The sequence below is a fragment of the Podarcis bocagei genome, assembly GCF_964188305.1.
Source record: "Podarcis bocagei genome assembly, chromosome: 3".
NCBI lineage: Eukaryota > Metazoa > Chordata > Lepidosauria > Squamata > Lacertidae > Podarcis > Podarcis bocagei.
Genome location: NC_138127.1, coordinates 35,390,522 through 35,462,610, shown reverse-complemented (window position 1 = coordinate 35,462,610; position 72,089 = coordinate 35,390,522). Strand labels below are relative to the sequence as shown.

Genomic DNA, 72,089 nt, shown 5'->3' with positions numbered 1-72,089 from the left:
GGGGACTTAATTCACAGTTGCATTGTTAGACATTGAAAAGGGCTCTCTATTTTGTTCTGAAGGAGCATTTTAATGACAGATTTCCTTTTAAAACAGGGTTGGCCTTTGAGTAAGATTCTTTTTCCTTGCAGGGGTGGGGGAAGGAGGAAGGGCTATCACAACAAAGGTCTTTCCAACGACAACAGGAAAAACATAGAGAAAGGGGAGAGAATGATGTTGAAGGATGTGCACCAGTGACGGAATGGAGAACGAGACTGGGGACTGGGAGGAGGAGGAAAGACAGGCCCAAAAAGCAAAAGAGATGAAGGGTTTCTGGAAGCAACTGTTGTTTTAAGAGATGGCACTGATAGGCACAGAAGAGGCTGTGGGGCTGGCCACTGACCTTTCGGGAGACTCAGGTTACCTCAGCTGTCAATCTTAAACAATGGCAGAGTTGGCTCCCTCTTCCATAGGCTAGTGATTCCCAAATTGTATCTGGGGCATGCTGCTAAATACGTCACAATAGGGGCTGAAGTAGGATGTGGGGAAATGGCACCATGTTGGACACCTCCACCTAGGGTTGGCCAGATGCAAATGAGGACAGGGCTCCTCTGTGCTTGATAGTTGTGTAGAAAAGGCCATTTTAGCAAGTGTTGCTTGCATGACAAGCTCCGCTTGTAGAAATATCCTCTTCTAGGGGTGGTGAGCCTGTGGCTGTCCATAAGCCGCTGAACTTCAGCTCCTGTCATTCATGACCAATGGCCATGCTGGCTGGAGCTGTTGGAATGTGGAGTCTAACAACGTTTGGAGAGCTACTAGCTCCCCACATTTAAACTGAAGGTGCAGGACCACTTCCCTCTCCTCCACCCACCTGGTCAGCCTAAATCCATCACTCCACCTTGACTGAAGTGGTGAGGTTCTATGCAGCACTGATTCCTGCCTCTGATTATGAAGGCCAACAGTAGGTGGTGCGAGAGCCAAGGATTCCAACAGCAGGTGGAACCCAAGCCAGTAGGTGGAGCCAGAGCCAATGACCAAGTAGTTCTAGCTTTGTCCTCCTCCTGCTTGCTGAGTTCCATAATTACAACACTGAAGATAAGTAAGGAGAAGGTGGTAGATGGTGCCATCCCCTGGACTGGTTCAAAGAAGATGGGCAAGAGGTTGTGGGCTGGCTGATGGCAAGCTGAGCTTGGTGGACTTGTGCTCCATTTACCCTAATGGACTAGCCTTTACTGTTTCTAGAGGGTGAGTCTTTTAAAAGAGGCCCCGTGGGACATGTGTACACAAAGTACACGGGGCCTCTTTTAAAGGACTCACCCAGTATATGGGCAGCAACATTGTCCTATGGGAGAGAGTATGGACTGGGGTTCCCTAATGGAGCCTCCATTTTAACTGAGGTCTAAGCAGGAACCTCGATTTTTCACTTCTGCCCAGAAAGCAGAGTGCCATCCTTTAGAACTGTCTGACTGCGAAATGGCAAAAAACAGATCAGAAGATAAGATTAAGAGAGCTCTCCCCCAACTGCAAATGTCTCCCTGTCTGGCTGCCCACTGCTCTCTAATCTGTTTTTTCCAAATATGACAATATATGATAGAGAACGTGGTGGAGGTAGCTGCAGATCTGCAAGGAGAGGAGTCAGTCTCTTAAAGCCAATATGGTGGGTGTTCCAGTAACTACAGTTTTGGGAGGTGTAGCTGGCTTGGCAGTGGCCACGGTTGCTGTTCCAGCAGCACTGGGAGCAGCGGGTTTCACTGGAGCTGGAATTGCAGCTGGCTCTCTGGCTGCAAAAATGATGTCTGCAGCGGCCGTCACCAGTGGTGGAGGAGTAGCAGCTGGGAGCGCTGTTGCCGCGCTTCAGGCAGTCGGTGCTGCTGGGCTGTCCGCTGCTACCACAGCTGCAGTGACAGCTGGTGGAGCACTGCTGGCCGCCATCTTCCCTTAAGAAGAAGACACACATACACAGAGGCCATATCCACTTGGAAAAGCAGTACTTGGAAAACTATGCTTTGTCGACAACGACATAACTCACTTGACTTACCTTAAGTGAAATGCGATTTTAACCAATGCTACATTATTCCTACTGGCCAAAATGTGCAAAAACAAATAAAGCTTTGAGAATTAAACAAACCAAAAAGAGAGAGACAATATACAGAAAACAGATACCAGATAAAATGCAACAATAAAAAGGACTAAATAAAACAACTTAAAAGAAAATCACACTAGAAGATCAGTAAGACTTGCAGCCTATTCATCACATATTAAAGTTACAAAACCCATTAATTTTCAAAGGGTCTGTTCATCAGAATAATGGTAAAACAAAATCAGCAGCCTGAAAGAGATGTCTTTTTTGTTGTTGTTCAGTGGAAGAGGGAAGACTGCCTCCAGATGATTCCGGGGGAGGCGGGGGGAAATAGTGTGTGAAAAACCCCATATATGAAGTTTGGGAAAGGTTCCCAGTTTGTTTTTTTTCTGGCAAGAGTTCCTAGGCTTTTAACACCTGTGTGGCAAACAGATATTTGAGAGGTAGAGGTTCCTCAATCACTTTATCTGCATGCCGAGAAAATCCTCATCTGCAGGATAGCTACATGTTCCTCCCATAAATAAACAAATTTGAACAAATGAATGAATCATAGAAGAGCAGCAGCAAAGTAAGCGTGCTATTTGACTGCAAAGCAAGCACCTCCAGGTGATTTCATCAAATGGCCTAAACTACATGGAGCTTGTCCAAGCCTGGAATTTAGAAGTGCATGTTCTGATGTTGTGCCATATTTCTGATATGATCTGTAATCTGTTGTGTTCTGGAATTGGGTGTTGAGGCTGTAATGCTTCAGATATGGTTAGAGTCATAGAATGGTCCATAGCACTTTCCAAAGTCTAAATACTTGATTTTAAGTTGCATTGGCTTACCTTGGGCAAGATAAAAGCAGCTAACGTATTGTATAAATATTAAACACAGCAGCTAGCTAAACCTGAAATGTTCAACCTCCCTTTGAAAGCACCACACATATCATGAGATTACTGCTACCACGATACCTTATAGGGATGATGGAAGGACTATTTAGATAATATAGTGAACATTTTGGACACTTTATAAAAAGGATGCAACTGCCAAGGGTTGCTAGTAAAAGAATTAAGAGCCATTAATTTCCACTGAGTTAATTCCAAATGCCATGGTTTAACCATTTCCAGATCAGAGCCCAAAAGAGAAAGTGGGCCACTTTTAATGTTAGATGCATAACTGTCAACTAGATGAGATTAAGCAGAGAGATGGTACAGAAAGATAATAAATCCCAGACACACTGTGCTTTATTTCTAAAAGAGAGCTGCCAAATATCCAGTTTTTAAGTCAACCTCCAGTTAAAACTTTCTCCTAATGGAATGATTGTTTTGGGGTTATAGATGAGAGTTGCTGTTCATTGTTTTAATCGCATGTTGTTTTTATATTCATCCTGCAACCTTCTGGCAAAGGGTAAGAAAAATAAAATGATGATGAAGCTAGACTAAAAACTGATATTTTAAAATAACTCTGAACATGTAGATAATATATTTCTAAAATATCCATTCTAATTCTCCAGGGGCACCATTAAATGAAGGCACAGTATCCATTATTTTGTTTCCCATATTTCCATTAACATGGGGGCATCTCTATTTTCCATATCAAATATCAATATATCTTGGGACATTTCTGCATGTTATTCACACACATACAGTATTAACTCTCACTTATTTGGTCTATTTTCAGAAGGGGGCTTGGTGTATAATAGTCACAATTATTGGCTGTAAGAGAATTTTGCAAATTAGTCACAGTGTGTGAGCATGTGGTCACAATGTGGGGGAACGGCCTGTGAAATGATGTGTTTGGGTGAATTATTAGAAGCCTAACCTGCATCTCCCCACCAGTTTCTGTAAGGTCTCAGTCTGGACATTTAGGCAAGCAGAAATGGTGAAAACTCTGAACTTTGTGGGTCCTCAGCTTTCAAAAATAGTTGGAGCAATGTGACTCTTTGTGGCTTGTGGGAGAAAAATGTGCGCAGACAGTTATGTTTTGACAGCTTAAGTGAATCATTCTATGATTACGCAGCTCTGCAGAGGAAAGTATGTAAACCTAAGGAAGTATTTTGAAAAGGATATAAAATTACATTTTTTCTTGCTTAATTTTTATGGTTTCAGTTCATTTCACATTGTCATAAACCTTATAGTGAGAGGCTGGTTAGGACCATCTCTGATTAGGTCTATGGAAGAGGCGAAAGAAAAGATACTGCTTAAATTAGAACAAAAAATTATTTATTTTTATATTTGAATTCAGCTCATCCTTCAGGTACTGATAGTGAAAACATGGTACCTTCCAATTTCTCTTATTGTGAAGCACTTCTGAAAAAAGGAGAAAACTAAAATCCTTTACACATGGACTATTTCACTGTGTATACCAAAATAAAAAAATTCCTTCCAGTAGCACCTTAAAGACCAACTAAGTTAGTTCTTGGTATGAGCTTTCGTGTGCATGCACACTTCTTCAGATACACTGAAACAGAAGTTGCCAGATCCTTCTATATAGTGAGAAGGTGGGGAGGGGTATTGCTCAGAAGGGTGGTGGGAATGGGAGATTGGCAGATAGCTGAGATGAGCCTGTTGACGACTCTTAACGACTGTAATAGGTCTTACAGGAAAAGGCAAGGGGTGAGAAGGTGAGAAATGGCTTAGTCATGTATAATGAGATAAGAATCCAATGTCTCTGTTCAGACCAGGTATCTCCATGTGTATACCAGTGACATAGAATCAACTTTATTAAATTGACATATGGTATTCTGGTTTAAAAGGCTGCATAATGGACAAAGGGGATGATTGACCCCTGGGGATTGTCCTGCCCTCGATAAACATACCTATCTACAATATGGCCAGGTTGCCATCATTAGAGGTTGCATGTTGTATGCTAGTTAATTCTTTCTTGGCTGGTTTCCCTCACTGGATGATAACAAGGCTCTGTCAAACAGCAACACCCGAGGCTGCCATTGGACTAATGCTTGGTCACTTAACATTGGGCGCCTAGTGTTTCCCCATTGCTCCAAGCTGTTGAATACAGGATCTTCAACCAACTTCAAACTGTAGTTTAATGGTAAAGGGACCCCTGACCATTAGGTCCAGTCGTGGCCAACTCTGGGGTTGCGGCGCTCATCTCGCTTTATTGGCCAAGGGAGCCGGCGTACAGCTTCTGGGTCATGTGGCCAGCATGACTAAGCCGCTTCTGGTGAACCAGAGCAGTGCACGGAAACGCCGTTTACCTTCCTGCTGGAGCAGTACCGATTTATCTACTTGCACTTTAAGAATATTTAAGAAATATTTGAATGCTGAATATCACCTTGAGTGATTCATACACTTTAAAGCTAAATAAATGTTTCATTTTCTTAATTCTATATACTCTGGAAGCAAACCACCAGCAGCACAAAGAAAAAGGATAAAGGAGAAGTGAAATTTGTTGCCGGGATATTATTTTCTCTTATGTAATGTGATAGATTGTTGCCAATGAATATCCCTATTACTTTTAGAATTCTGGCTAGAGAAAAATCCAAAATAGACACCAGGACGCTACATGCAAGTGTGTGCTCTGTTTGTTTGGGGGATTTTGTGTTTGAAAATATCCTTTGATCAGTCTGCTGTGCCGGAACTGTTTCCCTGAGCTATGTGATAAGGTATAGCCTATTGGTAACTCTGTTTTGTGAGAGCAAGACAGGTTAATTGGTCTTGGCTATACCGATGAGTCTTTCAAGTCATGTAAAATGAGACCTGCACAGAGCTTATCACAGGTAGATAGCCATTAATATTCCTTGTTCTGTCTACGGGAAGAGAAAGGAAGTTGTTTGTTTTGAATGTTTCCAAAGGGATCCAACAAAGGACACAAAGGGGAAACTCTCCATGCCTGGGAGACAGGGCAGCCATACAATGAATGAAAAGGCAGGTTCCTCTTGCTATAACTGATCGTACGGATGAAAGATTTGGAACTGCAACTGCATCACTGCTTTACAAAAGAACTAAACTGTTGCATTCATGCCATGAAAGATTAAAACACATAATACATTTCACATATAATCTCAGAGGAAATCTTAGTCAAACTATTTCTCCTAGCAGATGGTTTTCTTGAGCTGAACCATAAAATTCCTTTTCTCTTTTATACAAAAGTAATCATATTTGGGCTCATTCTTTCACCACCACTAGACAAGCGTGTGTGTTGCTGACACAAAACATATCTGTGGAGATTTAGGGTATTGTATAAGACAAGGCATTATGTGAGACAAAGTCAGCCAACGTGGCCAGGTGCAGTCCTGGGAGTGTGTAGTCCACCACAATTGGAGGGCACCACATTGGCCATGGCAGAAATAAGACTTTCCCAATCACAGACACAGAGAAGAGGCTTTTAACACCTAGTCTGACTATACCATGGGTAGGCAAACTAAGGCCCAGGGGCCAGATCTGGCCCAATCGCCTTCTCAGTCTGGCCTGCAGACAATCTGGGAATCAGCGTGTTTTTACATGAGTAGAATGTGTCCTTTTATTTAAAATGCATCTCTGGGTTATTTGTGGGGCATAGGAATTTGTTCAATTTCCCCCAAAAAAATATAGTCCGGCACCCCACAAGGTCTGAGGCACAGTGGACCAGTCCCCTGCTGAAAAGGTTTGCTGACCCCTGTTCTATACTAAGGTTACCAGATTTTTTTCCAATGAATCCAAGGACACTTTTCAACTTCATTAGATTTTGTATGGGGACTGGTTACCCTTGGGAAACAGGGACGTCTGGTAACCTAGGTCTATACTAGGTTCAGATTGGTCCACAAGTGACCCAGCTCTTTGCTGACTTCAAGCAAATCTATCCCAGCTTCATGTCTCCAATTGTAAAATGTTAATAATTGTGATTTACTTCCTAGTTTTGTTGAGAGAAACAAAACAAATAACAATCCTGAAACAATGGGAGTGGGGAGGAAGTCTTAAAAGCTCTATGTTTTGAGGCAATGAATTAACAAGGGATTGGATTAGATGACCCTTGGGGTCCCTTCCAACTTTACAATTCTAATTGTTTTCTAGAGCCAGCATGTTTCACAAATACAAATTCTGACTTCCCATTCTCCAAGAGCACCTGATTCTGCAGCATTTTTGAAGCTAAGCCAGCCCCATGTAAGAATTAATAGAATAAGTAAGCAGCACCAGTCCTTCACTATGGGTGTGGCTTCTTAAAGATCCCATCTCTAATATATGAACAGCTTAATACTAAGCAAATGTAAGAAAAACTGCTACCAGGGAAATGGCTTCCTCCTGTGTCTGAATGTTTACTATGTGGAAGTAGGTTGGAAGGTTTCACATCAGATATCGGGAGAGCACTTCGTGTCAATTGGAATGCTTGTGTTGTTTGCAAAAGGATAAGAAGTCTGTGGTCAGGGTCAAATACCCTTGGTTTCAACAGACACCCCCCCACACACACACACACCATCCAAAAAACTTGCATAACACATGTGAACTCATGATAGGAAGATAGGGAAAAGTCACATTTTCCTCCCAGAAAAACCTTTTCTGCGTATGCAAGTGTTTTATAACATGGGTTGGGTAATGTGCTCAAGGTTGGAGAACAAGAATGTGATTCTAAAGAAATCATGGCTTGTCCTTTTAGCCCTATTCTCCTTTCTAGCATGGATACTCCAGTGTCAATACTCTCCACCACAGCCTTCATCAACTTGGTGCCCTCCAGTTGTTTTGGGTCAGCCCCAGCCAGTGCAGAAATTCTAAACATCTGGAAGGCAACAGGTTGGCAGAAGCTGCTTTGCTAGGACATAGCTACAAGGCAGTACCAGAACTGCTACCAGCAAAGTGGCAGATCAGAGAGCATACTGTTCCTCTACGAAAATTCAAGAGAAAAAAACAAGTGGTGTCATATCACAGGATGCCAACACAGAGAAGGCCATATTTCTAGTTGCTACCCACTCAGCTTCCAAAGATCAGTTCACCCAGAACAAGGTCACAGATGACCTCAGTGAATGAGCAGGCTCAGATGACAGTTTCATATGGATGCCCCATTAAAGAAAGCAACCTTAATCTCAGTTCCCCACCTCCAAAATAGGAATAAAAGTGACCCATCAGAGTGGTGTTGAGCAGGAATTATTTTTGGAAGCTACATTTGTTTCCGGGATTATTAATGTAAATAATATGCATATAAACATGAATATTAATGTTTTATTAATATCACGTTTTGCACCTTTAAAACTGTTAATCTGGCAATATGCAGACAGACAAGGTGAGCCCTTCCTTACCTGGAGCTGCAGGTGTGAGCTTTTGTAGGGAACATCAATTATGGCATAAGTGTGTGGGATGAAGGCTCAGCCCTCCATTCAGAATGAGGAGACAAGACTAGTAAACTCTGAACATCTGGGAGTTTCTGGGGAGTTCCACACCATACATTTAAAGCACATGACTTCCACCAAAGAATCCTGGGAACTGTAGCCCCCCAATCTACAATTCCCAGCACCCTTAACAAACTACAGTTCCCTGGATAGGGGAAGTCATCTGCTTTAAATGTGTGTTGGATGTGCTTTAAATGTACTGTTTGGATCGGCCTTCTGTCTTGAGAGGGGCAGGCTGTTACAACCCTTTTAAACACTCTTGGAAAACTCAATGTGAATTAATGTGTGCTAGTGGCACTTCTAATGGGAGAAAACTTTTTGCTATTTTTAAATTAAACATAGCTTTTGACACACGTTAAAAAAAATCACATACCTTGGCAAAGTTTAATTACTCTTTAATAGTTTACCTTTATATACCACTTCTCTAAGTAATTCATTTTAACAGCTCTGTTGATAATTACTAGTACCAGACACTTACCTTACATTGAAGGTGAAAGAAAACCTGTTCACTCTTGTTTGTCTTACTTATGTCTTTTGCAAGACCATTCAACAGCTGCATACTTTACACAAATCTCATACATTATCTGAGGAGAAAGGTCCATTTCTTGACACAATCGGTTTATTCCTCACAAGGTTTAGATAGCATTTATCTTTAAATGAGCTGCAGTCTTTTGCAAGTTCATCTGATATGTTAACAACCCGTATTGCACTTCAGTAAATATTGTACTTCAGCAAATATTGTACAATTCACAACAATAAAGGCAAAAATAAAGTCAGTCAACAGACATGATCATTAACATGTTTTTGTCTTGCATACACACACAGCTGCAATCTTATTAGTTCAGAAGGAACAAATCATGAGCAGGAGTAAATAAATGGATAAAAAATAATTGTTCCAGAAGGGAAAGGAAGGGAAAGAATAAGTGGTCAATGAGATGCAACACACATTGGCACTCTTTGTAAGTCAGAAGAATCCTCAAGAGCATGGGTAGGCAAACTAAGGCCCGGGGGTCAGATCCGGCCCAATCGCCTTCTAAATCCAGCCTGTGGACAGTCCGGGAAACAGCGTATTTTTACTGTACATGAGTAGAATGTGTCCTTTTATTTAAAATGTATCTCTGGGTTATTTGTGGGGCCTGCCTGTTGTTTTTACATGAGTGGAATGTATGCTTTTATTTAAAATGCATCTCTGGGTTATTTGTGGGGCATAGGAATTTGTTCATTATTTTTTTCCCAAAATATAGTCCGGCCCCTGACAAGGTCTAAGGGACAGTGGACCAGCCCCCTGCTGAAAAAGTTTGCTGACCCCTGCTCAAGAGGCTGTCATTTTTGAGCAAGGGTAACTGAGAAAAAGGACTGCTTAACCCTTTCACCAGCTATTTTACTGTTCACAACCATTCCCCACACAGGGGGGGGGGGGAATGAGTACTTGCCAGAGTACTATGAGAGGCCTCAGACCTTCAAATAGTCTAGGGCTAGGCTTTCCCCAACCTGGTGTTTTCTATATATTGTTGATGGCATAAATAGGCTGAAATAGGCCAGGGCAAACTGGATGAAACTTCCTAGCACTGACCTCAAGATGGAATCAGAGGCATGGGTAGGCTGAACCAATGCTACACAATGAAAATCCTGATATATTATGATTTTAACATATAATATAATGTTTACAATGTTACTAATCTTTTCAATTCTTTTAAAAATCACTCTTGTGGAATGCCACCTTTCTGAGAATTTTCTGTTCTCAGCACATTTAGGACTATGACCTTCACTCTACCACCACCTAGACCACTCAGAATCAATGAAGATGGCGTATATAGTCTAAGACCGGGGAGAGGGGAGTTCAAATCCTCTTTCAGTCATGAAGCTTCCTGGAAGTCCTTGAGCAAGTCACTATCTCTCAGACTAACCTGTCATTCTGTGGATAAATGGGGTGGGGGATGGGCAAACCATATACATCAGGCATATCCAAAGTCCGTTTCGGTGGTCAGTTTAATCCGGCCCCTGTGGCAGTTTATTTCCCAGGGCAAAACAACTTCAATCCTAAAAAAAGGTCAACAACATTGGTTGGCCCTTTGCTTGGCCCCCACAGCCTTCACTTCATCAAATCTGGCCCTCTTTGCAAAAAGTTTGGACACCACTGATATATATCACCTCAAGCTCCTTGGACATAAATAGTTTGTGCTACTGAGAAGGTGAAAACCAGCACTTTTGACAAATGATTTAAAGTCTCTCTCTCTGTTTTGTTGGACTATAACCCCTCCTGAGCTGAGCATACAGTACATAGGAAACGGTGGTCAAGAAACTGACACAATAGCACTGTATATTGTCAGCCCCCACCTCAGTGCAATTAAATAAAGCCAACATTGTTGGACTACAAGCTCCCATCATCCCTACTGGCTATGCTGACTGGGGCTGATGGTAGGTAGAGCCCATCAAGATCTGGAAGAAGGACCACAGGGTTCCCTCCCTGGAGAGTGGAGGATAGCTTGAACTGTCTGCATTGTGCTATGGTCCAGAGGCTACCTGAAGGCAGCTCTGCTTAAGATGTTGTTTAGATTGCATATACACAAGCAGAGAAGCACAGATGCACAAACATGCGTACACCCACACCCACAATGAACATAATAAATCTACTGTTTTCAAAACCTATTGCTTACCACAAGAGATTTTGGTACAAAGGAGCAAATGCTCTGGAAAGAGTTAATTATTTCATACACTGAAAATTATGTCTATGTATGCAAGATGTCAAGCAAGAATAAACATAAACCAGTTAAAATCAATTAAATAGAAACCACTTAAGCAAGGTTAATTACTGGGAGGGGAACATCTGTAGGCACACAGCCATCAAGCTGGCTGTTCTTATCAAAATGTTCTAAATATTTTAAATACTAATGTAAAGTATTCGTCAGGGCAACCTGAGCACAATTAAGATGTTTCGACTGCTGTCAGTGAAACAGAAACAGTGTAGTTTTGCTGCCACCTCCTGATACATTTCAGAAGCACAGGTTCCATACTAATATATAACTTTTTAAAATAGAATGATAAATTAGATTAAAATGGAAGGAAAATTCTTTAAGAGTTTCTAGTTACTGATATATCAAAATGACTGAATGAAAGTTGAAGATGGAGTGACAGATCTTTAGAGCTCCACCTGAATGCATGTGGAGCAATGAATATAAACTGATAAAATTATCAGTAAGGTAAAGGTAAAGGGACCCCTGACCATTAGGTCCAGTCGTGGCCGACTCTGGGGTTGCGGTGCTCATCTCGCTTTATTGGCCGAGGGAGCCAGCGTACAGCTTCCGGGTCATGTGGCCAGCATGACTAAGCCGCTTCTGGCGAACCAGAGCAGCGCATGGAAACGCCGTTTACCTTCCCGCTGGAGTGGTACCTATTTATCCACTTGCACTTTGATGTGCTTTTGAACTGCTAGGTTGGCAGGAGCAGGGACCGAGCAACGGGAGCTCACCCCATTGCAGGGATTCGAACTGCCGACCTTCTGCAAATCCTAGGTTCTGTGGTTTAACCCACAGCACCACCCGCGTCCCTCAAAGGTGTTTACTTTATGGCAAATTCAGAAAATCCCTAAATTCACTAATGGTTCCTCGTCACCCCACTTGTCACTGGAAAAAAGTGACAAGTGGGATGCCACAGGGTTCTGTTCTGGACTTGTTGTTGTTTAAAATCTTTATAAACCACTTAGATGAAGGAATTGAGGGGATGCTTAACAAATTTGTTGATGCCACTGTACTGGCAGGGAGAGCTGATGCCGCAGAAGACAGAATCAGGATTCAAGATGACCTTAACAGGTTGGAGAACTGGGTTGAAACTAACAAAATGAATTTCAATAGGGATACATGTAAGGTTCTGCACTTAGCCAGCAATAACCAGCTGCATCAATATAAGATGGGGAACACCAGGCTTGCCAGTACATGTGAAAGGGATCTAGGGGACTTGGTGGACCACAAGCTTAACATGAGTCAACAGTGTGATGCAGCAGTTAAAATAAAATAAAAGAGCTAATGCTATCCTAGGCTGCATCAACTGAAATATAGTGTCTAGGTCAAGCAAAGTAATAGTACGACTTTATTCTGCCTTGGTCAGACCACACCTGGAATACTGTGTCCTGTTCTGGGCACCACAGTTTAAGATGGATAATGACAAGCTGAAGTGTGTGCAGACGAGGGTGAGCAAGATGCTCAAGGGACAGGAATCCTAGACATGTGAGGAGTGGTTGAAGGATCTGGGTAGCAGCATAGAAAAGAGGAGACTGACAGGACATATGATAACCACCTTCAAATATCAAATGGGCTGTCACATAGAGGATGGAGAAAGCTTGTTTTCTCCTGCTTCAGTGGGGAGGACCTAAACCAATGACTTCAAGTTACAAGAAAGGAGATTCCGACTAAACACAAGGAAGAATTTTCTGACAGTAAGAGCTGTTAAAGACAGGGGGGCAGTCTCCCACGGAAGGTGATGAACTCTCCATCCTTGGAGGTTTTTAAGCTGAGGTTGGGTGACCATCTGTCATGGATGCTTTAGCTGAGATTCCTGCATTGCAGCCGGGGGTTGGACTAGATGACCCTTGGGTCCCTTCCAACTCTACGACCGTATCATAAAAAAGCAAGAGATTTCTATTTCACAAACTCATGGTTTATTGTTTCACGTGAACAAGGCTAATTTATCTCTATCTGAAAGTGATGGGGGAGTATATATATATGCAGTCTCTTTGTATTCCTGCATTGAAGGGGGTTGGACTAGATGACATTTGGAGTCCCCTCCCTCGTTCTATGAAAAACGTAGTAGGGCGAGACATTTTATCAGGCTGACCAGAATACCGAGCATGGTTTTGAACCCTTCTGAGTTTTCAGGGGAGGGGGGCGAGGTTGCGTAAACACCGTGCATTTAAACCACATTCCCACCCCGACCCCGTCAAGAATCCTGGGAGCTGCTGCTGCGCTGGGTTCAGGTGCGTCGGCCGCTCTCTGAGGGACTAAACTACAGTTCCCAGGATGCCTTGGGAGAAAGACCAGCCTCGAATGCATGGACGGCATCGGCCATGCTGGCGCTTTACTGCAGGGGGAGCCGCGCGGCCTCCTTTGCCTGCTCCGCTCGCCTCTCTTGCCTCTTGCCGGAGGTGGCAGCTCCTCGCTGGCGAGTGGGAGGGCCCTTTCGCGGCTGCGGCGGCGGAGCTCCAGCCCGCCTGTCTTCGGCTGAAGGGGAAGCCGAGCGGCGCCTCGCCCCACCGGGCCCCTCCTCTTCCTGCACGCCGCCCCATTGCCGCCCGCTCCGCCACGGCGCCTGCCTTTCCCCGCAACCCGCCGCCGCCGCCAGCAGCAGCATGCAGCTTTTCCAGTACCCCGAGGTGTACCGCGAAGAGACATCCGTGAGTAGCTCCCTGACCCCCATCTCCCGCCCCCAACACTGGGGCAGCTCCCGGGACCCGGTGGCTTCCTGCCTCCTCGCTTCCTCCTCGGCCACCGGCGACCCGGTATGGAAAGGCTTCCCGCATCTATCACGCCCTGCGGGCTTTCCCCGTCAAGCCTGATGCGGAAATAGATGTGTTTGAAGGGATGGGTGCAGGTGTGATGCAGGGCCGTGTCCTTTGCACACCCATCCACACACCAGTCTTTCCAACCTGGCCGGTTTGGTCTCAAACCACCCGTGTCGTTTATCTCCTGCCTCTCTCCACTACTTGAGGGTGTGGGGATTGCTGGGGACGGCCGCCGGGGGTTATTTCGGCAGGTGTGGGCATGCCTGGAGAGGATCGGGGCCCACTTTTGCCACCCAACGACACAGTGTGAGCTGCAGAAGTTTAATGTTGGCACATATTTTTGTCTTGCACAATCTACGAGCCCCAAAAACAAGCACCTGTTGCTCAAGCAAGAAGACATAATTTCCTCAAATCAGATTGGCCAGTAACCAGATTGGCTTGCCTGTATATGCCCTGTAAATAGCTTTGTGCAGCACAGTGGCTCTCCACTGGGGGTGCACAATGGGCTGGGTTAGAATAATAAAATTATAGAACTTTAGAGGTGGAAGGGATGGTTGTGCAGCTGGGGCTGGTGTATGGATAGTGCTGCTTTGGAATTCTGAAAATCAAGCGGTATATAAATCTCTAAAAGAAACCGATGGTGTTTCCTTGCAGCAGAAGAGAAAGGACTTAACCCACACTTCCTCTTGTCCTGCTGCTCCCCCCCCCCCCGCCCCAACTGGTGAAAACCACACTTCAGCGCTCAATCAAAGTAAATGGCAGTTCAGGTTTTTGATCAGGTTTTCCCTTGGAAAGGAGCAGGGCAAGGGGAAAACCAATCCGTGCATAGAAAGCGTGGGGCAATCAGGAAACTCCTCAGACACATGCTTTCTAGGCATGGCACAAGCAGAAGTGTGGGTGAGCCCTGATTTAGAGCAGGTGTTGGAAGCTGTGACCCTCAAGATGAATATTTTGTTACAAGTCCTGTCATTCCTGACCATTTGCCTTGCTGGCTGGGACTGATGGGAGTTGGATCTTACAGACCAAAGATTCTCAGCCCTGGTCTAGAGAAACTACCTCTTAATTCTTTGTAGCACAAGTTCTATTAATTTGGGAGCTTCCGCTCCCAGCTTACCATGTTCTTGTAGTTTTGTGTTGGAAATCTTAACTGGAAGGTTGACAAACAATACCTGTTAACAGCTTTACTTTTCCATGATATGGAAAAAGTAGTGCATTTTATGAAGGAAAACAAAAATAACCAAAGAATTTGACCAGCCTTTAAATGATAGATTTAATTGTACTCCCCATTTCTTAAAATCTGTGACTCTGTTCCAATTATAACATTCTCAGGCTAATAGGCTACAGAAAATAATACTTTTAATCAAATATTTCATTAGGCAGAGAAGGGTCAAGTTTGCTCTGCCCTGTGCTGGTAACAAACATTCCAAATGCCTTTTGTAAATAAAATTGCTGATATTGTTCAGAAGTCCCTCCCAGAGTTTTACGTAGTAGAATTTCACTAGCAACAAAAGAACTTCCAGCCGTACTGCAGTCTTTTATAACCTGTTAGCAGAATGTTGCTCATTTCTTTAGGCTCTCTGTGTTTAAATTTACAGCTAGATATGTCTTCCCTCACTGAAGTACTAGCATTTAATATGATGGAAGTTGGGAGTCCAATCTGGAGAGCCACATGTATAGGCTTTGCATGAAGGATGTTCTCCCAAGTTCAGGTGCTGACATCTTCACCTAAAACACTTGCTCTCCAGATATTGCCCAACTACAACTCCCATGAGGATGATGGGAGTTTTGGTCCAGCAATATTTGGAGTCCCCATCCCTGCCTAATGTCCTTTCAGACTGCTATGACACTTGAATCATTCTAGTGCTTGCTGTTTAGTGCTGTAGCACCAAACCAAGAGCACAAGCACTTTCCCTTGCAGATGCACCCAGATGTCCTGTTCCAGCAAGTGTGACTTATTTCTGGAATTCGAAATCCCTGACCATGTCTACTGTGTTGAGAGCACAATAGGCAACTAGGGAGTGAAAAGCCATACAGTACATCCAAAGAGACACCTGTGGCTTCAGTATAGCGATTGCAGAAGTCCTATCTTTGGTTTCTGTTCCAAACTGCTGTTGTGTTTTTAGAAGCTGTTAATAGTATTGATCTCCATTTCCCATCTTTTTTCCCATTCCAAGTTATAATCCATGGCTGAGAGTTCTCTCTTTATTAATAGAAACAGAAGGTCCACAAACTACATCAGCACATAAATTCTCTGGGTTAGTTATGCTCGATTAACTTAATTTGTTTGGAAGAGGCTATTATTCTGCTGTCAGGGCAGCTTGATGAAATTAGATGCCTCTTGCATACTCCAGCTTTCAGCAGTGTATTAAGCTGTAACAACTTATTTAATGCCACTCATAAAGTGATTGTAAAGCATTCTTTTAGAAAACAAATCTCTCTGTATATTTTAAAATCAGGTGGACGACTATCATGGCTGTAAAATATGTGATCCATACAGCTGGCTTGAAGATCCTGATAGTGAGCAAACAAAGGTAAGCCTTTCTTATAATTCTGGACATCTTGGGGCAAATGCCTTTGCAGTGTAGAGGTGCAAAGTACCGTATTTTTCGCTCTATAAGATGCACCCGACCATAAGACACACCTAGATTTTAGGGGAGGAAAACAAGAAATAGGAAGCCTCCTGAGCGAAGAGGTAGCACTCCTCAGGAGGGGCTATCCTCAGGAGGCTCTTGAGGGCTTTTCTGGGAGGTGGGGGAAGGAGCCGCATGCTCTGTCCCTTCCCCCACCTCCCACAAAAGCCAGGGATAGCTGCACGAAGCCTCTGCAGGGCAGCAGGATGAAGGCTCCCCGCCACCCTGCTTAGGCTTCGTGCGGCTAAGCCAGAAGCTAGAACAGCTAGAGGAAGCACTGCACAGCGCTCCCTCTCCCTGTTCTGGCTTCTGGGATAGCCCGCAAAGCCTGCATTCACTCCATAAGATGCACACACATTTCCCCTTACTTTTTAAAGGGGGGAAGTGTGTCTTACAGAGTGAAAAATATGGTACTGTTCAAATGTGATACTAGTCTCAGGTAAAACATCAGTTCAGGCAAAAACTAGTTTTCTGCTAATGATCATCTTACACCAGAAAGGTTTGTGTTTGTAGGAAGTCTTACTGGTCCACAGGCAATTGCTGTGATTGGAGTACAGTGGTACCTTGGGTTACAGATGCTTCAGGTTACAGACTCCACTAACCCAGAAATAGTACCTCGGGTTAAGAACTTTGCTTCAGGATGAGAACAGATATTGCACAGTGGCAGTGCGGCGGCAGCGGGAGGCCCCCTTAGCTAAAGTGGTACCTCAGGTTAAGAACAGTTTCAGGTTAAGAACGGACCTCCAGAACGAATTAAGTTCTTAACCCGAGGTACCACTGTAGTGTTTTTTGTTAGTTGTGCAGGGTAGAAATGTTTGAATGACCCAAGTCCCTGGTTCAGGACCCCTAGTATTTACAGTGGGGTAGCTTCCCTAGACTGTATGTCTCACAGCTCATGGTCAGAGCACAAGCTTTGGATGCAGTGGTCTCGGGTTTGGGGCCTTGGAGCTCTGGCTGAAAGGATGGGACGGGACTGAAAGTCTCAGTGATGGAGCACATGCTTTGCTTGCAGAAGGCACCAGGTTCTATTCACTACATCTCCATTTAAAAATACTAGGGGAGGATTGAATGTCATTGAGAGAGCAAAGGTCCTAGGTCCAATCCCTGGTATCTCCAGGTAGAACTGGAAAAGATTTATCTGAAACCCTGGAGAGCCACTCCCAGTCAGTGTAGGCAATACTGAACTAGACTCGGTGGAACAGTGGTATGACTCAATGGCCATATTCACATGTAGCGAGAGTGCTCACGATACAGTTTGTTTCAGCCTTAATGTGCAAATGTTTCACGTTGGTACATGTAGTCTGAGCTCTTGCACTTTGCTCCCCTCTGCAGGGAAACAAACCATGGAGCAATTGGTTTAGTGTTTAATAATAATAATAATAATAATAATAATAATAATAATAATAATAATTTATTTATTATTTATACCCCGCCCATCTGGCTGGGCTTCCCCAGCCACTCTGGGCGGCTTCCAAAAGAATATTAAAATACTATAATACATCAAACATTCAAACATTAAAAGCTTCCCGAAACAGGGCTGCCTTCAGATGTCTTCTAAAAGCCTGGTAGTTGTTGTTCTCTTTGACATCTGGTGGGAGGGTGTTCCATAGGGAAGGCGCCACTACCGAGAAGGCCCTCTGCCTGGTTCCCTGTAACTTGGCTTCTCGCAGTGAGGGAACTGCCAGAAGGCCCTCGGTGCTGGACCTCAGTGTCCGGGTAGAACGATGAGGGTGGAGATGCTCCTTCAGATATACTGGACCAAGGCCGTTTCTGTTGTTTCTGAACCAGAGTTTGTAGCTTGTTTCTCTCTCTAAACAAGGGACAATCTGAAATCTAGGTTTCTTTGTGGGTGCTGTGGTTAAGACGAAGCATACTTTCTGGCTTGCTGTTACATCCAGTAACATCCATGTTACATATTGATCTGTATAAGCTATGACAGTGTTTCCCAACCTTTTTTGGGCAAAGGCACACTTGTTTGAGGAAAAAAATCTCGCGGCACACCACCATTACAGCCCCGTGATGTCAGCGCGCAGCGTCACGCCGGGAGGGACGCACGAAAGTGAAAGTTTTCAATTTTTCCCCCTCCCCCTTGCCGGGGAACCTCCAAGCTTTGGGGGTGGGGGGGGGAGGAGGCAGCAAAGCGAGGGACTGAGGGACGGCGGCAGCTGAGGCGGCGGCGGCGATAGCGGGCGGAGGAGGGGGCGGCGGCGGGGCCGAGGTGGCCGGCGGGGGAGGCGGCGGCGGGTGGAGCAGGAGGGCGGCCAAGGCCGGTGAGGGAGTAGGGTTGCCCGGGGCTTGAGGAGCCGTCGCCGGGAGTTGCTGCTGCTGTTGTTGCTGCTGCTGCCCGGACATGCCGGCCTCCTCCTCGTCCGCTGTCTCGCGCTCCTCCCTTTTGCACGCGCTGCCCCGCCGCCGCCCCATTGGCTGGGTCCTGTCAGCTGATCCTGTGTTATTTCCTGTGTGTGTGTGTGAGGGGAGAATGGAGAGAGAAACCTCGGCACCACCACCGCGGAGCCGCCCCCGGCTCGACGCGGATCCTCGCCGCCGCCGCCTCTCATATTCCCCGACTCGCCCGCCTCCCTCCCACGGCACACTAGCCAACGTCTCACGGCACACTAGTGTGCCGCGGAACACCGGTTGGGAAACACTGAGCTATGACACTGTTACATAGAATTGGGCTTGACGTTTCTTCTATGATCACTTGTGGGCATGGCTGAAGGGTGAGATTTTTGGCTTGGAAGATGCAGTGGCTTGAGCTGAGCAGTTGTATGCCCCCTAGAGGCTTCTGCATGCGGTGACTTTACAAACTTCTTAAAGAAAGGACCTTGCTCAGGATCCATGTCGGTTTATGGAAGGTGGGAGCTGCCTGGGTCAAATGGGTCAAATTTTGTGCATGCGCTGGAAAATAGAAAGGAAGTTTACATGAGTAAGTGACAAAGTTGGCACGTGCATGATCTTCACAAGTAAATGATACTTAAAATATACTAAGGTATATTTTATATAAGTAAATAATATATAAGTACAAGCCATAGACAGGATACTTACAAAGCAGTGCAGATGTAGTAGTTTTAATCATTTAGCAACAGTTAAATATTTGGGTATGAGCTTGTGGACATTACCCCCCACCTTACCATTGTCACCTCTCCAGTGCAAATTCTCTTTCCCTTTCTATACAGCCTTAGCTGTGATTTAGTATTGCATCTGCACCAGCATGAACCAATACTGTTCTCATAATCTGGGTTTGAACAGCATTTGCAAACCTTTAAGGAGAAAGCTTGTTAGGATTAACCATACAAACACAATACAGTGGTGCCTCGCAAGACGAAATTAATTCGTTCCGCAAGTTTTTTCTTCTTGCGAGTTTTTCATCTTGCGAAGCACGGTTTCCCATAGGAATGCATTGAAAATCAATTAATGCGTTCCTATGGAAACCGCTTGCCAGGCTGGCGGTGCGGAGAAGGGCTTTTCTCCCCACCGCAAGCCTTCAGGACAGGTACGGGAACAGAGGGGAAGGGGCGCAGCGCTTCTCCTCTGTTCCCGGGGCTTGCGGTGGGAGGAGGGTTTTTCCTCCCCACCGCCAACATTCAGAACAGCATTCTGAATGTTGGCGGTGGGAAGGAAAACCCTCCTCCCACCGCAAGTCTTCAGGACAGCCATCCGAAGGCTGGCGTGGGGAGAAGGGCTTTCCGCCCCACCGCCAGCCTTCGGAGGGGCCTTCCGAAGGCTGGCGCGGGGAGAAGGGCTTTCCGCCCCACCGCCAGCCTTCGGAGGAGCCTTCCGAAGGCTGGCGCGGGGAGAAGGGCTTTGGGCCTGGGAGAAGAGGAGAATGTTTTCCGCTGACATCTAAAGATAATGTAATGAAGGTGCCAGGTGAATCTCCCTGGGGAGAGCATTCCGCAAACTAGATACTGCTTGTATTGATGCAAACCAGCATTCACTCACTTGGGACTAAGCCTTATTACATTCAGCAGAACTTACTTCTGAGTAAATTTTCATCGGAATGGCCTTTCTATCCTGTTGGCATACACGGGATCAGCCTGCACAAAAGCTATAGCCCAGCCTTGCTATAGAGATTCTTGCAACTTTTTCACCAACAGTTATGTTGGCTCATTTATTAAGCCATCCATTTATACCATTCAAGCAGCAGTAATCTGCCTTCACTTTACTCTTGGAACTAAAGTGCTTCACTTTACTGTTCATATATCGCTTCAGTGGTGGCTGAACTGTTTGTCTTCATGGCATCTTGGCAATTTGGTTTAAACACCAAATGAGAAAGTTTAGATCAAAGAGACCCATAAAGTTCATCAGGACTCATACCTGTGATGACCTGCTTTTTTGACTTGTTCAGCCAGGGTGTGGTGACCAAGTGGTAAAATAGTTACCTCTTTCTGTGTTTGAATGTATGAAGTGGTTTCATCCGAAAGCTGCTTGAGAGAATCCTTTGATGACCTGCAAAGCAAGTTGGCAGACTGTAGACTTCTCTCTCAGGAAGAATCCATCTCAAAAGTCACCCTCCCCCTTTTAATGCAGGATGCTGAAATTAAAAGTCAGTAATAGGTGGACTGGACAGATTGCTATCATGTTTTGAATATTAGAAAGCCACTTTAGTTATCATGTTATTATGTGCCATTGCCACTTAATGAAACGAGCAGCAGCATTCCTGAAATAATGTCTGTGATATGCTCAGTTCTACTCTAAGACTGTTATGAAGTTGCATCCAAATCATTGCACTCTCTAGACCGGGGGGGGGGGACCTGTGACCCTCCAGATGTTGTACTCCCAACCTGTGATCATGGGCTATTCTGCCTCTGTCTGGTCAGGTAGTTGAGAGTCCAACAACACCTGCCAGTTCATCAGCTCCCCATCCCTGATCTAGGTCAATACAAACTGTTGCTTTATAAAGCCCTTGTTTTATTTCATTATGTTTTGTTTCTTCTCTTTCAGGCTTTTGTCGAGGCACAAAATAAGATAACAGTACCCTTTCTTGAGCAGTGTGCTGTCCGGGGACTATTTAAAGAGCAAATGACAGAACTCTATGACTACCCCAAGTATAGTTGTCATTTCAAGAAAGGGAAAAGGTATGTAAAGACTGTGTGTGCCTTTGGATTATTGCAGGATGGTTTATAGCCAGACATTTTGTAGTGGGGGTATCATAAATTATGTGCTAAGCGTTCACACCAAGTGATTCTCAGGTCAAATACACACACACACACACACACACAGACAGAGAGAGAGAGAGAGAGAGAGAGAGAGAGAGAGAGAGAGAGAGAGAGAAAGTTTCTACTAATTAAATATTGAGCCAGGAAAATCAACAGCCAGACCGCCAAAAAAATAAAATAAACTCATGACCAACTGCTGTAATAATTAAGGAAAATACAGAAATCCTACCTTTTGTTTTGTCAAGCAATGAAAGAGGACATGTCTGTTTCTGTGACTTTTCAGCCCTATTCTTGCCTTTGCTTACATTTACTAGAATACTGGAAGTGAGAGAAGGTTTACTAATACTTACTGAGCAATTGCTTACTGCTTCTCCATTTTCCTTAATATAGAGTCAGAAAAGGTTTTTTTTGGTGTGTGTGTGTGTGTGTTTTAATGAAAGCCGAAAATTCAGGAAAAGGCCTAGAGGAGGCATGGTTCCCTTCAGATGATGATGGATTGTCCAAGCCTGCTTTCCCAGTTGTTGGTGATATTGAGAGTTGTAGTTCTTTATCATCAGAACAACACCTTGTTGGCTACTCCTGGCTTAGAATATCCCTGGCAGTAACTAAAGGCCTGGCTTAGAATTAAAGGTCTGAAGCAGAAAAGGACAAAAAACCAGTACGCTAAAATATCTATTTAAGATTACTCCGTTCACTAGTCCTTCATCACATCAAAGTGTGGAGGTCATTTTCTCCCCTTCAATACACAAGAAGAAGAAAAATCCATCTGGCAAGGATAGTTCATCTCCCAACTCCACAAAGTTGTCAAGCTCCTTTTCCTGGCAGATGTGGCTATCTTGTGATCCGCTGCTTAGAGCCAGAATTGGAGCCCAACTAGGTCATGAGCTCTTAAAGGCTGCACTGTTGTCCATAGGCTCTTGCCCATTGTTTGTCTCTCACCATCTGTCCTATGGTGCTACACTACTTCAGAGAAACCTTTGGGCAGAACAAAGCACTAACTGGGGTTCAGATGACATGCCAAGGCAAACCATGGTTTAGCCCTGGGTAGTGTGGCAGCAGGAGGAATCGGGAAAGGAACACAGCAGTTGTGATATCCTCTCCAGAAACCCACACATTTGCTTGTTTACATTAATGCTAAGCCAGATGATGGTTTATGCTTAAACTGGTTCAGCAGCATTGAAGAATATTTCATAAAAGTTGTTTACAAGTGGCAGTTTGGAACCTTTTTTTTTTTAGTTGAATTTGAATGGTTGCTTGTGTATATGGCGATAATGCAGTCTGCATATATTTTGGGTTGTTATAGCTAAGCTAGCAAAATCTCTACAAAAGTGAGAGGTTTAGACTTACTACAGGGATTGGGAAACTTGTGGCCGCACTGCTTTTGTTGGACTAGAGCTTCTGTCATCACTGATGGTTGGCCGCATGATGGGAATTGTAGTCCACCTGCTCCCCATTCCTGGTTTACTGGCATGATTAAACTTGGTTTACCATGTGGGTGACACTTCATACAAACAGTTTCCTATACAGAAAGGTATGCCTGTGGTTTGTCTTTGTGGCAACCATGTCATTGGTATTATGTGTTCAGGGCCTTAGACTTACTTCCTTAAGGGGCTTCTCTTATGCATGGAAATGCCAAACTGCTGCAGTATGACACTCAGATGAAGAAGAGGATTTTTGTTCCATTTTTTTAAGTAAGTGCATGGCTGAGAAATCTTAATGATTTGTCTCATTACATACTGCAGTAATGTCAAAAGCTCTAACTGTTATAATGAACTATTTAACGTAACTTGTGAGTTGCTAATTGAATCTGATGTTGACTTAATGCAACCTGATGGGTGAAATTGTGTGCTAAATTACTGAAATGAGGCATTTTTCCACCAGGAAGAAGCTGCTTTCCTCTGTTATATAAATCTGCCACTCTTGAAAGTCTTAGCCTGCATAATTCTGTATTCAGTCTCATACTATAGTTGAAAATAACCCCCCCCCCAAATAATTATATCATTTATTCTAGGTATTTTCACTTTTATAATTCTGGACTTCAGAATCAACGAGTATTATATGTGCAAGATACCTTGGATGCTGATGCCAAAGTATTTTTGGACCCAAATAAACTGTCTGATGATGGCACTGTGGCTCTGCGAGGTCAGTGTAGCAGATTTTTCGAAAATGCATAATTTTGGAAGCCAACATAAAATTTCTCTGTTTTGAGTTATACACATCTACGTGTGAAAATATTAAATTGTGGAAAACGTAAAACATGCTTTGAGCTGCTGCCTATATGGTGAAGGCAAGCGTTAGAAGCATAAACCATGAAAGTAAAGTTTGTAACTAACGTAAACTAATACACAGCGTGTTCTTAATCACCAGGTTATGCATTCAGTGAAGATGGCGAATATTTTGCATATGGCTTGAGTTCCAGTGGGTCAGATTGGGTAACAATTAAATTTATGAAAGTGGATGGTACTGAAGAACTGGCAGACACACTGGAGATGGTAAAATTCAGTTGTATGGCTTGGACCCATGATGGCAAAGGCATGTTCTACAACTGCTACCCAAAGCAAGATGGGAAAAGTGATGGTGAGTGGCATACAATCACCCGTCTCATCCTCAGGCCTTTATAGCCTTTATTAACTTTAGAATCCTTTATCTCATTACTAGCTCTGCTTCCTTCTTGTGGGTATTTTGGGTCAGGGTTTCCCAAACTTGAGTCTCCAACTGTTTTTGCACTTAGATTCCCATAATCCCTCGTCACTGGTACTGCTAGCTAGGGGTGATGGGAGTTGTAGTCCAAAAGCAGCAGGAGACCCCAGTTTGCTAATGCTAATGGACAGGTTGGTTAGAGCCAGTATCTCTCAGTTGCTTAGTTTCTTTGGCTCATGGGACTTCTTATTCTGCCTGTCCACCTGTCCACAAAATGCTGTCAAGTTTCAAGCCAAAGTAACATCTCACTTCCTTGACAGGGAATATTACATATTGCTGGAAGCTAAGCATAGCTAAACATTTTACACAGACCAAAAATAAAAATACAGTTAACTTTAGCAACGTATCTCAAATTATGTAAAGAACATATTATTCCAAATGTGTTATATTTATATAAAGAAAAATAATGCAAAGAAAAATGCATGGAATAATAGGAATAAAAATTATCCTTGTAGATATTATCTAGCTTCTTGGTCGTAAGGACTAGTATTTCCAGAAAACATATGAGTTATTAAATCTGGTTCTGCTACCTTGTCAAATAAGAAGCTTCTAATATGTTAAGGTTTTGAAACTTTCAGGTTGTTAGAACTAATAACAAGTCACAACTTACATTCCTGTAATTAAATATGTTGATTGCCCCAGGCACTGAGACGTCGACAAACTTGCACCAGAAGTTGTACTATCATGTCCTGGGAACTGACCAATCAAAGGATGTTTTATGTGCTGAATTTCCTCATGAGCCAAAATGGATGGGTGGAGCTGAGGTATGGTGCATCTCACCTTTTTTGAAACTCAGTAGATAATAAAAGTGAAAAGTTGATTATAGGCCCAATCCTTTGTTGTTAAATAAGGTTTCTCGCTGCCTCTTTTTACCTCTATTGCACTACCTAGGACCAATATATAACACATTATTTTAAATATGTGAAAATGGTGACTCGGTATATTGGTGAGAACTCATTTTGACTTCTTCTACAATGAATTTTTGTGGTGATCAGTTTTCAGTAAGAGCCCTCCTACACACACCCCTTCCATTTTTCTCCAACTTAACAAAATAATTTCTGTTCTCAGCCATTGTTCCTTTGATGTGATGCTATTGTAGTACCACTTTAAAAAAAAAACTTGAAAGGGCATTAACCACAATGAAAACAATATTAAAAAGAAAACTATGTTTGCTATGCACTGGACACACACATTTTCAGCCTTAAAAATATGGTGGAATTAACATTTGTAGAATTTTAAAACATGTTTTTTAACTTCGTTACTGTCAGATAATGCTTATAAACTTATTACAGTGGAACCTCAGTTTTCGATCATCTCCGTTGACAAACGTTTCAAAACTCGAAAGCCGTAAACCCAGAAGTAAATGCTTCCGTTTTTGTTCACACCTTGGAAGTCGAACTTCCGAGGCAGCTTCCGTTTTGAGTTTTCCGTATCAATTTTTCCGTTTTGAGGCTTTCTATTGAGTTTTTGAATGTTTCGTAACTCGAATGGTCTTTGGGAACGGATTACGTTCGAAAACAGATGTTCCACTGTATTTCTGTAAGTTGTACACACTTCCATATATTTGCTGTGGGAAACCTAGTGATAACTGTGATGTATACACCACAAACACATTTGCCACATCAAGGTCTCCTTAATCCAAGTCCACCTTCAATCCACCGTACCATAACAGGCCCTCTATGGCAGGGATGGGGAACGTATGGTCTTCCTAATGCAGTTAATTTCATGAGAGTGAAATCAACTTTTGTGCTTTTGGGTCTCTTGATTGGAACCGGCAATGTGTCCAGAATTTGGATTGTTTTTGATATGGGTGTTTCTGTCCATGTGCTGCAGCAGTCCCTTCTGCATGCAGGTGAGTGGTTTGTGCAAAAACATATTTCTGCATGAATCCTCTCTGTTGGTTGGATTTCAAACAAGTATGCTTAGGTTCATGGCCTGACAATGTGATCCTGCATGTGCTTACTCATAAGTAAGTCTCAATGAATTCAGGAGATTGTAGTGTTAGTGTAGTATGATAGTGTTTTGACGTACAAAACACATTTCACCATCAAACTTAGGGAGTATGCCTCATTTTGCTATATAAAACGAGGTCATAAATCTTTAGTGACAGAAGCTCATAAACTTCTCAAGGTGCTTGTTTGTCTGAGGAAATTAATAACTTTTGATTACATATCTGCAGGAGGCTTCTTACACCCAGCATCTGTTGTTAATTAAAAGCATTTACCAGCTTTGCCTGCTGTTTACAATATTTTATTACTCCCCCCCCCCCCTCTTACTGCTGCCAGTTTCTGGCAAATGACCTTGTGAAAATAGTTTTTAAAAGCCCACAGGATGCACAAACCTATATGATTTTGCTACCTTTAAATATCTAATATAGTCCTTTTATTGTAGTGGGGTCCAGTTTTATACCTTTAGAAACTTTTAGCCCATCCAATCATATGTAAATGTTGTTAAAAGTTGCTTCTTGGTTTCTTGTATTTATTCAGTGGTGCCCCGCAAGACGAAATTAATTCGTTCCGCAATTTTTGCCGTCTAGCGAATTTTCCGTCTTGCGAAGCACGGTTTAAACGGCTTAACAAAGTCGCAAGTCGTTTTCGTCTTGCGAAGCAAGCCCATAGGGAAATTCGTCTTGCGAGGCAAATCGCGGACGAAAAAACCTTTCGTCTAGCGAGTTTTTTGTCTTGCGAGGCATTCGTCTTGCGAGGTACCACTGTTTATCATTTTGAACAATATTCAGGTTGAGTAACAAACAATATTGAGCCAACGTGAAAGGAGACAGTTTTGGCTTCCAAACGTTTAGAAATTAAGAGAGGTGGCTTAGGAAGGAGTTACCAAAAGAGTTAACAAAGGAGTTAACAAAAGCCATCCCCTTGTTTCCTCATTAAAATTAGCATTTCTTCTCTTAAAGCTGATAATTCAACTAATTCATACTTGGAGTAGGCCAAGTGAAATCAATGGGCTGGATTCAACCATCCTATTTTGCTAGTGGAAGCCAGCACAAGGACTCCTGCTAGTGCAACAGGACTTCCCTCCCCCCCATGTCACCCCATAGCTCCCCCAGATATAGTTTGGAGAGTTGGGAGATTCCTGCTCCCAGAAGAGCATGCAGGGGACAAGCAGAAATACCTGCGCTGATCCTTAGTGCTACATTGAATTCCACCTAATGGAATTAAGTTACTTGGCAGTATCCAACATGCCTCATCAGCAGAAGGATTTTTACTTGTCCAACAGGATTTCCCTCTGTGTACACCCTACAACCTCCCTAAATCTGCCCTGGAGGATGGGGGAATCCCTGGAACAGATTTAGGTTGAATGTGAAGGGAGGAATGGGGGGGGGGGGGAGATCCCATTGCACAAGTGGAAATATTTGCACTGGTACAGTGGTACCTTGGTAGTCGAATGGCTTGGTTCCGAACAAATCAACTCCTGAATGCCGCAAACCCAGAAGTGAGTGTTCCAGTTTGCGAACATTTTTTGGAAGCCAGATGTCCAACACGGCTTCCGCGGCTTCTGATTGAGTGCAGGAAGCTCCTGCAGCCAATAGGAAGCCACGCCTTGCTTTTTGAATGGTTTCGGGAGTCGAACGGACTTCCAGAATGGATTACGTTCGAGAACCTAGGTACCACCGTATGTGTTACTCACCACTACTTTGAATACACCCCTAATATCCATCAGTTTCAATGGGCCTACCAAGTATGACAAACCTTAGATGTCATGTCTAAGACAGGGTTGCCTAGTGTTTAGGCGGTCAGATTAGTGCTGGGGATGCATAAGGAGGAATTCAGTGTCGTGCCCTTCTGATTGTTCCTTCAGCCCAAGTATGTCAGCTTGCCATGGGGAATGATCCCTGTCTCCTCTCCCTGTGTACTGTTCTGGGGGTTCTCCTGACAACCACAGAGCCAATTTTGGGGGGTGCGTGGAGGGGGGAAGCCCTGTTGTACAAGCAGAAGTCCTGGTGCAGGGCGTCCACTGCCGTGTCTCATTCAGTGAATCCTGCGTCAAGGTTCACTTGGCTGTGACACTCACTGGGTGATGCTGGGCCAGTCGCTATATCTTATCCTTGTGAGGGTGCAAGGGAGGGAGAGGAAAGAGAGCAGTGTACACCTCATTAAGCTCCTTGGATGAAAGGTAGGGTGTGATAGGTAAATGAAATAAAGAAACCAGGCCAAACTCTCACACTTCTTCCTTCAGCATGGTGCTTTTACATTTCAGAGAAGGGACTAAATTTCATTCCATTGGCAGCCATCCAAGGCACCCCCCCCCCAGCCTCATCCTCCGTCCCTGTGTCTGTATTTGCATCAATTCTAACTAAAACCAGAAATGTTGTGGCCCTGTTTTCCCCCTATACGCTATACTGTATCCAGAATTTAGAATGGAAGCAGAGGGAGCAAATTTGTGGCAGTTCCCAGAAGAGGGCACTATAGAATAATGATTTGAAGCCACGTGTGTGTTATCTGAGTTAAGTGGGGAAAGCAGTGATGATCTTAAATGGACCTGTGCTGCACACGTTGTTAGAACCAAGTTCCCATGCTTGGGGTAATAGAAGAAATGCCATCAAAAGTATCAAATTAGGAGATAGATGATAGATAGATAGATAGATAGATAGATAGATAGATAGATAGATAGATATTGCATTCCGCACTCCCTTCAAAAATAACTGGTGAACACAACAGCAGTATAGGTGGTATGTTTTGCTTCAGAAGCATTTTAAAGGTTTCTGTTGCAAAACTGCTTTCACTTTCAGCTAGAGGCACTTACCTGCTGCACAACCTAGATGAGCTGACCTGAAGGATCACCTTTGTGCTTTTGCTCAAAACAAATACCAGTAATCAGAACAAGAACTGCTGCAGTATCTCGATTGTAATGTTCTGTGGGATTTGCAGCAGTTGAAGTCTGGCACGAGCTGCTGTGAAGCACTAGAATCTTCACAAACATCCTGAGTCCTAGAGACTGAAAACAGGCAACAGGCTGGAGGAAGGGAGATTACCAAGGGCCCACTATTATTATTTAAATGTGTTTATTTGCAAGGGCCTTTTTATCTGTCTTGTGTTTGAAGGTATGTCTGACCTTTGGGGCAGGGATTATGAGAATCACTAGTTTTTATTCTCTGAAGATCATTTTGTATTTCATGGTGCCCATGGCAGTGTTTTTAGATTTCTAACTGTTCCTGCCCCTGGGACCAAAAATTTAGGGGTATCCCTGTGATAATTACTGAGCAGGCAACTGTGCTCTGACATATTTTATGGTAGGAAACAGCTCGCAGGTTAAAGAGCATGACTTCTTGGTTGTTCTGAATCCCAGGATCTATCTTAGAAATGTGGCCACAGGGCTTCCTGCCTAGCATAATTTGAACGGCCATTTTATAAAGGAACGTGATCTTCCCAGTTATGTTTTATGGAGGGTGTAGCACCCAATACTATACACCTGCTTCATTTGACTGCATTATGTGCTAATTACTGCTTTCCTCTTGGAAAACATGATAGCGTTTGAGTAGGAACCAGCATTGCTACTGAGTTTAATGCATGGTTGAAGTGTTTGGTGCCCTCCATATGTTGTTGGACTCAGACTCCCATCATCCCCAGCTGACTAGCATGGCCAGTGGTCAGGAACGATGGGAGTTGTGGCCCATCAACATCTGGAGGGCCGTAGCTTCCCATTCCTGGTTTAATGGATTTGATAAATTAAGATTATTACAAATACAGGAGTTGGCAAGAGTGGTGGCGGTGGCTGTGTACACCTGCAAGGAAGTAATTAATAAGGTACAGTGGTTAGAAAGTGCACACAGGTTTTGGGCATATGGATTCAATCAGTTCTGCGTATAAGCAGCTACAGGCTCTTGCAAAAAAAGAAAGGTTTTTAATTGATTGGTTTCTCTTTCTCAAGAGCACTGGTTAAAAAACCGACCAGAAGACAAGGGAGTGTTGTATTATATCAGGGAATTTCATTCCAAGAAACAGTGGTTATGAATTCTAAAAACAATAGGGACCCTCCCCCCCAATACTAATTTTGTATTTCAGAAAAAAAGACCCAGATTGGCACTAAAAAAATACTATAAAAACCAAAGGGATGGAGAAAACAGTATAATTTCAGTTCTTCCGCTGAAATTGATAGGATATTTAATTTAATCCTTCCCCTGAATCAAACTACATTTAATTTGGGACCTGAGTGACTCTGAAACCTGTGGACAGAATACTGCTTCAGCATAGCATGAAATGCAAATTGACAGGGGTGGCCATCCAGCACCACAGAGACCAAAAAGCACATTGCTGGGCCAGCGGCTGGCAGGTGAGGCAGGAAAGAGGCTATTCTGTCTCACATTGCGCCCTCTCTCTCTCTCTCTCTCTCTCTCTCTCTCTCTCTCTCTCACACACACACACACACACACACACACATACAGACATATATTTGTCTTTATTTTTCTCCAGTAAAATATCTGATGGTGTAGTTTTTGAATGCAGCTGTCAATAATGTTTTGCCTTAATACTCTTGAATTCCTTTGAGTTTTGAAATGCATTGATGTAAGGACAGCTGTAGCAATGAAGACAGACTTAATTGGCACCCTACCCGTAATGTGTGTTGGGAAATTAGATTAAGAATGTGTTCTGGGAATCACATTAAGCAAACTATTATCAACTATTCACCAGTCCAGCGGGGAATGTTGAGAAGCTCATTAGATATGCTCAAAATTGCTGCTGTCAGGGGCTCTTGTTTGCCATCATGCAAAATAAAGTTTCAAAGATTGCTTTTGCTTTGATGGAGTGAAGGCAGTGAAGATTCTCAAGTTTGTAGTATATTGACATTAACTCAAAATGTTGGGTACTAGACAGGGAAGGTGCAATGGTTGATCACTTCCTTCGCCTTCAAAAGGTTCCAGGCTTAATCCATAGCATCTTCAGGTAAGGATGGGAAAGAGCAGCTTTTATTCAGCGGAGGTGATACAAGACCAATGTGTGTCTTGATATAAAGCTTCTTTGAAAGATGGAACCCATGGAGGGAAGAGGTCTAAGGGTTTGAAAGAACTCTGTATTTTAATGCTGGAAATGGTTTTGTTTTATATGTGTAATTCCCCCCCCCCAAAAAAAAGCAATTAGAAATTTTATATTTATTTATTTTTTAAAAAAAAGCTTCTTTGGGACAGGATTCAACTAACAAGCCCCACCAGCAATAGCAATAATAATAATAATAATAATAATAATAATAATAATAATAATAATAATAATAATTTATTATTTATACCCCGCCCATCTGGCTGGGCTTCCCCAGCCACTCTGGGCGGCTTCCAAAAGAATATTAAAATACTGTGATACATCAAACATTAAAAGCTTCCCGAAACAGGGCTGCCTTCAGATGTCTTCTAAAAGTCTGGTAGTTGTTGTTCTCTTTGACATCTGGTGGGAGGGTGTTCCACAGGGAAGGCGCCACTACCGAGAAGGCCCTCTGCCTGGTTCCCTGTAACTTGGCTTCTCGCAGTGAGGGAACTGCCAGAAGGCCCTCGGTGCTGGACCTCAGTGTCTGGGTAGAACGATGGGGGTGGAGACGCTCCTTCAGATATACTGGACCAAGACCAGTATAGACCAGTAAGAACTTTTGGTGCAGTGGGACTTGGGCCCCATCTCCTCTCCCCTCGCACCCACCTCAAATTGGTTCTGAGGGAGTCTGGAGAGGACAGACGGAGCTATCTGCCTAGCACCAATTGAACAAAGCAAAGAAAGATGCCAGGAATTGTCCTTGGGACCTTCTGCATACAGAGCATGTTTCGACTCCTGAGCTTCCCCCTACAAATATATATGTGTAATACAAAATATATATAGATATATCAAAGCCACATACGCAGCAATAACAACAAACACTACCAACAACAGCAGAGGGAGGGGAAGGGGAAGAATTAGGACATGGCTTTAAAATTTTTGCACCTGCTGATCATTAAAAATTTGTATTTAAGTGTTGATATAATTAATTTAGGATGCTTTCTGTGGAGTGAGTATATTTAATAAAGATCTGCCAGTATAATTTTTGACACTGTCTGCTGTCACTTTGAATTTAGCACAACATCATCAGCTTGGCATGACTTTCCATAATATAAGGGCTTCATAGATGAGAGGGATTTAAAATTAGTTTGGCTTTAATTCCAGGCGGTTTGTGCTTCTATCAAAATACACTGGGTTGCTGCTTTTCAGAATGCACTGTTGAATCGAAACACTGAATTTGACATTTGCTTCACATTTTGTATGTGTCTGAGACATAGAACGGATTTGAAGGACTAGGCGAATTTGTGGCCCTCTACATGTTGACAGACTTGAGTTCCCATGACCCCTTACAATTGGCCATGTTAGTAGCGTCTGGAAGATCACAGGCTCCAAACACATCTGCACAAAGCATATCAGTAGTCCTACATATGTTTGTAACTTTATAATTTGACACACCTGTTTTGCTTTTGGTTTGTAAATTGTTAGTAACTTTTTGGTTTGGTGTACGTCAATATTTATGTTTCATTCATTGTGATAAATTTTAGGTATCTGATGATGGGCAGTACGCTTTGCTGTCCATACGAGAAGGATGTGATCCAGTTAATAGGCTGTGGTACTGTAATCTACAGAAGGAATCAAATGGGATAACTGGTAAGAGGCTGCTTTCTTCGTGTCAAAGTAAAATGGCTTATTTCCAAATACATTGCAAGTTTACGTATAACAGTAAGTTACAAATCTTGTACGAAGAATAAAAACATGGATATGTTCCTAGTGGCTGCTTGAGCTGCCCTGTTCTCCAGCCAGTATTTGTTAAACAGAGAAACCACACATTCTTTCCTTAGGCTGCATACGGGAGTTGTCTTTAACAGTCACATTCTGGATTGCTACAGATTTTCCTTCTGTTGTTTTAGGATTATTCAAGCATACGAAGGGGTAGCTTGGTACATATTCCACCCTCTGTGGCTCCGTCTGCACTGAAGGTTGGGCCCAAGTCGGGTAGCTGAGTTCTGGATGCACGTGTATTACACCTGTGCTGAGCAACTGATAGTCAGTACAGTTGGCCAGCAGACCATGCTCACGGTCTCAGCAATAACATTTACAGCCCTGAACAGCTTGGGACCAAGTTACTTCAAATACCTCTCCCCCCCCCCCCCCGTATAGACCTGTAAGACAGCATGGCCAATAGTCAGGGATGACTGGAGCTGTAAGCCAGCAACATTTGAATTCCCCACCCCTGCTACAGAATTTACCCCTTCTCTTAGAATGCTTGCATTTGTGAAGCAATAAACTGTTCTTGGGACTTGTAGATTTTTCTCTTTCCCCCTTGCTTTCATCATATTATTTGCTTGCTGCAGAAGAAGCGTTCTGAATTTGTCTATGCATGTATTTTCAAAATTGCATTTATGGCTGCCACTGTAGACTACTTCCCCTCCCCACGATCTGAAGTTCCATCAACTTATGTGATTAAATAACTCCCTACTACAACCTGAGTCGTAGAATTGAAGAGTTGGAAGGGACCCCAACAGTCATCTAGTCCATATATTTCTCGCTCTCCTAAGGCAACGATCCCTTGTGATGTCATCTAGAGGGCTCAGGGGACAGCCCATCATATATTATACAGATAGATAGAATCAGTGAGGAGACTTTAACCAGTGAACTTGATTCAGAGCATACTTTCAGTGTAGGCTTGAAAACATAGATAACTTGTTCAGTGTAAGACTAAAACTAAAACAAAAAACCATTGAGCCTCTACTGTATACTTGCATCTTTTTGTATCATAATTAGATTTTATCATAAGAACATTTCTAACCTTAGATAGAACTGCATGAGAAAAAATACGTGGGAGAAGGATGTGGAATATTATCCAAGTCATTTCCACAATCTGTCCCTTTTTCCCCAATGGGGATTTAAAACCCAATTCTAAAATAAGCTTTATTTCTGTCATGCTGTGCACATGATAGCTAATTAAAAAATCTGTACCTCTCATAAGTTTAATTCATCACCTTTACTCATCCTTTCTTTAGAGCAAATCCCTTTATACATTTTCACGATTGCCAAAAGTTTGTATGTGTGTGTCTGAGCACAACTGTAAGCAATGAGTAACTTCAACTTTGCTTTCTTTTCTTTAATGACTGCTCAGATTGATATCAAGGACCACAGTTGGCTTCTGTACTTAAGAGTGAGACTGACAAAGTGTGTTGAGAGCCAGTGTGGTGTAGTGGTTAAGAGCGGTAGTCTCGTAATCTGGGGAACCGGGTTCGCGTCTCTGCTCCTCCACATGCAGCTGCTGGGTGACCTTGGGCCAGTCACACTTCTCTGAAGTCTCTCAGCCCCACTCACCTCACAGAGTGTTTGTTGTGGGGGAGGAAGGGAAAGGAGAATGTTAGTCGCTTTGAGACTCCTTAAAGGGAGTGAAAGGCAGGATATCAAATCCAAACTCCTACTCCTCCTCCTCCTCCTCCTCCTCCTCTTCTTCTTCTTCTTCTTCTTCTTCTTCTTCTTCTACAAATCCATTCATTTTCATACTAAATTTAGATTCTGCCTTTTCTCCAAGGAGCTCATTGCACTCTGTGTGCTTGTCGCACAAGTCACCAACCCCGAAAGTCAGTTGCACTATATTATTTTCCATTTAGCAGCCTAACAGCCCACAGCTAGAAACTGTTTTTTTAGCCTGTTGGTACGACTGATTATACTTCTGTATCTCCTGCCCGAGGGTAGAACATTAAAGAGGTGCTGGCCAGGGTGGAAGAAGGTGCTGCATCCCAGAGAATGCTGGTGCTTACACTGTACATTAAAGTGAAAACTGTACCAACTCTACCAAAACAATAGGCATAGCTGTTGTTTGTTAATTCAGACATACCAAGCCATGATTAGCCAAGCCATAGTTTGCAAACCCACATTACACTACAGTTCCTTGCCCCCTTTTCTTTTTCAGCTTATCACACACTGTGGTTTGTCAATTCGGGCATCACGCCAAACCAAAGTAAAGCATAATTAATCATGGATTGGCATGATGGCTGAATTAGCCCAACACGATCCTGACCCAACAGAAATGCCTGTTGTTTTCTTAGTGTCATGCATTGTAATATCGCTGAGCATTGGCAGTACCAAAAAAACCCCTAGAGTAGTAGAAAGTATTGGCAATAGCATTTCTGATTCGCATTGAAATAAAGGGCAAAAGTAAAAAGATTCCTTGTAATTACTGTTAATTTCTTTGGGTTTTTTAATATTTTAGCCAATTTCGCCCATCTTTATAGAAAAGTCAATACTGCACAGTGTATATGTAGCTTGAGTAATTTCACTGTTGTGAGTAGATCTTTCTGCATACTGATGATCTCAAATTCTAAAAAGCCCACAGTAATTATTTTTTCACACAGAGAACCAACAGAGATGTGATTTTCCCTTTGCCTAACCCATATAACTCTTATATTCCAGTGCTGGTTTTGTAACTGGATTTGTAATGGCTTTTAGTCAAATACAATAAATAAATAAATAAATGATTGATTGATTGATTGATTGATAGAAGTCTTATGTGAACTAGATTCAAATTAAAAGGAAGCAGATGTTGAAAAGTAGGAATATAGAGATGGGAATCTAATCAGTTTAATGTCTTGGTTACGATGCTTTCATTTGATAGCCTCTGAAACAATGCTGATCTTTTAAACATAGATCAATTAGCAAAGTGGGCATTCTCTAAACTGGATTAATAAGCATCTAAAATATACTCTGTGATTAGGTATTAGGTTTTTATATATTCAACCATTGGAACATGCAAATATATCACCAGATGGTTACCACTGAGTGAGTTAATTATACCCATAGACCCTTGACTTAACAGCATGGTTGAGTGCAAGGGTATGAGTCTCCATAGTCTTTATACTCTGCTGAAAACATCCTATATTCTGTGCAGCCCATTTCCCTTATGAAGATTTTTTAATATATAATTTATTGCTATGAGTTAGGACGCTGCCTTATAGCAAGTCAGGCCTTTGGCCCATCTAAGTCAGTATTGTCTACACTGACTGGCAGCAGCTTTCAGAGTGGGAGTCTTTGTTTCTGCCATGCCTTGCCTGCTTTGCAAAGCTGTCTTGGCTCTTTTGCCTTTTAAATTGTTGGAAGGGAAGGGAAGGGTGTCCACCATTAAAGGTTCCAGGCAAGTGTGACATTTTATTAGTTCTACCGTAGAGGAGGCAGCTGTGTCTTGTCTGTTCACTGATCCTTGATGTGCCTGGGATCTGTGAAGTTGACTCATTCTGTCTCTGGTAGAAAATGGATTTGACTCCTGAGATTAGGCTGTGCGCGATTACCTTTTAACTCACTGTCTGCTAAAGCAGCGTGAAATTTAGTTGTAACCCCCCACCCCCAAACAGCCGTCGTATCCTGGATGTTAAAACGCCCAGCCAAAGGAGGAACAACCATCAGTCAAATTTCTTAACCCTGAATCGCAAGAGAGTGAAGTTTAACTCTGCATCTTGAAATATGGGAAGTCAAAATCCGTGCCTTTCATGGGATGCCCTGGACCTGAAACGAAAGTGCATCTCCACCACGATACTTCTGTAATGGCTGCTGCCATCTGGGTTGTTGTTGTTGTTTTGTCTGCTTCAGAAGGCTGCAGCTCAGTGTAGAGCAAAGCTGTTTCACAAGCACAGCAGCCCCGGTTCCGTCTCTGGGGTCATAGGCTAAGGAGAATCAAGGAACATCTGCCCTTGAAGAGCTGGTGCCAAGCGAAGTGCCCTGTCTGACTCAGAATAAGGAAGCATCCGATGGTGCTGAACTTGTTTTTAACAGCATGTTCTCTTTCTTACTGGCCTGAGAAGAAGAGGTGTAAATCTTTCCCACTCTCCTCTCTGCAGTGTGTTCTGTTCAGCTTTCTTCATTCATCCTCTGTGTTATCTGCCTTTCATTGCAGGCTTCTGGCAGTAGCTCAGTGCCAGAGTACGGGCTGCTAGACAATCTGCAGCATCTTTTCAAACACCTTCTCACTCTGCATGATGTGTGACCCATCACACACACACACACACACACACACACACACACACACTTGCATTCCTTCCAGTGAGAGATTCTGCTGCAGGAATTCTTTTCAACACAGCAGCCTCTTTGTTTTCTGTCTTCTGTAGGGAGATACAGTACCTTGGCAACTTTTTGTGTTAACAATTTCTGCTATCAGGCAAAGCATCTGGTTAACTTTTCTGAGAAGCTGTGCCCCGTGTGCTCTCTCTCTCTCTCTCCTCACCCTCCAGCTTCCTGTTGCTCCTTTTGCTTAGCAGTGGCATGGCTGTGAAAGGCCTGCAGAGGGAGAAAGCGAAGCTGTCCTGCATGGGGTACGTTGGGGCATCTGAAAATTCCTTATATAGCTTTTGATTTTGAAAACCTTTTCATCTGAGAACTATCTTAACAGTTGTGTGAGGCATGTGTGTGGACCGGTGATGGTGGGGGTGTACAGCTATTCAAAAAGTGCCGCCTCTGTTTCACAGGCCAATCCTTGGTTTACAAAAGTAGGGCAGCAACTTCGGCCAAGTTCTCTGATGAATAAAATATTTGGTCCCTGGAGGGGATTTAACCTGTACTGCCGATCCTTCAGTGAGCAGTGGTTGACTTAACTCTTTTCCAACCTCCTTTGAGTCTACAGCAGTGCACTTGATTTTGGTTTGGGAACCTGGCTTGCAGGCGAGTTAAGATCTGAACCAACTATAGTCTGCTGTATTCAGAGGCAACAGCAGACAGTGGTTTGCCACTAAGTGGAAACAGAAGCTTCTGATCTCTCCTGTTTGGGGACAAGTAGGAGGTAGCACACAAGCCCAAGGCTAGTTGCTACTCGTGTCAACATGGTTTGATAGATTGTCTGAATGTGGTTCTCTCCACTCCAAGCAGCGTTAGGCAACAAAGCTCTTTGCTGTCATGCACAGTATAAGATTTCAGAAATGCTGATAGACAGAATAAGATTAATTATTACTTCAGCATATTTGCATGTGTCAGGACTAATTAGTATGTTCCTTTTTATTAAGTTGCAACGGAGTGCAAGGAGATGTTGAGTTATACTTGACATTTCTGTGCCATACATGATTATGGACACATATGCTTCTGAAAAGGAACACAATTATTGTTTCTGGAGCAAAAGAGCATTAACATTATTCATTTCTATAACATAATTCTAATCCTTGTAAGGTTTTCCGTATCGTCCTGTTGCTGTCAAAATAACATTTTACTTTGTTACTTTTTCAATTGCCCTGGACTCTTGTGAGGAAAGGTGGGGATAGATGATGATGATGACTGAGGATTTTGCAAGACATCAGGTCTGGATGTGTGATTGAATGTGTGGTTAAATATTAGAATGAACAGGACATCCATAATGCAAGTCCTCCTTTCATTAGACCCAACAAGCTATGATGCTTGCAGGAAAAAGAATCTTGTAGGATCAGAAGAACACTGAGTGGTAGTCAACCAAGTTACTCATGGTCATTAACTTATTGCCCTACTCTGAGTTAAAGTTAGTTGAATGCAGCCCATTGCTATTAAATATCCTCATCCCGTATACTTTGTTTTACAGTTGTAAGTGCTTTCCTTTTTCTCTTAATGTAGGTCTTCTGCACTGGGTGAAACTGATAGACAACTTCGATGCAGAATATGAATATGTCACCAATGAGGGAACTGTGTTCACCTTCAAGACAAACCGTCATGCTCCAAATTATCGACTAATTAACATTGATTTTAGTGACCCTGAGGAATCCAAGTGGAAAGTGCTGGTTCCTGAACATGGAAGAGACGTTCTGGGTAAGAATATTAAGTTACAAAGGAGAAAGAGAGGCCACGTACTAAATTTTGTAATAACTCAGAAGGACTTGCACCAACAGTCTCTAAAGTTTAAGAAACGTTGTGAGGCGGGATTGCAGGTTGTCTTTTAACAGCAGTTCTACAACCATGGCATATGAACCACAAACAAGTAGCGCACAGTGAAACAGAATAGTTGTTTTAATTTGTATCTGACGAAGTAATACTTAGGGTAGGCCCATGGAAATTAGTGTGCTCAGAGTATGGCTTATCTGGATGGTGCAAAGATGGGGCAGTGGCGAGGCTGAAGTGATCTGGGTGCACCAAGAGAGCCAGTCCTTTGTGCCTTCATAATCCCATCCAGGTAAGCAGCAGCAATGCTGGTGTTGGGAAGGTGTCCTTACAGCAGGGCACAACCAGCTAATTCTCTTTTAGGCACTGTGGGGGGGAATCTTCTCCCACCCAATTGCTAGATTCCTGTATACCAGAACTGCAGAAACTATAATACTCAAATTGTGTGAGAGCGCTTTATCCCTAAAGAGCAACTTGTCCTGATGCTAACAGGCCAAGCTGCCGTTGTGTCACATTGCTTTAGTCTCTTCCCAGATTTGCCTTGGAAAGAAATAATTATATCAGAAGGCAGTTAATAATTTATCACTCTGAAGGCTTTGCAGTCAAGTTAATTTTTGATTTTACCTGATAAAGATGACATATTAATGAAGTGCCTTCTGCAAAAACAAGATGTGTAAGAATTCAAAGGTTAAATGGTTACTTAGCATGAAGTGATTCATTGTCGTGGCTTAATCAGCACTTGACACCACTGCTCTCAAATTCTAGATAGCACAATGGTTGTAAACATTCTTCTTTAGCCCTTTTATATGTTTATTTAAGCACACAAACTAAGGCTTCTTTTTTCTGGTTTAGCACTTTTAGGAGACAACTGAAGGCAGCCCTGTTTAGGGAAGCTTTTAATGTTTAATAGGTTATTGTATTTTAATATTCTGTTGGAAGCCGCCCAGAGTAGCTGGGGAAACCCAGCCAGATGGGCAGGATATAAAAAAATTATTGTTATTGTTATTATTGTTGTATTATTATTATTATTATTATTATTATTATTATTATTATTATTATTATTATTATGAAACATGAAAACTACTCCTGTGCCACTATTTGGAAGTGCCTTGGATGTTTTATATTGTGAAACCTTTGCATTTATTTTGCCTGAGATGTGGGAAAGGTTTCACAATATAAAACATCCAAGGCACTTCCAAATAGTGGCACAGGAGTAGTTTTCATGTTTCATAATAATAATAATAATAATAATAATAATAATAATAATAATAATAATAATAATAATAATAATAACAACAACAACAACAACAACAACAACAAGATGTGTAAGAATTCAAAGGTTAAATGGTTACTTAGCATGAAGTGATTCATTGTCGTGGCTTAATCAGCACTTGACACCACTGCTCTCAAATTCTAGATAGCACAATGGTTGTAAACATTCTTCTTTAGCCCTTTTATATGTTTATTTAAGCACACAAACTAAGGCTTCTTTTTTCTGGTTTAGCACTTTTAGGAGACAACTGAAGGCAGCCCTGTTTAGGGAAGCTTTTAATGTTTAATAGGTTATTGTATTTTAATATTCTGTTGGAAGCCGCCCAGAGTAGCTGGGGAAACCCAGCCAGATGGGCAGGATATAAAAAAATTATTGTTATTGTTATTATTGTTGTATTATTATTATTATTATTATTATTATTATTATTATTATTATTATTATTATTATTATTATTATTATTATGAAACATGAAAACTACTCCTGTGCCACTATTTGGAAGTGCCTTGGATGTTTTATATTGTGAAACCTTTCCCACATCTCAGGCAAAATAAATGCAAAGTACATACGAATGGAAGGCCTACCAATCTGCAATCCAATCCTAAACATGTGTACTCAGAAACAGAGCCAACTGATGGCAGACCTAGGCTCCTAACCAAGCCAAAGTTAATAGTGGCCAAATCCCATTTAAAACAGTGGAACTGATGTCTGATGCCATTGGTAGTTGTAGCTGTGTAGCTCAGACAAATCCACCGTATCCATTGTTGGGACTTACTCCTTAGTATGTTTAGGAATGAAGTTTTGGTCTTTGCTAAAAATGGGTTTTAAGACTGATTCACACTAAGATGTTTTGCTCCCTACTGGATCAGTCTTTAGTATGCTCATGTGGGCACACACTGCATGTGAACTGGAAAAGTTGCAGCTCCAGCCAGCAACATCAGTTCATAGAAAGTGGCTGTAAACCAGGTCAGGCCATTTCTCCCATCTGTCCCAGCATTGTCTCTCCATGATCTCCAGGAGAGGTCTTTCCCATCTCCTGCTCTCTGATCATTTAAGCTAGGAGTGCCAGGAATTGGAACTTACTTCATGTAAGCCAAATGCTTTGCCACTGATCTATATAGTCTTTGCCCTGATCATGGAGGGCACTTCTCCAGCTCTTTTCATTGTGGGGAGTTCTGCTGACTACAGCCTGGCTGACACAAGATATTGTCCTCATACCTGAGGATTTGGGGAAGTGTTTGCATGTAAAGGATACGCCTTCTGTGAACTAGCCGTTGGTGAGAGTTTTCTATTAAGTGTACATTGCCATGTTCCAGTGGGGCAGGTATACCGTCAGTCTTGTAGTGATTCCTTTAACAGCCACTTGAGAAATCTAGCTTTGCATCATCATCTCCTGTTTTCTGTAGGCTGGGCTGCCATCAGCATCAACACAGAAGTATTACCTCCCCAATCCTCCCCCCCCCCAATAGCGTTGCTTAGATAACAATACACTGTTGTTATGCTTTGTAGTAGCTGCTGCTGCTGAACAACATAATGTTTAGGAAAAAACTGCTCTCATTGATGAAAGTGTAGAAATGGCAAAAAGATATGCCACTTTTCTCTTTCAGCTGACGCATTGTTATTTTTTTCCTACCCCAAAGCACAAAACAAGAGTTGGGTTATAAGGAGAGGTTTCACACAGAGTTGAGATAAATTTAGAATGCAATTCTGTGAATTGAGAAGCAGGGGGAACCATAGATTTTGAAAGGCAGCTCCAGGATATCTAAAATTCATGAAGGTCAGAATATTTGTTCCTTTTAGAGAGCTTTTTTTTTTTAAGATGATTGGCATTATTTTCAGATATTTTTCAACCTTGCTTTTTTATCTAAACACATTAATACTAACAGAAGCTGTTAGAGAAGGCTGTGCCTGAATAGGCAGTGTTTTCTTGTTCTGCAGCATAATTTTTATTTGCGAGTCGCTTTTATCAATACAATTTGTGGCTAGAGATTAAAGCACATATTTTTGGCAGGTGTATCTGTATCCTTCCACTTGCCATTCAGGATTTCCATGCCCATGAAACTGGAACTCTCTGAAAATGAGGAGTCCCTGAATTCAGACAACCCCTTGTTCTTGTACTGCATCCTGTGCCAAGTCAACTTAGTTATTTGTCTGTCTCCCTGCGATAAATAAAATTGCCTTTAGGCAGGTTCTCCTGCTGTAAGTAAGGAGAGATATGGGCACAGCCGCTGCAGTGATGTCCTGTGTTTAGAGCTTACAGTACTATAAAAAGAAGCAATTATTTCCTTTCCTTTCCCCCATTTTGGCATTATAAAACAGCCTGTGTTTTTGTTTTGTAATTCTTTTTTCTTTTTCTTTTGGTTGGTCTGGTGGGCAAAGAACGCTAGTTGAACTAAGCCAGAAATTACTGCAAAATGTTTTGTATGATAAGTTATTTATGGAATTGGTTGACAAGAAAATGGGATAACTTGCTTCAGCAGTAGCAGTCTTTGAGTAAATAAGATGTGGTTATGTTTTTCAGTGGTCTCTGTCTGTCTCCCTTCAATCTAACATTCTTAAATTAATAATCTGATTTAGCTGCCTACGGAGTCTTGATGTTGAGTGGATAGTATATAAATTTTAAAAGAATTAAAGTTGTTAAGGTTCACTGGAGAATTAATGCTACCAAATCCTGAAGGGATCAGATTTGGGCCATGACAGTGTGTGCTTCCTGTCTGAGAGATGTGGTGCCCTCACTATCCATAGCCATGGTTAGCCATGTGAAGTGCACTGACGTTAATATTGCTTAATGTCAATAAATCCTCTTTAAGAGTGAACCCTGGTTAGTTCAAATCCCTATTGATGTAAGAGGCCAACTGTGGTTAAGGGTTGTGGGGAAAATATTTTGACTTACCTTGCACTCCTTCACTCTCTGCCATGAGTAAGCACCAAGAGTGCTAGGTATGTATTATGTAATCCCTCTGTGATATCAGTAATGCAGATCACAGTGCATCTTTGCTTCAGTTGTTTTATGAGAGAACAGATGTAGGCTCTTTCTACATGCTGAGTATTCCCACAAGTTATTAACTTTGCCGGACCCAGATGGGCTATCTGAAAGTTTCATTAATAACAATGTAGAATACATACAGACAGTCTGCCATATGCTTGCTTACAAGCCAACATTTCATGTTCTTGCTTACAGTACGTAAAACAACTACATTTACAGGTCTGGAAAGCTTTCAGAATCTAACTGAACTTGTGTTTTTGCTTAGGGCCAAGCTACATGCTACACTTAATGCACAGTAGACAGCTTTCTCTTTTTCTTCTTAAATACAGGCATGACCCCCAACCCCCACAGTTATCAGGATCATGATGTGCAAGGAAGGGAAGTTTATTCCTTCCTTCCTCAGCTACAGCCCCTCCCCAGTGTGGCTACAAAGCTTTGGCACCTGCTGGAACCTTTGCTCTAAAGTCACAGCCAGACCTTACATTAAAGCACATTTATACTACTACAACTATCATAGCTTGCCCCAGAAGAATTCTGGGAACTATAGTTCACCCCTAACAGAGCTACAGTTCCCAGCACCCTTAACAACAATTCCCACCGTCCCCAGGATTCTTTGGATGGAAGCATCAGAGTGTTTTAAATGTAAGGTGTGGGTGTGACCTAGGCATCAGAAATGTGCAGGGGGGGTTTGTGGGGGGGGGCTAAACCCCTCCCCCTGCATTGTGATGCTGTTCAGTTGGGTCCTCCATGCCTGTAATCAGATTAAAACAAATGATCTTGTGCATGAGGTTTAAAGTGTTTGGCCCTTGGATTTAAGAGATAAGGAAATCTATATAACTGTTGTGCATTTTTACACAAAGTGACTTTAGGTGTGTTCTGTTATGGTGACGTTTACTGCTTATTCTGAAATGGACTCTTTCCCTTCCTGTGGGCAGAATGGGCAGCTTGTGTCAGATCCAACTTCCTAGTCTTGTGTTACCTCCATGATGTGAAGAACGTCCTGCAGCTTCATGACCTTACAACTGGAGCTCATCTCAAGACACTCCCGCTGGACGTTGGCAGCATTGTGGGATATAGTGGCCAAAAGAAAGACAGTGAAATATTTTATCAGTTTACTTCCTTCTTATCACCTGGTAAGTCTGTTTTGCCTTTGCATTATGTTCTGGGCAGCTTCACACATGACACTTCCCATACACAAATGTTAGTCAAGTCTAGGGAAATTCTTTTTGCAAGCACCTATTTCACAAGTCTCTTATTTTGGAACAACTTGTTTCACATGCTTGGTGGAGCATGGCAGCAGGTTGTCACTGTGTACATGCAGAGCACGGAGTGTTTGCAATACCCAAAGATCTTGCAGAATTGAATCATGTCTGTGTGGCAAATAACCCTGCTTTTTACTAAGACTGAATGATATATTGAAAGGACCTGTACTTAAATGGTGCTCTCATTCAATCTATTGTACAGATTAAATCAATCCCATATTCAACTGTAAGATTCTTATTCGACCATATGGAAATCTGGCTTTTGTAAAATAACAAGTTTGACAATAGAATGATGACAATGGAAACAGTCCGTGTGCCTCTTGAGTGTTGCATCAAGGATGACTGTCTATAAAGTCTAAACCACCAATGATTTGTGCTCAGTGTTTATTGGGGACCAGTTACCATCTTCATAAATAGTTTGCCAATTAGTGCCTTGTGCAATCTTTATTTTTCATAGCTTTCTGGAAAGCTTTATTCATGGTGATTAATTAATGCTTCTTTTTAAATCCTGTAATTAGTTTACCATATTAGTTTTCAATATAGAGAAAAGCAAAAGGTAGTGAGGGAACTCAACCTATTCTAAAACCTGCTTATTTACATTTTGTGAAGAAGGAGGTATTTTGATGTAAGTAAGTGATGTGGTCATTGGACAGAGTGGTATGGCTTGTTTATAAAGTCAGTCAAATAATAAGATGAAGTTTTGATTTTTAGACAATACTGTTTCTTCCTGTGGGTGGGATATTCCAAGTTCAAATGGCTCCTCAGCTAAAAAAATAGCAAGCCTCTCTGCACGTAGCATGCCATGGAGAAGGGTTCAATATTTCCTCCCGCTGTTATACTTTCTATATGCAGGGAGACCTTCGTGTGTGCACATAGAACAATTTAAACATGCAGTTTCCCACCATTCAGACGAGCAGCTTGAAGGAGTACATTTCAGATAAGGTTGTACTCATGTACTCATGCTGCTCACTATATAAATGGTTGTCCATTTGTAAAGAATTAAGCGGCTGTCTCCAAATGGCTCTGAGGGCAGTTATTGTGAAACTACTGCCTATACAAAAGATGCTACATAAATGGATAAAGGGGCTCTTTCTCCAGTATTCACTTCATAAGTAGCCATAATACCTTGCACTAGGCTTTTGTAAACAATCGTGGCAGTGGCCACATGAATAAGCTGGAAGATGTTGACATAAGAAAAGCCCCAGTGACCCATCTAGTCCAGCATGCAGTCTGTTCTCATGTGGCTTTATCAGCATAGTTTTTAAAGGACCATGGCTTTTTAGCAAGAAAGCTTACTTTGTGTTTTCAAAGCCCAGTAGTAGGATCAGTGCATGGACTTTGTTCTTTTAACACTAATTTACAGATTAGTTCTTGTGCCAAGGGGATCTGAGCAGACAAGCTTGAAAATTGCATTCTTCTTCATTCTCCTGAATTGGTTGGACAACAAATTTGTTTCCTGTTGATAGCCTCAAGTTGTGGTTCCATTTCTGGTCTCCTTCAGATAGGGGGTGGGAAGGAAAAGAGAGGAAAGAAGTCAGGAAGCTGCTCTTAGCTGACTGCAGTTGTGCCAGCAACATTTAATAGCATCATCATCTTTCTTGCACTCAGTTTCTGCTTTGCACTTCTTGTAGCTGTGTGTTTCAACACTTGCAGAAGCGTTACGGTGTCTTCTGTTGTTTTATAGAATGATGGCTTGTGCTGCCAACGTTGTATTCTTGAACATGTTGATTTTACGTTAGTAAAGTGCCTTGAATGTTTGCAGAGCCGGGACTCTGACATTCTGGTTCCAGCCTGGTGTCTTGCAAGATACTGACTACCAGCAGCTCTTGTTAACTGTGAAGAGCTCTTGTTCCTTATCACCCCTTGATACTCAGCCCTCCCTCCCCCCCCAGAAAGCCAGACAGAAGCTAGCAAAATCCTCAGAGTTAAGGAAGCATTGTAAAATCAAAATACATCAACACACAAATGAGGCGGTGTGAAAATCACTGCAGCAGTGAGAAATGTAACTGCAAGAAAAGAACTGTATTAGCAACAAGATATTAGTTGAAAGCCAGTTTTCCTTAATTATGGTCTTTTAGACAAAGGTGGGTGCCCATTTCAGGGTCTAGGGCCACATTCCCTTGGGAGAAAGTGGTTGGGGTCTACCCTGGGATCATACCTTGCAGCACACCCTATAAAGAAAGTAAAAAGTATGTTATATTGTGATGTTAAAGGGAGAAAGGTGCAGGGGGAGGTGGACACGTGATCTAGGACTCGTAACAACACAACTGATTTCACATAATAATTCATTGTTGGCTGTCTATCCCTCCCAACTATCAGCACTCCCATTCTTTCCTCTCCAAGATGGAAACTGAAACAGCCATTGAGTATGCTGCACCTAGTAATGTCCTAAGTTAGTTGTTCTCTTGTTTCCCACTGTCTGTGACCCTTCCCTCCTCAACTGGGCAGATGACTAAATGCAAGCCCAGCATACAATAAAAAAGAGGACAAAAGCAGAGTGAGGCAACATGTTCTAAGCAGGAATGCCCATCACTTGTGTCTGTGCGAAAAACCTCTGCTGTTGACCTCAGCTCTGCTAAGGGGAAATCAGTTGTATGAGAATGGAAGTATTTTTTAATGCCACCCACCCATCCATCCTGTTTCCAGGACAGTTTGCAAAGCTACAGACTGGAGAAGCTAGATGAAGTAGGTCTGGGTGGTTGGTTTATTGCTTGTAGGGATGCCCTCCTCAGGCCCCTCAGGAAATGTGGGTTATGAATCTAAATTCGTTTATTTGTTTTTATTTACCACCTTTATATTCCAAGGATCTCAAGGTAGTGTACATGGTTCTCTTCCTCCCCATTTCATCCTCACAACAATCCTGTACGGTAGCTTAGACTAAGAGATGGTGACTGGCCCAAAGCCACCCAGTGAGCTTCATGGCTGAGTGGGGATTCAAACCCTGGCCTCCCAAACTACAGTCCAACACTCTAACCATTGTAAATGGTAGAAGGCTCTTGTTGAAATGGTTAGTTTACTCTTCATTTGTTTGTGATTTAAGGAAGGGCCATTAATAAGGAAAGCAATTACAAAATTGGCCTTACTTTAAAAGAGTACTTTTTATCATTCTTTCTTCATGTAAAGTTTGCTTTATATAGACAAGTATTAAGTACATTCGACTGTGAGAGCCTTGTAAGCAAATGGAATTTATTTCAAGGAGAAATGTCCATGTACAGCAAGTTTAGTAATTACTAAAAAAGGAAGAATAGGAGCCCAGGATAATCCCCCCCCAAGTATGCAAAAATATAGCAAGATATTTTTGATCCCTAACAATCTGTGTCTTTGCTGGAGCCCTGTACATTGCTTTGAACTTACTGTTAAACTTTGGCAATTGAAAAGCCTGCTGAATCGGAGCTGAAAGACTGTGTGTCAGATACTATTTTGATGAGCAATTCTGTCATACTTGTAGCACAATACACTCTGCCCAGTTTTGTGTTAAGAACAAAATAAAAATAAAAAGACAGCTTATTCACTATGTGACATATCACTGTTCAGGCAATTAAACACAAAGAGTAGGTACCAGCTGTGTTCACAGGCCACATTAAACCATAGCTAATGCTTCACTATGTTGTAGGAAATAGGAAAACATTGACTTAGTTTGGAGGGCTGAGCAGGGAAAGATCAGTCACCTGAGAATTCTACAGCAAGATGAAAGGTCACAACTGAGTGTGCATTTAATGGCATATCAGGAAATTTCAAAGGTGTGCTCTACTCACTTTTTGCAGGCTATGTCATTAAAAACATATCCCATTTCAAAGCCTTTCGTTATATGAGGCCAAGGAAGATTAAAGGTGATATTACTTGATGGTGAGGATACAAAGTGTTGATTCCTAAGTGCATCTTATGCAAAAGCCAGAACGCCTTGGGGCTTTCTAGAGGGGAGACGAGTGTTTCAACTACCATTTAATTATAAAGAAAGAAAGGAAAATTTGAGCTACTTTTTGAAATGTAAGAATTCTAGCAGAATTCATCAACTAGATCCACAGGGAAAGACTTTGCATCAGCTAAAAAGTTGAGCCTTGATAAATTATTATTCATTTGTATTTTCAAAGCTTCATATGTGTGTGCGTGCGCATGCGCGCAAACACACACACATGAGTATTGTAGGTGGTGATTGGTTGCTTATACAGCCTGTTCATTGGTATACCAATAGTAGCTGCAGACTCTTGTGAATTCTGTTCATTGAAGAGGCACTGAATCAGTAAGTGACCAACTTGAATCACATTTTCAGGTATTATCTACCACTGTGATCTGACCAAAGAAGAACTGGAGCCAAGAGTTTTCCGAGAGGTCACAGTGAAAGGATTTGATCCTTCAGCTTACCAAACAGTGCAGGTGAGTAAAGAGCAGTGATCCTTTCTTACAGATTCTAATCAACTGCTGTAAAAGGCTGGCAAGAGTTGCTGTTGGTTACAATTGATTTGAATTTACCTTTTGGTTGATTTTGCACCCTTACAAGTATAGTTACAGGATGGAGCCCATTAATTGACAGGACATTTTGATCTCATGCTGATGGTGACAGTACCCTGTGAAAATGAATGTGCCACCTGGGCAGACACCCTAAAGTCCATACTTTGTGATTCTGTGGTGTTAAGAACAGTAGCTGGTGTTTGCTATGAGTCATGCTTTACTATCCTAAGAGTTTAATCTCAAGTGTCCCTAGCCAATTATAGTGACTTAAAAGGGAATCTGGTGAGACTCCTTGAGAACAGGTACTGAATTTGAAGCATTTACTTGGAATTTCAACAGTGCCAGTGCCAGAGGGACCCTGAGTCTACTTTCCCTTTCCACCTTCCCAGCAGTTTGGACTGCTCCTTCCTTCTGTTCCCTTCCTGACACAGGGCAGTATCCAACTGAACAGTTAGGCTGCTGCAGCAGCTTTTAAGCTGTGCAGTGTAACTTCCTCACTTTTCCCGTGACACCCCTAAATCTGCTCTAGGAGCTTCCCCAACTCTCTGGAGTAGATGGGGCAGGGACATAAGGCCTGCAGGGAGAGAAGGTCAGGAAGTTACATGGTGTAGCTGAAAAGTCATTGCGCTAACGTAACAGTATGGGTACCATCCCCTCTTTTTCCGGTTATTAACGTCCTTCTGTTGCCCTCCACCTGAAATTCTCACTATCCCCCTCCCCAATTGGAGTCAATTGCCCACCGAGGGGAATTAGGATGCCCATCTTTCTCTGTGCCCCACAGTTCCTTCTTCAGCTCTTAGGAGAAGCCTTACTGGCTGAATCCTTGCATAGGTGAAATTATGTTAGAATGAGAATCCATAGCAACATTTTCTTGCAAGTTCCACTTGTCAGTGGCTCTCAGCCATGATGGCTGAAAAGAACCTTCATGATGCCACATGCCATTGACTGCTCCTTGCTGGAGTGGGGAAAGGAGACAGTGGGGAGAGGGCCTTGCCTCCATGTCTATTTGTGAACTTGTCTGGAAGCACCTGGTTGGGTACTGTGAAAATGGGGTGCTGGACTAGGTCAGGGACGGAAAGACTGCAGCCACCCATCTTATGATTCCACTGCAGACAGATGGGCAAGAGAGATTATCAAAGGTGCCACCATTGTTGCTTAATACAAGTATACTGTGTACATGCACTTTTGTGACCCATCTTGTGTTCTTGTAAAAAGGACATGGGTGTGTAACTTTAATAAGTATACAGTGTTCCTACATTCAGTGAGATGACAGTAATTGAATTCAAATACCCGTGTAATTAAAGTGTTTCAGTGGGAGGAAAAGCTAATGGGAATTTTAGGTGGAAAATGTTTGTAGAATCTAAAATCATTTCTGTACTTGCCTCAAGTTCCAGTGTTAAAACTACACAAACATTTGAAGAATTCAACATCAGTTCTTTGAGATTTGTTTTTAAAAAGGAACCAATAGTTCTATCCTTTTGACTGAAGCTTTAAAGTCATCACTGATGTGCAATGTCAACATTTTTATGGCTAGGCTGTTTTCAGTACATTAAACTAGGTATCTCTAATAGGACTAACAATATACTCATGTTGCTAGAACACACAGTATTATTGAGACATAGTATTTCTGATAAGCACAATTAAGCCCATCATTGCTAGCATGGCATATATTAGTGAAGATTAAAAGATGTACTGTGATTCTGTTTTATGTTGATGTCTGTTATTTGAACGCTCAGAAAATCTTTGAATATGTGTATGAGTGTACAGAACTGGCATCACTGTTCCATAAAGGACTGAGAGTAGATTAAACACAAATGTATAATTTGAACAAATTATTCTCAAATATGATTGGATTTTGTGGCTGGGTGGTTGGTTTGTTGTTGATGTTTTTGTTCTTTCATCTGCGTAGAAGAAAGCAACTGAGACAACTGTTTGGCTTTACCTGCTGTGGCAGGGATGGGGAGCTAGATATAAACAGTGGAGCATCCCCAGTAAACCAGATTTGACTGTTGGGTGTGTCTGTCCACCTGTCAATCGCTTTATGTCACAAATCCAACCAACATTCAAAGCGCCGACAATGAACTGACATTTGGGTCTTGTAATGCCCCTTACAAATCACTTTGCAAGATCTGAGTTAGTTGATGGTTTGGCCTCACTTTGCAAGTGGCTATTCTGATCGTTGGATCCTGCAAAATGTTTTGCAGAAGATTTTGCATGCATTGCCAGTTGTGGGGGGACGGGAAAGTTTGAGTTCAGCTGTAATGCTAAGCCAAACCATGTTCTCCTTTTAACTACTGTTAAGCTTAAATGTGGTTTAAAGAGACAAGCCAGCCAGGCCTTTGAATACTAGTCCCCTACTCCCCATTATTAACACTGTTTTCCTCCTTAAGTTTATGTAGGGACAGAGACAAGTTCGCACAGTTCTGTTTAATTGAGCTTTCCTGTTTGGTATTGTAAATCATTCATATGTTTCTTTAGGTAAAAGCTATGCATTTTCAGCCCTTGTGATGAGCCCTGTGCTCATCATATTTATACCCTAGAGTGATATTTCATCATAGATTACACCTCCAGCTGTTCCAGTTCCGAATTCAGTACATTTATTTTGGCAGGCCAAGATTACAGGTGCTGGAACGGTGTGGTTGAGACCAGTTCAATTGCTCTTAATGCCAGTTAAACAGATACAAAATGACAGGCTCCAGGAATTGTCTGGGCAGTTGTGAACTTCTATTTAAAGGAAAGTTGCATGACAGTGTATTCTAAGGAATAGCATAGATTAAGGGCCATATTGTGAAAATATAAGAATATCAGAGACCTGCTAGATCAGACCAAAGGCCCATTTGATCTAGCATTCTGTTCTCACAGTGGTAAACCAGATGTCTGTGGAAAACCCTCTGAAAGGTCTGGGTTATATAGTGAACTTAGTATAGCTCCTTTCTTACTACATTTAACAATGTAGACTGGAATATTTGTTTATTCAGGAGTAGAAACGATATTAAAATAATATTTGCCCCTTACACAGAATTGCCTGTATTAGGTACAGATGTGGTAATCTCGACAAGGTTGAGGATGAGTCAGAACTGAATTTAATTGGCAGTTTGTAAGAGAAATTTCTTCACAATTATCTTCCCACACCATTCTTGGATCATGCTATCCTTACTGGTGTGACACTTTGTGAGTATTAAATGTGCAAACTGTTTTTAAATGAAAGCCTTTTTTCCATTTAAAAAATGTACTAACCAAGTTCCTGATTGCCCTTATGGGGGAAAATAAGAGATTCAGATCACAATTTTTATGGGAGAATATATTGAAGGTTCTTTTTCCTAGTATCTTTCCAAATAAGTGGTCCACTGGGATTCAAAATTCGCATGTTCAGTGGCTCTGCAATCTTGCTAATGAGCATCACCCTTAAGATGACTGAAAATATTCGTATTTCAGAAGAGCTGTGCCTTGCTCTGTTCTTTAGGAAGTTAATATTCTGTTGGGAGTTGCCCAGAGTGGCTGAGGCATGAATACAAATAATAAAATTGTTGTTGTTGTTGTTGTTTTGCTTTCTGTTGGTGTTTCAACTTATTGGTTGCCCCCCTCAAACAAGTGGTCTGGTTTTACATAAGAAGCTGCCTTATACTGGTGTATGTCTCCTACGTTGTCTACATTGACTGCAAGTGGCTCACAAAGATTTCAGACATGGTTCTTCCCCACCCTACCTGGAGAATGCTAGTGTTTGAACCTTCACCTTCTGCATGCAAAGCAGCTGCTCTACCATTGAGATATGTCTCAAATTCTAGTAGTAGTTATTATGAATGCAGGTTTAGGATGCCGCCCTGTATGCTCAGGCCTGCTCTCTGGAGCTCTGCCAAATACGCTAGTGTTCAAGTAGAAATTAAATGTTATGATGTGAAACGTTTTTCTCTGCCAAAATTCACCTCTTTCCCTCCTCTCAATCCTGTTTGGCCTATCGTATCTCCAGTTCAGCTACTTCTTCAGAGAATTTTTTCCCCAGCTGTTACTGCTGCTCCAATCAGCCTTAATTAGTCCTATGGATGATCCTACCCATTGGAGATTATGTGCTCTAATAATGCTGTGCGGCCTATTAGATTTAGCTATGTGATGACATCACTGAGAGGGGCAAGTGAAACTGAGGGCAATCTAAAAGAATGCAAGTCACTAGAGGAAGGCATGCTTTTCAGCAAAAAAAAAAAAAAAAAAGACTACTTTCAGCGTAGTGCTACTTCCATCCATTTGGGAACAGTTGGGATGATGATGATGATGATGATGATGATGATGATAACGATGCTACTACTACTACTACTACTACTACTATACCCCGCCCATCTGGCTGGGCTTCCCCAGCCACTCTGGACGGCTTCCAAAAAAATATTAAAATACTGTAATACATCAAACATTAAAAGCTTCCCTAAACATGTTATCTTCTCTTGTTGGCCTTGGTGATAAATACAGAAGCCTTTGCCTCTTAGTGTGTGCTGAGTGTTTTGCTAGCTAGCACAGGAACAAGAAATAAGTTTTCTCTAGAAGAAAATTTATAGGTTGGTTGTTTTTTCCCCCTCTTCTTCCCCAATTCTGGCATCTAACTGCTTCTTAGCCTACTCTTTTCTTCCCGTTGCCTGTTTCTTTTTCTGGGGAAGACCTGTGATCATAGACAAGACCTGTGAACGTAGTTTTCCTATTCATATTTCTTCAAGCAGTGCTACGACTTCCAAGTCTGTGCCAGGGAACTGGTTCACACATAGCAATAAACCATAAACCATGGTAAGTCATAAATGGATGGTTTTCTCTTAAGTATACAGTTTACTGATGCATGCTGTTCCTTGGCGCCCGTCCCTCTCCTCCCTGCGCCAACTGCCAGGCCAGTAGGAAAGGAACCAGAGTGCTGGTTTGGCAAATGGCATTTGCGGTTTGTTTCCTTCAAACCACAAGCAATAAAGCAAACAATACGCTTTGGCTTCCATTCATGGTTTGTTTGGAGAATAGCAAAGCATAAACACTCGTCTGCACATAATGCAAAAGAAGATGACTGGTTTGCTTCTTCCCAGTGCAGCACAGGGAGGAGAGAGGGATGCAGTTGAGCAGCAAACCGTGGGTTTGTTTTGGACCATTCCTTGCCCTTATGTACAAATAAGACCATTGTTTTAAAACAAATACCAGTAAAAACCCCTGGAGGCTTGCAGCCCAAATTGAAAGTAAGGAAGGACTGGTCTCTTCATGAATTGTTGTTGAACGTGGTTTTCTTTTCAAACATCTTGAAGCCTGGGGTGCCCAGATAAAATGGACGATACAGGTAATATCAGCATGTGCAGTTTCTCTTATTGTTGCATAAGGAGTTGTACCCACCAAACGTCACTCTTCTGTGCTGCTTTAAAAGTATGAATCTGCTTATCCTGCATTGCAGATGAGACGTCAGAACACTTTTGTGAACAGGTAATGTTGGGCTGCATACCTGCATGCAATGTGTCGTGATAGTTTGGGTAGTATTTCCAATTTCCCACTTGTTTCCAGTGAGTAGTGGAGATATTGACTGATGGATGAGGACGTTGCGATAATCTGAGGCTTCATTCCAAACCTTCAGATGCCGCTTGTTAAAAGACCGTCCTGAAAGGAGATCTGCTTCAATCCATACCCATTGATCCTATTGCTCTACAAATTGCTTACTACACAGGAAAAGCTTTTTAATGGCAATTTAAATGAAAGCTTTTCCAGTCTTTAAAGTACTCTGAATAAAGATGTATTTTGACTTTTACTGTAAGTAATTGAGTTCATCTTTACTCATGGGAAGGATAAAGTCTATTTGTCCTTTCTTCCCCCTCCAGTATCATTTCTGAAATGGAGCATGGGTAAAACTTTCATCCTTTTTAATTGTAGTTTTGCAGCTAACACAAACATTGATCTAGGAATACAGATTGATCTTGCCTTTGTGAGTTAACAATCAACACATTATTTCACATATTCCCAAGATAGAGAAGAATTGCTTCCTCTTACATTAGCAAGTGGATCTCAATTTATTTTGTTTGACAGTTCAAAATATTTCATAAAAGTGGCAGAACAAAACACTTGCTGATGGGCATCTGGGTAATTAGGAATATTGCTCTAGGCATAGGATAACTCATGTGGTGCTCTCCATATATTTTGGTCTACAACTCCCATAATCCCTGACAATTGACTATGCCCGCTGAGGCTAATGGGAGTTGTGATACCCTCCAGATGTTTTGGAGTATATTGTCAATTCCTGCCCTATGATGTCTTTTTATATAAACTGGAATGAAATCCTTGTTGCTTACTCTGAGGGTGTATACACCTCAGTTCAGAATTAGACTCCCTTCCTCCTCCACTTCCCCTGCAAGCCAGATCCAAAGGATTAACTGCATCCTAAGCACAAGAAGCCTTCAAAGGAACCCTGGAAATTGTATGTGAGGCTCCCAGGTACCTGGGATTCTGACATGACAACATTCAGGAATGAGATGGGTAGAGTGAGATGCTCACCAGCATGGATTAAAATCTGAGCCAGAAAAGAACTCTTGAAAAAACGATGCTAGAATTATAATGTCATTGAGTATTATGAACATGATTAGTAGTTTGTACTTGGAATTAGAATTAGAATTCAGTAGTTGAAAACTTGAGCGCATCATTGTGAGTTCACTTTATTCCATGTGAATTGAAGGAGGGTGAATCCAGACTGTTGTGAAACCAGTGCCAAAAACATATCGGTGTAAATGTAGCTAGAATATCATCTTGGTTCTCAATTTTAGAGGAAAAAGTTTCACCTCGACTGTATGGTGTGTCTGAGTGATATACTGTAGGGGTTTCTTTTGAATTGGTTTTCACAATTTGGATACCACATTTAAAGTAACACATTATCAAAATCCATCCAAAAGTAGTTTTAGGAAATGTGGAGCCAGGGAAAGATAACCTTCTTCCCTAGTTTGAGGGAGGGAAAGAGCCATCTTGGGACAGCTACACCTCTGAGCAGCGCAGAAATGGGGTCCTCAATTATAATTTGGTCAACAGAAAGGTCTTTGTCTTGGTTGGGGTTAAGGTGTGTGGTTCCATTCTGGATGGGAGAAGTAATGTATTACGTTGCAAATCCCATTAGAGATCTTTCTTTAAGAGAAGATAAATTATAGATTGGCTTCTCTGAACTGAGCTCAGTAGTGTTATGCCAGTCCAACAAATAGTATTAAATTAGCATTAGAATCTAGCGTAACAGTACTTCTTTAATAAAGAAAGGTGATATGCTCAGAAGGGTTATTTATGCCTGTTAAAGTAAATTAAAAGCTTTTTGGGTTTTGAAATTAGATCTTAATTGGAAAGCAACAGTCTTTGTTTAGCAGAGCAACTCAAGTTCCAATCATTTGTCCCAGCTGCTTACAAAGTGTTTATAGATGTCAGTTCCCTGCATAGTTAATATAATCCTGCACTTGAAAGAGTTCTATTTATGCTTATATCGTACTGTGCATAAACAGTTTATTGAATGTCTTAAGAATGCCTTCAATTTATGGGTAGGCATCTATAGACAACTATGTTCTCTACATGGTTCACAAAAAATGTAAAACAATAATGACGCCATGTTGTAATTAAGGAATCTTGAGTACCACCTGCCTTCTCTCTTAGGCTGATGGGAATTGTAGTCCAAAACCTCAGGTTGGGGAAGGCTGTGTTTAGTGCTTTCCGGAACTAAGCAGGGCACTTCCTCCATCTTGTCAGGATTCAGCTTAAGTTTATTGGCTCATCCAGCCTCTAACCAAATCCAGGCATTGATTCAGCAAAAACCACAGCTTTGCCTGACGCTGATGACAAGGAGAAATAAGAGCTGGATGTCATCTGCATACTGATGACCTCGCTTCAGATCCCAGAATGACATAACCCAGTGACTTCATATAGATGGTAGAATGCATAGCGTATAAAATAAAACCTTACAGGACTCAAAGGTTATTTCTTTGCAAAAACACCTCTTACATGTAACTGCGATGATCTCCCATTCAGTTGTAGCTACACGTTTAAAATGTGTAGAGATTTCATGGTGTTGCCAGTGGTTTGTATCCTGTGAAATCGTCCTGTTCCTACAAGGATTTCCATTTACACAATGGAACTTCCTCCCCCCACAGTTGTTCTGGGCTTCCCCCACAACCATCCAGAGCATATTTGGCGATAAATGGAGAGAAGGAGGGGAGGTTCTGTGGCACCAGCAGAAGTACTTTTGTAAATGGGACAGCTTTTTTTTATACCATCCAGTGTTTCTACTCTCAGCATGAAAAAATAAATGAAATGGGGTGAGTTTTGTAACTTTGCTGTAGAATTAGCTTTGATCTAGGGTGGAAGTTGTCATTTTTATTGTTGTCCTGTCATTTCTTACAGCCTGACGTTGTTTTTAGTATAAAGCACTGGGCAATTTTATTACAGGGATGTTTGCTTTCAGTTTCACCTGGGGAATTTACTAACTTGAGCTGTGAGAAATGTGCCTATGAGTTATTCAAAGTCAGTCACCTTTCTCAGGCTAATTGTTACTCCTTTGTCCTTGAAGCATCTCTCATGAAACTTACAAAGTAGGGTGACTGCAGAAAAAAAGTCGTTATTAATCTCAACACAACTCCTCTTTCCCTTTCCCACTCCTAAGATTGATGATCATAAGCCATAGGTGGCCTCCATTGTCATAGACTGATGTTCTTCTTGGCAGCAGCTACTATACAATCTAATAAATAGGCTGACAACAAAATCACTTTTTCAAGAAAAAGATTGTGATGGTTCTTGAAACAAAGAGTGATTTAAAGAGACTTTTTTTTTTAAGCATAACTAATTAAAGGAGAAGATCCTGGAGAGCCGAAATCACAACTGGATGTGCTTGATCTGGAAGTTTCTGTTAGTACACAATGCTGCAGCATGATTGTTAACAGGAGTAAAACCCTGTCAGCATTTAACACCCCTGCTCAGATACCTGCATTGGTTGCCAGTCTGCTACTGGGCCAAGTTCAAGGTGTTACTACTGGTATATAAAGCCCTTAACACCTTGGGACCAGTTTGCTTGTGATCACATCTTTACCCCATGCATGCCCACTCAACCACTTAGACCTGAGGAACTGGCACTGCTGCAGATGCCCCATACTAACTTGCTCCGTGCTTGTATGAAATACAGTGGTACCTCAGGTTACAGATGCTTCAGGTTACAGACTCTGCTAATCCAGAAATAGTACCTCGGGTTAAGAACTTTGCTTCAGGATGAGAACAGAAATCGCGTGCCAGTGGTGCGGCAGCAGCAGCAAGAGGTTCCATTAGCTAAAGTGGTACCTCAGGTTAAGAACAGTTTCAGGTTAAGAACGGCCCTCCAGAGCAAATTAAGTTCTTAACCCAAGGTACTGCTTTAGATCTTTTACTGTGACAGCCCACTTGGAAACCCCCTGCCTATTGACATCTGGCTTGCACCTTCACTGTATCCTTTTTGGCAAGTTGACTTGCTTATATCTGATCCCCAGCTAGGAATGGAAACTGTACAGTATAAGGTAAAATGTTTCGGGCAGGAGGGTTAGGAATTATCTCTGCATAAGAGGCTTTGGAGTGTCACTGGCAGCCAAAGTTGACACTACTGGGCTGGTTGGTCTCTTGTGATACAGAGAAGATGCTAAAAGGTATTAGCACATTCATTCAATTGTTGTAGCTTCTAACTGGGAAACTGTTAAGAGCACTCAGTGTCAGAGGTGAGAAGATACTGGGGTGGGGAGGAGGAAGGGGATCAAGATTCCAAGCCACAGTTTAAACAACATCCATTATTTATATTGCAAAGACTTCTGTGTGTGTCAGTTATATCGTTCTCCTTTGACACTTTCCCCTTTGCTATCGACTGTTGTTTCAATAATTGCCTGCATCACGTTGTGTTCTGGCATTAAGGGCTACTTTAATGAAAGGGATCTGACTTTAATTTCTCAGGTTTCCTAGTAATGCATTCAATGAGACACCTTTTCAAAAAGTATAAGGAATGCTCACTGATCTTCAGTTTGCTCTGCAAAAACTCAAAAAGAAAAGAAGTGCAATAAAAGGACTGCCTTCAAAAGCTTTTGATTAACCCACTTTGCATCAAACCTTTTTGACATTTGATATTTGTGTGGAGGGAATTAAACTATTTTCCTTACTTGGTTAAGCAACAATGAAAAAAAACTTTATTCTATGCCTTCGCTGCAGGATTTCTGCCAGATTTTTTTTTTTTTTTTGAAAATTATATTTTCTTCCGCACCTCTTTTTCCCCTCTCTCCTGCCACCTGGGGAGTTTCTGTCCAGCAACCATTTGCTACTCGACTGCAAGGCTCACTAACAAGGGCTAAAAAAGAAAAAGAAAAGACTCCTGGCACTTTTCTTTTACCAGCATGACACTGCTGCTTCATGTCCCTATGGGTGGCTGGTGAAAGAAACTTACCTGAAGTCTTCCTTGATTATTTATAATTCTTCTGCTATTTTCTGTAACAGCTTTTCTGACCATATCCCTTGACAGAAGCCTTTATTTACCTGCAGGTTTGGCACCAAGGCTGGCAACATTAGGTCAGCTGTTCTTTCATTGGGATAAAGCAGTAAAACAGTCCTTGGGGGTCCGTCGTGATCAGTTGGTCAAATGGGTATCCAATATACCTGAGTTCTACAGAATAGGTCTAAAGCATTGACTTGAACTGAATTCACACCCCTTTTTCCCTGGTGCTATCATATTCAGATCAGTACAAGGAAACGAAGATTATCCCATATTGAATGGAGACAAGATGCATCCTTAATAGGGGACAGATCTGCTATTTTTTGCCATGGAAGGTGGTTTTAAGAATCTAAGAAGAGCCTGCTGGATCGGGTCAATGGCCCATCTAGTCCAGCATCCTGTTCTCACAGTGGCCACCCAGGTGCCTGTAGAAAACCCACAAGCAGGATTTAAGCACCAGTCTCCCCTCCTGAGACTTCCAGCAACTGGTCCTCTGAAGCATCACTGTCTCTGACTGTGGAGGCAGGTGATAGTTCTCATGGCTAGTAGCCTTCTCCTCCGTAATTTTGTCTAATCCCGTTTCAGAGCCAGCCAAGTTGTACCGTGTGAAGAATTAAATGATTGTGAAAAATTGCTTTGCTTAGAGGCTACCAGTTGATTTATTCCTCCTCTTTCTCCATGTCCACTTTCTGGTACTGCAGCCAACACTGGCTCAGTTTTCTTCAATAGCTCCTATCACAGGCATGCATGGAGGCTGTTATTCTGTGCAAGCCTTTGATGCTGATTTATGGAAGTGTTTATTCTTGTGAAAGACATGTTAAAGCAGGCTGCTTTCAGGGCTGGAAGAGTTTGTCGTCACCTGTTGCATGCAGTGTAACTAAATAATAGATGCTTTGGAAACCTTGTTCCATTTCCCGCCGTCCCCCCCCCCTTTGCATTCTCCGCCCCCACTCCAATCTTTTGAAAGCACACCCCCCCCCCCCCGGTGTAGCTGTGATTGAGCAGGAGCTAATTTAAGACACTGTAGTGGTGTTTGATTTTACCAACCGTGGGCACAGTGATAAATATACTCACTAAATATCATGTGGGAGAGAGGGATCGTATTCCTCTTGAAGTTGTCTGCTAGCTACAAAAATAGCTCTCCCCTAGTTTTCTGCGTGGCTTATTTCAGCAAAGCTGTCTGTGTGTATTTTTATAAAGCATTAAAAAAAGAAGAAGAATATTGCATTCTGTTCCTTAATTACTGGGAAATTTTAGTTAGCAATTCAAGGTGCTGGTTTTAAAGCCCTAAATAGCCTGGATCTTGCCTGCTTTAGGAAGTACTTCTTCCTATGTGTGATCCTATTGCTCATTAATATAAGCAGGGAAGCCTCTAGTCTAGGTATCAGTTCCCTGTAAAGCAGGGGAGCGGAATCTGTGCCCGCCCCCCAAATGTCATTGGACTCCAACTCCTATCACTCCCAACCAGCACAACCAATGGTATAGAATGATGGAAGTTGCTATCCAATAATATCTGGTTATAGGTTCCCCACCCCTGCTATAAACTAATACTATAATAAACTAGGAACAGGCTCTTTACAGTGGGAGCCTCAGTTCTCTAGTGAAGCCTGCCCCCCTTGTTCTCATTTGTTTTGGATTTCAGAGAAACACTTGTTCAAGCAAGCTTTTGGAATATAATCTGAAAACTATCATCCCCCACTCTGCTCCATTCATTCATTTAATTGATTTATATCCACTTTTTTGAACAGTGTCCAAAGTGGCTTACAGCAGTGTTTTTCCCCAATGGGTGACTTAAAAATTGCTGAGGGCATCTGGTTGGACAGAATACTTGACTCAGTGGTCTGATTTAGCAGTGCTTGTCTTGTGTTATAATTCTTGCGTCCTTCCTAACAATAAAAATGTTACTTATTTCTATTTCCCATACTTTTCCTTTATAAATTAGAATGATTGCCTGTGGCTAAGATCCATCCAAGCAGACTGACTGTACCAGTGATACACATATATTTTTTTCTCTGTCCCAGGTTTTCTACCCCAGCAAAGATGGTACTAAGATTCCAATGTTTGTTGTCCACAAAAAAGGAATCAAATTAGATGGGTCTCATCCTGCTTTCCTTTATGGTTATGGTGGCTTCAACATATCAATCACACCAAGCTACAGGTAAGCAGAGATGGGGTGCTTATGAATATTTGTCAGAATAGTAATAGTGCCAGTAATTTTATATTAAGAAGTTGTGCAGTGTGTTATATAGCCTGAATTTGCAGCTAATGGATACTGATACTGAAACTTAAACCCAGTGGAAATACCCAGGTCAAGGGAGTTCCCAAAACATGAGTGATCATTTGCTAATTAAGCAACCTGCTTTGTCACCTCTTACTGGCTCTTTTCTGCTTTCAAATTTTTGTTGACCACCTTTTGTTGTCTCCTTTAACATGCCTATAGTTCTTATTTTTCGTCTGGCAGTTTCTGTGCTAGCTTGTCATGACCAAACTACAAGTCACACTCCTTTTCTTACATAGATGATCTTTGTGTGTTTAGGAGAGATAATCTGACAAACGCAGAGGGTGCCAACCCTGCTGTGCCCTAAGTAGTACCTCTACACTGCCCTGAGAACTGCTTTGAGCCATAGATCAAGTATACATTTCGAAAATAAAAAAATAAATGGAGAAAAGCTTCACTTAAATTTCCAGGAGGCTAGCAGAACAGTGCTGTAAATGTCACAAATAGGTTCTTATACATCTCCCATGGGGGTGACATTAAGTTGAAATTATTGAATCCTTCCATGCCTTAAGATCCGTGCTCTCAGTCAATGATGTTTAGCAAAGACAATCTCTTGCTCTGCTGACTTGAATTAAGAGCCATTGTTACGTCTATGCACAACTACTACTTGCCAGTTATTCTTACCCTTCTCTTCCCTTTACTTCACTTCCATTTACTCCTAAAGCTTTGCTATTTTCAGCATTTGTACACAATTCTGATTCTTTTTTTAAGCTTTATTATAGTTAACTTGTTTTATTCTAAGTTCAGATATGAAGTTCCCTTTGTAAAAAATTTGGACAGTTTTTTAATGCAAAAGTTCAAGTTTTCAGGCCTTGAGTGTTCCCCCACCAGATCCTTGTGTTCACTTAGCAGCTAGAAAAAGAGGTCAGCCTTTGAAGAAGGGGCTATTTTCTAGCAGATGAGCAGATGGCTCATAGGTACTCAATACCATGGAAGAGAACACTTGAAATAAAAACACGCTCTTTGCAAGATTCCAAGAACAGGTGACCAGGGGAAAACTATCCTCTCAACATCCCAAGGGCTTTCTCCATATTTTGCTGTCATGTCTTTTATTCAGCAGCCAGTCACTCAGCTATGTACCTTGCAGATGTGACCTGACAATAAAGCCCAAATGAATGAGTCATAAGCCCAGAAGCAGAGAACCAAAAATGCCTGCTTAAATGGACTTTAAAAAAACAAACAAAAAAACCCACTTCCATAATATATAAGCTTCAAACCTTCCCCATTTTATCACTGAGCTCAGCTTTAGAATCAAAAATCATCTTGGTGCACACAGTGATCTTAGTACACATAACAAGCAGTGTGTGCAGCATGTGTGTAAGTGTCTCTCGTGTGCATCGCTGTGTCGCAGACTATTTGCAGCCACGTTTGTAAAGTCAAAGATCATAGTCACTTTGGGCACATGAAGCATTAACTAGCAGCTCACCTGTACCTTTCAGTCTTAGTGCTACCAGGTTGGCTCAGTGTAGATGTAGAATGCTGGCAAATGGAGGTGGTGTGTTTGACCAGAATGCAGTCTGGGATAGGAAGCTTGGCCTTTGACCATGCTCACTTGGAGCTGATGGGATTTGTATCTCAGCAACATTCCCCGTAACTGGTCTAAGGGCTGGAAGCCAGTGTGGAAGTAGAGCTGCTGGCCAATGGAAAGCAAGAACATCAAAAAGGCACCCTAGCCTTTGTTTTGAGGGCCATACATATACATAAAGGTAAAGGTAAAGGGACCCCGGACCATTAGGTCCAGTCGTGGCCGACTCTGGGGTTGCGGCGCTCATCTCGCTTTATTGGCCGAGGGAGCCGGCGTACAGCTACCGGGTCATGTGGCCAGCATGACTAAGCTGCTTCTGGTGAACCAGAGCAACGCACGGAAATGCCGTTTACCTTCCCACCAGAGCGGTACCTATTTATCTACTTGCACTTTGACGTGCTTTCGAACTGCTAGGTTGGCAGGAATACATATACATACATATACAGTAATATGCACACTTTTTTTAAAAAAAAAGACTCTGGACCAGATTCCTCTAACCAGCTACATCAGCAGAAGCTTATGCAAGGACTTCTGCTAGTGTCACAGGGCTTCCTCCCACCCTCTACCGCTGCCCCCAATTGGCTTGTATTGTGTTCATAACCACCAAAAAGAAACACATCTTGTGCTGCCAAGCTTCCTGTTGGACTGACTGTGCCCAAGTTGCAGGAAACTATCCAAACATTAGTTGGGTGAAAAAGAAGAAACTGAGATCAGTTTCCTAGAGTCGAGCTAAAACATCTAAATACCTCCTGCCAAAAAGGGATCATTAACTGGCAGGCAGTATCCTGAGTATTAAAATGGCATTAGAGGTTCTGTTCCCTCAATATCACTCATCTTTTGGCTTTTTTAATTAACCTGGCGTGTCTTTTTTGGAAAACTAGCCGGACTGAATAGCATTTAAGACTGCATTCCTGTGACCCCTTGGATAGTGTCCAAGGGCCCATGGGAGGTATTGTGTCTTCCTTCCTCACAACTGTAAAAATCTCTGGCACCCTGGGCCATACATCAGAGCCACTGACGTTGTAGAATATGCTGTAGGAAGACCAGGAAGTGGCTTGGTTCTAATCCAGCTGCTTGTCTAAATGGAGGCATTGCTGCTCAGTGGCAGATCACCTGCCTTTGCATGCAGGAAGTCCCAGGTTCAATCCCCAGCATCTCCAAGGTAGGATTTAGGAGAGAACCTGGTCTAAAATGCTGGAGAGCTGTTGGCAGTCACTGTGGACAATTTTGAGCTAGATGGACCTGTAGAATAAGGCAGCTTCCTATGTTCCTACATCTCTCATTTTTCTTTCCTTCCATGAGAGATGATGAGCTCTCCTTCCCTGGAGGTTCTTAAACAGAGGTTGGATGGCCATCTACCATGCATGATCTTGTTGAGATTCCTGCATCACAGGTAGTTGATCCTGTTGACTCCCAGAGTCCCTTCCATTTCTTTGATTCTATGAATGGAAACATATTCCTCCTCCAGCTACATTTTGAGCATCATAGACCAAGCACTGAAAATATTTACCAATTAATTGTCTTTGCAGTGTATCAAGACTCATTTTTGTAAGACACCTGGGTGGCATTCTAGCTGTGGCTAATATCAGAGGAGGTGGTGAATATGGAGAGACCTGGCACAAAGGTAAGAGTTCCTTGGTGCAAGAACATACGTAAAGTGCTTTATTCAATAACAGTCTGCAATCCTGGACACATACAACTCTCAGCAGAACTCGCTTCTGAGTGTAGTCATGTAAAGGGTTGCACTGTGATTGTGTTTCCACAGGTCAAATGTTTGCATGTCTCCATGCTAAACCATTGCAGAGGTCTGGTTTTGTTTTTGTTTTATTACCTTAATTTGACTCCGGAACACCATCACAGATTTATTTGAAAATGTCCATATTTCTTAATTTACAAAATAATTTTCTCCATTACTGCATCAGTTTTGTTCCTCATTATTATTTTAATTACTTCTGTAGTCTGGAGTGTTTCCCAGTAATTGGGGTTTTCAGAAAGAGAAAACACTGTATTACTGCCCCAAAACAAAGTGCCCTTCAATAACAGGAAATTAGCTGTAGACCTTTAACGAGTTCTTAATTAAGTTAACCTTTATGTGGGGGGGCTCTGGTTTTTCTGTTTCTTTTGCACACAAGACTGTGTGTTGGCATTAGGTTGAAGTCTGTTGTTTCTTAAGTGTCATGGGCAGCTATTACTGATATTCATGGAGCTTGCCACTGTGGCCTGAGCTTCACCTGGAATGTCCAGGAAACTCCAGACGTATGGCAACCCCTGTCCGAATTTCCTTAAAAAAAAACAAAAACCTTTGTGTCCAGATTTTCACTTTTTGAAATATGGCAACCCTAACTTATATTAACCACTATAAATTGTAGAAATTTTCCTTGATCGAGCCACAGTAATTGTTTTTGTGGCTATGATCCAGAAAATTTACTGACTATGTTAGGATATTATAATAAATTACCATTATGAGAACTTTCCGCAGGCTTATGTACAGTTTTATGTACAGGCTTATGTATTTTTTATTTTTATTAACTTGGAAAAAAACCTATCTACTGAATGGAAAGGAGGGAATAAAATGTTTGCTAGATTTGGAACAAGGAAAGGCGGGGTAGGCAAGAAAACAAATCTTGCTGCACGGCAAAAAAAGCACACTAGCTCTTAAACATCTCTTCATTCCTATACAATTGTGTCTGTGATAGTGTTGTGCTTTTCTTTGTTTTGATACCTTTAGCTGTGCACCTCAAGTTCTGTGTTGATCTGCGGTAGATAAATGCTAGATCTCAAAAGGAAGATATATTTCTCTAGCCCTGATCACCACATGAATGAAAGATTTGTTGTTTTTAAGAAAAGCGCTCATTTACCTCTTTTTTGGAACTATTAATTTTATAAGCCCATAAGCTTAAAATACCATAAACGAGCTGGATGCTGTCGATTTCCCATTAAGACAAACCTCAGTCAGAAATGCACGTGACCGTTTTGTCTGCAATCTACAGCGATCAGTTATTAGGAACATTACCTGGTCTGTGCTTTCCTTCCTTCTCACCCCCCCCCCCGAAGTCTTTAGCATAGGTGTATGTATTATTCAAGCCTTCTGAAAGCATTAAAGGTACTGGCAAGACCATTTTCTGAAGTCTCTGTTGCACATGATATTCATTATGTTTTTTGTGTTCCTCAACTGCATACATTATTAAAATACTTGTGGAACTGAAAAATTCAATCCAAGCAGTTCTTCTTGTGTGTACATACACCCTAGAGTGCATGTTCTGAATCGGCAATATCAAAAGTGCGTATCTGTGTGTTTTCAAAGGGTTAACTAGCTTGTTTTCTTTGTTTCCATTTAGGTGGTATCCTGGCCAATAAGCAAAACTGCTTTGATGACTTTCAGTGTGCAGCTGAGTATCTTATCAAAGAGGGGTATACTTCTCCAAAGAAACTGACTATCAATGGAGGTTCAAATGGGGGTCTCTTAGTGGGTAAGAAGAGGCTGTCCGCTTCCTTTTCCTTTTTTTTAAATGACAAAGCTAAGTGAATTTAATGTCAAGTAAATGGAGGACTCAGAGGATAAGCTCTGGAAGGACGTTTCACTCCCCACACGTTGGACATTGCACCATTTGTTAACAAACTGGAGTAATAGTGCAATACCCAAATATTGTCTAAGCCTGCAGAATACCAATTGGCCATTTAAGAAAACATCTGCCTTTATGAGCTGCACACATAATTACTGCACTGAGGCATCTGTCTTTTTCTTCCTGTAGGGTAGAACTGGCTTCATACAAAACACTTATTTTAGTTAGGGAAGGAAAGAGCAAATTCATATCAAAAAATAGCTAGTCAGAGCTGATTTTTGCATCACTAGTTGCCACTAACTCTGTTTCAGCCCACACTCTCCTATTTTGAAGTATTTTGTCCTTATGTTTATCCAGGACCAAAGCCTTGATACGGCAATGGTAGATTATCACCTGTTCCCCTTTTGATGCACAGTGGAACACTGTGTTCTTGAAAAAACACCACCACAGCAACAAGTAGATCTTTGCTAGAGCAGCACACACACAACAGGCACTAATTGGGTTTAAGCATTACAGTTTTGAGTTCCATTCTCAGTTTTTCTTTATTTCTTATGGGTCTAACTGCATAGTCATGGAATTACATTTGAAATGTGACTGTAGCATTATACCCCAAATCCACACAACCTCACCATTTTTAAGCCTACGGCAGAATTTTTAGGGCTTCATTTAGAAAACAGTTCCAAAATTAGTGTGAAAAATCTCTTAATACAAGAGCCTTATCTCAAAACAGTCATCTTTTGCCAAGTCTGTCTCCTTCCCAAAACCATGTTGATGGTACCAAGAAGTCTGTTCCCCTTCCACCTGAGACATTCATACTGTTAAAGTCTATAATATTCTTTGTGATATAAGGCATGAATGCTTCCCTGGAGCTGTGTATAACTAGGGACTGATTCATAAGAAGATCCTGTTGGATCAGGTCAATGGCCCATCTAGTTCAGCAGCATCTTGTTTTCACAGTGGCCACCCAGATGCCCATAGGAAACCCACTGCTCACACAAGTGTGTTTTTCTTCCTGACCACCCCTGCATTCCATCCCATTTTGAGAAAATTAACCAATCTGGGACTGTCTCAGGTTTTTGTTTTAATTTCAGTAAAACAGAGTCTGTGCACTGGCATGTTTACTTCATGAATTCTTGGCCTGCAAAATGGCTTGTGGGTATTTAGATCTGCTCTGACACTCTCCAATATTTGGGCATATCAGTTCCCCAGAACCTGAGCATACGGTTCCAGTTAATTTACCAGCCATTGAAAATGTCTGAAATCTTGGAAGGCCCGTAACCCCTCTCTTCTCACTAGACTTGCTGCTCTAAAAATGCTGCGTTTCCTTAATCTTTTGTTTCTGTTTCAAGTTCTTCCTCTTCAAGTCCTTGGGAAACACAAGGACAAACTCTATTTAATAATAGGCTTTTCAAATGGCTGTTCAGTGTCGATGCTTCACTTGTTGAGCTCAGCACACAAAAGGCAGCACTGATTATCGGCACTGCTTTGGACTGACTCCACAGAACTTTGCCACTAAAGTTAATAGGGTAACAACTGGATGGCCAAACACATGAAGTTTGACAACATCTGGAAGGCCACAGGGTCCCCATCCTTGGAACAGATGGAGGAAGAGTTTGCACCATCCCCCAGTTGCTCCTTGTCTGCATGAAATTGCCCTTCCTTCCTTTACGTTCAGCAGTGGCCCCGTTCTAAAACATGCAGATTTGTTTTTGTCATAAAGCCGGCTTCATGGATTCCACTTCCCCACAGAATGGAAGCAGGTGTTCCTGCATCTCATCCTCTTTCCCCCCTAATAAACTTCTGCCTTAGTGCTAAATCAACAAACTGATCTGTTCCTTTGCAGCTTTGCCCGTACATGTTTCAAATGTTGACATCCTCTGATTGCTATCTTTATAACTGTTACTTGTAGATATTAGCACTGCTAGCTGCTTTAAACATTAGATTCAATTTGGGTTGGGTGTGTTTTCCTCCACTCTCCAGCTGCTTGTGCCAATCAGCGTCCTGATCTATTTGGCTGTGTTATTGCTCAAGTAGGAGTGATGGACATGTTAAAATTCCACAAATTCACCATTGGTCATGCTTGGACAACAGACTTTGGCTGCTCTGATTATAAAGAACAGTTTGCCTGGCTATACAAGTAAGTAAAGTTTTGTTTTCTTTTTCCTAGTTTATATTCACCACCGCCTTCTTGAATAACAATAATGTAGAAGCTGCTTGTTTCCCACCCGCCCCTTATATTCTCTCAATAATTGAAAATCACATCGTTAAGTGACTTCATAAATCCAGGATGCATTCATTTATACGTTATCTCTTGAGTTCAGTAAATTTCTCACATGTAGACAGCTTAGCTTGCAATTCTGAGTACATTGACCTGGAGATAAACTCTGTATGATCAGCAGAAATTACTTCAAAATAAATATGAAAGGTATTCCCAATATGTTAGAAATGCAGCTAACATTTTAACTCCACTTAGTTTTACCATGGGGGTGTGTTTTACAGCTACAACCTTTAATCAGCTATGAAAGCCAACAAAGTGTTCTGAACAGCTGGTGATCATAAGCAGTTTCCCCTTTTGAGATGTGATCAGAACAGAACAGTTTTTGAAATGTGGTCTTGCCATAGGGCCCTACAATAATGGCAGTTTTTATTTCCAGTGTCATTTCCTAGCAATCCCTGGAATAAAATTTGCCACTTTAACCCCCAAGTTAACTGCCCTGTGTACTCTTACATCCTCCTCTTGTTCTCAGCCATATACAGACACAAAAGGGAGGAGGCGGAAACTACCATAAAATTTAAGGAGCCCCTTTCCTTTCAGCCTTTCCTGCCAACTCTTGGATTGGAATGGGTATATGTCAGTAGGCCACATGTGCCTTCCTTTTCTAGATCCAGACATCCCATTCCTCAACAAGAAGTAATTCTCAGAGCACCAGCACATAACTTGGGCGCTTAAACGTTTACACTAGCTCCCCATGCGTCACCAAGGCCAGGTTCAAGGTTCTTGCATTAATTTACAAGGAGCCTAACAACATGGCTCCAGGATATCTTAAGGGCTGCCTTAGCCATTATATCTTGGCCAAATCACTGAGATCTTTGGGGAAATCTCTGTTGGTGGTCCCCCGTGGCTCAGATGCACAGCTCAATATAGAAGTCGTTCATATAGTGTGATGGGCCCAGGCCAGTGGAAAACCTCCCCAGCTGAGATTAGTCACCATCCTCCTTGCTCAACTTTATGCAGGTGATTAAGACTTACCGTATTTTTCGCTCCATAAGACACATTTTTTGCCTCCTAAAAAGTAAGGGGAAATATCTGTGCGTCTTATGGAGTGAATGCCTACAGACGACGATGGTGGGATCCCGCTGCAGTTGCGAGCAGAGGATCCATGGCTCCCCTTCCTTCCCTCCTCATTTTAAGATAGCATTCAGTTTTGTGATAATTGTCCTATTGTCTCATTTTTGTGGTTTGTTTTTATGTTTTACACCACTTACAAATGCAAATAATTAGGCGGTATAGAAATGTCTTGAATAAGTCAGTCATGTTCCCAGCCCCTAGGATTCTTTATTCTTTTTCCACTTTCCTGCCAACTGGCAGCATTTTATCAAATCTCCAACAAATATGTGTCCCTCTAACAGGTATTCTCCACTCCACAATATCAAAATTCCAGAAGGAGAAGGAGTTCAGTATCCTGCCACCTTACTTCTAACAGCTGATCATGATGACCGTGTGGTGCCTCTTCACTCCCTGAAGTTTATTGCAACTCTACAATATGTCGTAGGCCGAAGCCCCAAGCAGACCAACCCACTACTAATTCACGTGGACACCAAGGCTGGCCACGGGGCTGGGAAGCCCACAGCCAAAGTTATAGAGGAAGCATCTGACATGTTTGCCTTTATAGCAAGATGCCTAAATCTTGAATGGATAGAATAGGCCGTTACTGTCTCAGTTAAATCAAGGGCTTGAACAACCTTTTAAAACTATACAGGAGCACTTGGTGTAGTACTTACATTTAAGAACTGCCACGCCCAGCTTCCCATGAACTCTGTCTCTCTTCTGCTTCTGTTCAGTGTTTACTCTTGGCTCTTCATTTTAGTTCCAGTCATACCTTTTAAATAGCATGTTTGGATAATTAGGCAGATTGCAGATGACGCTGTTAACGTGAATTCTTAAAAGTCAAAGGTGTTGGTGGTGAAAAGGTTTTAATGTGGTTTTTCTCCTTGTAAACATATCCAACGCTCTCGTAATTAAATGTAAGTACTGTTCCAGTATAGACTGTCAACTCGTATTTTCTTTACAGCCACGATGAGTGTTGGGATTATTGCCAATGCCTCTCCAATAAAATAACTATATTACAAATGCGGAGTAATTTCAGGTTGTGTGTCAGTTCTTTTAAAGGTCTGGCTTTTATGCAGCACTGCTTTGAATCAGTACGCAGTTGCGTTGTTTCGCACAGTGCAATACACTCACACCTCTTTCCTTTTAACATCTATTTTTAACCAGTCTTGTTAGCTATAATCTCTGGGCTGTTACAATTAAAAGGAGGTGCTGCAAATTGAGTAGCAATGCAACTGGAAGAGCCTCTGCTTCTCTTGGCTGAGTTGGTACTTCAGGCCTTTTCTCAGAAGATAAGAATTTGTCCTAGTTGCCTCAGACCATTGATCCATCTAGTACAGTATCATTGGCACACTATTGTCAACAGCAGTCCTCCAGAGGTTTTTTCCAGTCCTTCCCGAAGATTGCAGGGGTTGAACCCGAGACCTGTGTGCAAAATAGATGCTCTGCCATTAAGACATGGTCTTTTCTCAAGATATGCCTAAGTTATACAAACTTAAATGCTAAATGAGAAGATCAGGCTTCCCCTTTAATATAATGAAATATTTTTCAATGTCTGATATACTCTTGATTGACAAATAGTAAATGTTTTTCTCTACAGTAAAATCTTGATTTGGAAATGTCATCTGTCCAAGGCAGGGCACTGTTTTTCCTTTCCTTTTGTTTGAAATACCAAGGATGTAAATAATCTTTGGAGGAAGAGAAGGGCAAAAAGAAAGGAGGATTGATTAGCACCTGTCATTTCTTCTGCTTTCTATTGTTCTTTAGAGAATATGCTTATAATAATAATGACACATTATGACCCCATAACTTTAGG

The 72,089-nt window shown here is 42.0% G+C and overlaps 1 protein-coding gene across 1 annotated transcript; it reads left to right on the top strand.

Annotated features, from left to right (window-relative positions):
• Window positions 1-13,542: 13,542 nt before the first annotated feature.
• PREP (prolyl endopeptidase) lies at window positions 13,543-71,306 on the top strand. The gene is made up of 15 exons (XM_081187922.1): window positions 13,543-13,746; window positions 16,311-16,385; window positions 21,429-21,562; window positions 23,655-23,785; window positions 24,011-24,220; window positions 24,986-25,107; window positions 32,856-32,961; window positions 38,893-39,084; window positions 44,345-44,542; window positions 48,942-49,045; window positions 61,601-61,737; window positions 64,912-65,006; window positions 66,721-66,852; window positions 68,926-69,082; window positions 70,576-71,306. The coding sequence occupies exons 1-15, from the start codon at window positions 13,702-13,704 to the stop codon at window positions 70,868-70,870; spliced, it is 2,133 nt and encodes a 710-aa protein (XP_081044048.1). The 5' UTR covers window positions 13,543-13,701; the 3' UTR covers window positions 70,871-71,306.
• Window positions 71,307-72,089: the final 783 nt, after the last annotated feature.

Bases quoted from the DNA above. Each gene is read 5' to 3' on its own strand.
- PREP (XM_081187922.1), top strand. From the start codon at position 13,702: ATGCAGCTTTTCCAGTACCCCGAGGTGTACCGCGAAGAGACATCC. The intron at 21,563-23,654 runs GTATGTAAAGAC...CATTTATTCTAG, and splicing joins CATTTCAAGAAAGGGAAAAG to GTATTTTCACTTTTATAATT. The intron at 49,046-61,600 runs GTGAGTAAAGAG...TCTCTGTCCCAG, and splicing joins CAGCTTACCAAACAGTGCAG to GTTTTCTACCCCAGCAAAGA.